The 72089-nt window shown below is 40.9% G+C and overlaps 3 protein-coding genes across 5 annotated transcripts in view; 1 reads left to right on the top strand and 2 right to left on the bottom strand.

The window, feature by feature from the left end:
* GALNT8 (polypeptide N-acetylgalactosaminyltransferase 8) overlaps positions 1–23444 on the bottom strand; it is a gene marked incomplete at its 3' end in the record, with an annotated part of 25116 nt that extends 1672 nt beyond the window's left edge. Inside the window, exons 1-10 of the mRNA XM_082308844.1 lie at positions 20683–23444; positions 17651–17939; positions 14696–14862; positions 12240–12423; positions 10059–10256; positions 7006–7120; positions 3726–3911; positions 1985–2122; positions 1055–1150; positions 301–468 (exon numbers count right to left, since the gene is read on the bottom strand). Coding sequence (XP_082164970.1) covers positions 301–468; positions 1055–1150; positions 1985–2122; positions 3726–3911; positions 7006–7120; positions 10059–10256; positions 12240–12423; positions 14696–14862; positions 17651–17939; positions 20683–20878 — 1737 coding nt within the window. The 5' untranslated portion in view covers positions 20879–23444. The remainder of the gene's footprint in view (positions 1–300; positions 469–1054; positions 1151–1984; positions 2123–3725; positions 3912–7005; positions 7121–10058; positions 10257–12239; positions 12424–14695; positions 14863–17650; positions 17940–20682) is intronic.
* A 6594-nt stretch (positions 23445–30038) lies between these two features.
* On the bottom strand, positions 30039–53346 carry NDUFA9 (NADH:ubiquinone oxidoreductase subunit A9). 3 transcript variants are annotated; one of them, XM_082311184.1, is made up of 12 exons: positions 53258–53346; positions 48229–48399; positions 47323–47420; positions 47040–47131; positions 43807–43948; positions 42569–42671; positions 41723–41790; positions 41495–41571; positions 36826–36921; positions 34764–34830; positions 32135–32316; positions 30039–30143 (listed from the first exon to the last, which is right to left on the bottom strand). In XM_082311184.1, the coding sequence occupies exons 1-11, from the start codon at positions 53313–53315 to the stop codon at positions 32146–32148; spliced, it is 1143 nt and encodes a 380-aa protein (XP_082167310.1). In that variant the 5' UTR covers positions 53316–53346; the 3' UTR covers positions 30039–30143; positions 32135–32145. The 3 variants fall into 3 exon arrangements, with proteins under 3 accessions (XP_082167310.1, XP_082167311.1, XP_082167309.1); XM_082311185.1 differs by having other exon boundaries at positions 30039–30138; XM_082311183.1 differs by lacking the exon at positions 30039–30143 and having other exon boundaries at positions 32055–32316.
* A 3-nt stretch (positions 53347–53349) lies between these two features.
* AKAP3 (A-kinase anchoring protein 3) lies at positions 53350–66598 on the top strand (the record flags this gene model as incomplete). Its single annotated transcript, XM_082308843.1, is given in 12 exon segments — positions 53350–53629; positions 63192–63515; positions 63518–63667; positions 63670–63737; positions 64313–64469; positions 64472–64503; positions 64506–64765; positions 64883–64965; positions 65158–65306; positions 65308–65484; positions 65490–65573; positions 66443–66598. Coding segments are annotated over 12 exon segments (1920 nt in total).
* Positions 66599–72089: the final 5491 nt, after the last annotated feature.

Genomic DNA, 72089 nt, shown 5'->3' with positions numbered 1-72089 from the left:
TCCTCCAAGACTGACAGACGGTTGGAGGACAAGTAAGTGGCTATGGTTCAGACGACAAGTGAGAACTGGTTACATTCTGATAACTCAGTCAGCTTCAGTTGTGTGACCATCCCCTTGTTTTTAACATCACACACTCCTGAAGACTCCATCAGCTTCACCATAGCTCTTGCAGTGGCACCTGCAAGCCTTAAAATTGAGGCAACATTACTCAGAAGCAAACTGGCTTTGCAAGGAAAGCATCTAAGGATTCATTATAATGGGAAAGCTTATTGAAATGTGGGGATATAGAAATCCACCCACCTGCTTAAAATCCCAGTGCAAGTTCAGGCCTTTATTCACAGCTATGTGACATTGCTCTAAAACTGGCAGGTCCCCATTCCCAGGATCTGTTAGGCATCTATCAGCTGTATTCCGTTGGGCATGTAAACCTCCTACATACATTTCTCCAGTGCTGTGATAAAAGATGTGCTGAAAGGGAAGGTGACACCACTGTCAGTGAATTAAGATACCAGGGAAATCTCATCAGCAGATGATAGCAGACAGTTCCAAAACTGATATTGAGAGTTATCAGCTGTACAGCACCAGCATTCACTGATCTCTCAGCAATTAAACCAGGATGAATTTTATCCTATACAACATCTTTCTGCTTTCCAATGAAAAAAAGCAAGATGCTTACAAATCAGTGGTAACCCTTAGCTTCCCTCCTACTGAGAGGACAGGCAGTGAGGTGTGAGGAAGAGCTCCACATCTCTCCCATTCATCCCAGTGGTCTTCCGTTAATCAACAAGACCAATCAGTATCAACATGAGGTCTCACAATTTTTTGGCAAGGCCAAACCAAACACCTTAGTTTAATGCACTTAAATCTCCTTTGGAACCTGTTCTGCTGCCAGTTACATTGGGGGGCAGAATTTAATGACGTAAAGACTAGTATTCCCCTTTAGATAGCACAGAGATAGTAGTTTTGAAGTGCCTATTTCATGGCCCTGTGGAGGCTTGAAAGGAACAGTTAGCAAGAGCTTGTATGTGAAGATCTGATCAGTTGCTTGCATTACCTGTGGTGAGTATGCATGACAGGGATACATAATTGGTGTGTTTCCAGGGACAGGGCCCTGATCAATACAGATGTCTTCTTTCAATGTGTTTTTCATCTGCAGAATAAAACAGGAAATTACTGTGAGGAAGAGCAATCCTGTTTTCAACTCCTCACTGCTAATTTTAGAAACTGTCCTGAGAGGAAGACTAGTTTGTTCAGAGCTCTGCATCAAATCCTGAAGTGGAAGATACAATATGGGTTTAGAAAACAAATCTCAGATTGCCTTTGTAGAAATGATTCATCACAGCAAATATCAAAAGCAAATCTAAGGTCCTTCAAAGAATCATCGACATTGTGCCATGCAGCACCATGTCAGAAGTCACCAGGCAGCTCCAAACAGGTGAATACCACTGCCCAGCTCCAGCAAGGTATGCAAGCTTGGGTCTAGAAAATGCCTACCTATATTAAGAAGCCACTGCAGCCTAGATGATTAGGTCTCTCTTTCACAAACAGTGGCCTGATTTCCAATGTATTACATGCTATCTTGATTCATGTCTGCATGCTTTCCAAATTATCCTGTTAATCTCTGGAGAAAAAAATCCATATATTCCATTGAAAAATTCAGGCTCTTACAAGAAGATACTGATCCATTCTTGTTGGTCAATAGATGAGTTTTGCATGCAGTAAAAAAATGCGTTAAGTATTTTCCCAAACTACTGTTGTGCTCCCATCAGTACATATGCAATAACCACAGCTGAGAAATTCTAGACTAACAACTAATATGAAGAAGACTTTAGAAAGCTTCAGTGTCTAGAAAGACATGTAAAAGTCTTTTTAAAGTTTCTAGGAAAACATATCATAATCAGCAAAACAGTCTTCACAACAATTCTTCATAACAGTAGAGCTAATTAGTTGTTCCATATTTCAAATAAACAGACTCAATACTTACTGTTCCATAGCCAACAATGTTGGGAAGAAATATTAAATTAGGGTAAATGTTTTTTATGTACCAGTCAAAGCCTTTACAGTTCAATTTTTTCCTTAGCTCTTTTCTGGAAGAAACATCTCCGAAGTCTATTCCAGGATTCTGCAAGAACAACATATTTAATTTCCGAATATTAAGGTGGTCTAAGAAACTAGGGAAAATACAGACTTATTTCTCCATATTTTCTATTCATAACATAAAAAATATATTTTAAAGTTAGTTTTAAAAAAAAACTGTACATTTTTTAAACTTCAGAATTTCAGGACATGTTTGCCTAGAGGTGCCGATAAATTACTGAAAAACTAAGGTGTTATGACTTCATAAATATAAAGAATATCAAAGTTAGATATGGCTAGGAAGTAGTTTTCATACTCACAAAAAAAATCTAGCTCAAAGTAAAAAATAAGGCAGAGCTTGTTAACCACCTCAGTTTGATCAATAGTCTGTTGACTGTGACGCTCATCTCATATGGGAGCAATCAAGATTCAAACTGTTGTTTCCAAGGCTACGAACTTCTTATACAATGTGGAACAGCTCCAGCAGGAAAGTTGGAAAGAAATCAGTCCAACAGGATCTTATGCCCTGTCTTTAAGCAGTTCTGTAAAACACAGTCTGTGATCTGAATAAGTTTGGTTAGGAATTTCGAATAGACTTGTACATCCCAGAGAAAAGGCATCATTAAAGATGAACAAGTTTTACTCAAGTTTCATTCAGTGCTAAAACTGATACTTGTGTTCTTCCCAACAGTTTAGTTTTTGATGACTAGCATTTTTAGATGAAAAATTCCAAATATTTACAGTAAAAGTTAATTAATGGGGAAGCAAAGTGGATTCTTCTGAAGTTTTAATTTATGCTGTATCACTATATATTTTAATTTGTTTCTTTAATATCTATTCAAGAAAACACAAGGAGGTGGGAGGCTATTCTTCCTTTGTTAAAGATTCATAAATCCACTGAAGTGCAGGCTGGTAAAATTAATACAATTTTTTTTTTATTAACTGAAATTATCAATACTCAAAAGACCTGGTCTTGACACTTCCAGTGTCTTCAACAGTTTGTGCTGGGGAAAAGTTAAAACCATATTCAGACGTACTGAAGTTAATCAAAAGGAGAAAAACCCATGTAATTTAAAGGACTTAGATTATTATTATTAAAGGAAAGTTCTTAATTTCCTGGTATTACCATTTTTCATCCTTCCAAGGATGCTATAAGACTTTCCCCTTTTTCTTCCAGGAAAACAAAAGCAGAACTTTGGGCTGCAGAGAGGAGAGCTTACTTAAAAGTCATTGGGTATGTGATGAAGAGTAATTGAAGTCTCTATTTAAAGTTCAATTTTGCTTATTTAAAAGATATTCAGGGACACCCAGATCACTAGAGATATCCTCTTTCATGCAAAATTATGAATATTCCAGGTAAAATATTCCCTACTTTCCCTAAAAAAGTTAAAATGCATGTTAAACAATTTTATTTCGTATTCTTTAAGCTAGGCATCAGCTCTTGGTCTGAGCCTAAGAGGAACATGTCTATGATCATGGCTTTTGGATGGCTTCCATATCAATAATTATTCACATATCAATATTAATATTTTTTTTTCACAGTGAGTCTTATAACTCCACTATGCCTGTTTTTGTGTGAGACCACATGACCTCATTTGACCACTTTTAGACTTTGAATTCCAATTTGAAACACAAAGAAACACTGTCACCTCAATTGGAAGATTCCATGCAAAGTAGACCATGTACTTGTAGTCATCCATCCACACTTCAGCTACCCGCAAGGCATTGCGTTTCACCGCGATGCTTAAGTCTGGCAGGTAAGGCTTGTGAGCTCTTTCCAAATGAGCGATTCTTGAACAGGGCAGCACTTCTACTTTACCTCCACATTGCCAGGCCTAGGTCAAGAAGAAAGAATTTGAGGTAAAAAGTTGCCTATTTATTCAAACTCTTTGCACTTTCTGTTAAAGTGCTCCCATTTCTGCTCTCCCCACCAGATGAATTGGCAGGCCCTCAACATTCAAAGCCCTATTTCCTGGCTTGAGTGAATGAAAAGCATTTTTCAATACCTTTCATTTCTACTGTGTGTAGTCTTATCTCAGGTCCAGGAGAGTAAGGACATGTTCATTCTTCTTTTTCTTTGCCGCACCATTAACAAAACTACTCACCAGTTTCCTGTGACAAGGCACTCAGATCAATTGGCATAGATGCACTAAGGCAAACTGGTACATACCTCCAACTGATCTCACTAGGAGCTAGACTGCTAAATATTGTGGTGGTTATGGGCCTGAATCCTTCAGAAGTGGTGATGTTGCCCGGGACGTAGAATCATAGAATCATAGAATATCCTGAGTTGGAAGGCACCCACAACATCATTGAGTCCAACTCCTGTCCCTGCATAGGACAACCCCAAAAATCACACCATATGCCTGAGGGCGTTGTTGAAATGCTTCTTGAATGTTGTCAGGCTTGGCGCCATGACTACCTCCCAGGGGAGCTTGTTGAAATGCTCCAATACCCTTTGGGTGAAGAACCTTTTCCTGATGTCCAACCTAAAACGCCCCTGGCATATCTTCCTGCCGTTCCCTTGGGTCCTCTCATTGGACTGCCAAGAGCAAAACTGGTCCTGCAAAATCTTACACATTAGGGAGAATTCAAGAAAAAGAAAAAATCCAGTGGATTCCTGGAAAATATCTACATGGAATTCAACAAGATACCTGAACAGGCCACAACCAATGCTTCAAAAGTACCGAAGGTCCAGAACAAATACACCCAACCTGACTATACATGAACCAGTGTAAGTGTGAAAGCTCTTCAAAAGGCGAGCAGCTATGCAGAACTGCACTCAAGCTGGCAAGTCCACGTGGCACTGCACAATGCAGATTTACTGTACTAGTTTAGGGTTCACCACACAATGCTCCACTGTGTGCTATAGACTTCCTTTGCATCTTCACATTAAATTTTTCAGGGCTGGCAGCTAGCTAAAGAAAAATATAAAAGGCTGCTTGCTTGCTAACCAAGCATATTTGACACAAGAAACTCTCAGGATGGAAATAAACAGAGACCTTTGATACTATTTTTACAGTCAATTTTCAGAGCAGCTTTGTGTTTTAACTGAACTGATTCTCCATTGTTTTCGCCTCCAGCATTTGTGTAAATGACTAGACATACATTGCCCTCACTGTGAATGGTGCAGGGCATTAAAGAATAAAGTGTAAATGTATTTTCAAACAACAGAACTGAAATATTAATTCACAGCCTGCCACACATGGCATGAAGTGATGACATGTGACATTTCAATCTCACAGATAGAATCTGAAGCATGGGGTCTTTGGCCATGTCCACCACGTGTAATGGAGAAATGTGTCAACATCTCCAATATAGTATCAACCCAAGTTAGTACATCCACGTGACTCAGTGTGGTGCCTTATACACAGTGGCTTTTTTAACAGGATTTAGCACATTTGGAAGACTGTTGCTATACTTGCTCTTGATCGTCTCTTCTATAAATCAAAAAAACTCATTTAGGCCTATCTCTGCTATTATGTTGCATATTGCAGGAACTCTATTTGTTCTTTTTCCTTTCCTTCAGTGTCTTCAATTTCTCCGCGTCTTTCCTGATGTATGGTCCCAGAAACCAAAACACAACTCCAAAGCAGAAGAGAAGGATCATCAATACCATCCTTTCCTGTGCAGCTGCATGGCCATGTTGACAGATACAAAGTCTGTTACTCTCAGTTCTTTTCTAGCTGGATGTTCCTCAACCTGCACCTCTGTAGCTGTTTATTCCTCATTTTTCTCCTAATTACTGCTGTTTTTCTTCTTTGCACAAAGCATGCTACCCTGTTATAGAAAAAAACCCTAGACTTGTTTGACATGATTTGTTCAGACAAACGTATATTGTCTGTATTATCTTTTATGTGGTTACTAATAGATACCAGAACAAAAACCAAAAAGCCGTAAGAACATGAGAAAATGCCCATACTGGACCAATAGTCCATATAGCCTAATATTCTGTATCCTGCAGTTTCTGCAAACTTATTCTTGGGGAAGGTTAAGAACAAGTACATATGTTACCTCTCACAGCCCCCAATTATTTTCAGGTCAGAGGACTTTGGCTGCAAGTTTTTAAGACCCACAATACTCTTTGCAAGGAGATCGGCTCCCAGTCTGTTGGTCTGATCTGCTACTGGAAGAATGAAGTACCTCCTCCTCATGTTCACTTTGAAACGCGTTACTAACTTCTTTCAAAGCCCCTAAGTTTTCATATTTAAACAGAAAGAGAATAATCAAATGCTTTTTTCCTAGACATTTAAGTCTTGCTAACAGGTTTATAATTCTCACGTCCTACCATCCTTTCACTTCTTTATAGAGATAAGCGCTGTATTCATTTTTTTTATTCTCAGGTCTTCTAGAATATTTCTAACCACCATTACTTTTAAAAAATACTCATAAATAGAATTTTTAGTGCTCTCACATGTTCCCTAATAACTGAAGACACTCCAGATAAAACTATTCTGGAAAAAAAAAAAAAAAAAAAAAGGCTTCCATTCTTGATTTGAAGACATCCAAAGTTGAAGAACACACTACTTTCTAGGGCAGACAGACCTTTCTGCTTTTGGTTCAGTTTGGGTTTTTTTTCGTAATACATAACTTCATTTAACTTTATCTTATCTTATTCTTGTGCTGAGCCAAAAGACATACACCTTAAATTTCTGCAGAGAACCACATCTTGCAAGATTCAGTATTTCCTCACTGAACTAGTTTTTTGTGTCAGGAATCAAAATCTTTAAGAAATACCAACAAAAGCCTGCTGATGAGCCTTAAACACTTTTGGAAATCTATCACTTCCTTTTGGTACCCAAAATAAAACAGAACTGTTCTTAGATATTAACCCATGCTTTTGACAACAACCAGTGCCCTGAGTGCTTTCAAAAAAATCACATACTAATTTTCACTGTCTTTCAGAAAAAGATGAAAAAATAGGCTTACCCTCAGGCCAAGTTCCACGTTTTCTCCTCCATATATGTGCATTCCACCGTCCAGTACACCAATTTCACCCAGAAATTTCCTATCTGCAGCAAGAATCCCCATTATAGACGGGCTCCTGGAGAACCAAACAAGTAAAATTAGAAAGAAGCAACAATGATGTAAATAAAGTAAAGTCAATTAGCCATCAGTCAAACCTTAAACTTCCAGAAGGATTCCCGTTGTATCCAAGAGACAGTAATATTTAATTCAGAACAACATGTGCATCAACATTAAAGAATCCAGAAGACAGCAAATGCACTTGATCAATGGTCTAAAAAGAATGATTTAGTATTTTTTAAAGAATTAGATCTGTTTTGAGAGGAGATGTAACAACAATTTTCACATATTTAAAACAAGAAGAAAGAAATCAGATTAAACTGCAGTAAGGAAGAATTAGGTTGGACATGATGAAATTTTACCTAATGTTAAGGAAACTTAAACACTAAAGCCCATTGCAACAGGGGATTGTGGAATCACTGTCAATTGAGGTTTTGAAAGAGAGATGAGACGATTGTGTGGCAGGACCAGTTCCACTGTAAATGAATCCACCCTACAGGTGGGGGAAAGGGGACTGAAAGGGGATTTGGGGCTCTTTTGGTATCCCCATCCTCTATGATCAAACCTGCTTCTGTTTTCTCTGGTCTAAGAATTGTGGACAACCCTCCCATGAAACATTCTTTAGCCTACATTTGGCTTGCTTTCATTCCATTCTCCTGTCTGAACCGTTAATGCTTACTATATAATGTTTTTAACACATACAGGTGCCAATTTCACTAATAGTTCTTTATCTAGGTATCTGTGCAGCCTCATCTCCAATGCTTGGCTACGAGGTGTAGTAGTATATGAATGAAGAAATCTGCCATTTCATCTGATAAACACAGTACATTATTTTCAAATGTTTTCACAGTGCCTTTCCTCCTCAGGATCTACATAGTAAATCTTAAAGCCCTTTATATAAATAAGGATGGTGGATTAACCTTGGCTGGCTGCCACCAGGTGCCCATGAAGCCGCTCTCTCATTCCCTCTTCTCAGCAAGACAGAGGAAGATAATAAGATGAAAAAGCTCATGGGTCGAGATAAGGATAGGAAGGTCGTTCACTGGTTACCATCACCAGCAAAATAGACTCAACTTGGGGAATACTAATTCAATTTATTGCCAATTAAAAATAAAGGAGGAATGTGAGAGAGGCAAAACCAAAACTAAATCACCTTCCCTCCATTCCCTCTTCTTTCCAGGTTCAACATCACTCCTGAGTCTTCTACCTCCTCCCCCTGCCCCGAGCGGGGCATGGGGATGGAAAACGGGGATTCTAGTCAGTTCATAACACTTCACCTCTGCCAGTCTTTCCTCCTCACACTTTTCCCCTGCTCCAGCATGGAGTCCTCCCATGGGATACAGTCCTTCATGAGCTGCTCCAACATGGGTCCTTCCCATGGGCTGCAGTTCTTCAAGAACTCCTCAAGAATGGGTCCTTTTCCACAGAGTACAGTTCTTCAGAAGACTGCTCCAGCACAGGTCCCACACAGGCTGCAGTTCATGCCAGAAAACATGTTCCTGCCTGAGCATTTCTCCATGAGCTGCAGCTCCTGCCAGGAGCTGGCTCCAGCATGGGGTCGCAACAGGTTGTATCTTCCTTCAGGGCATATCCACCTGCTCTGGTGTCGGGTCTTCTATGGGCTGCCATATGGATATCTGCTCCACCGTTGTCTTCCATGGGCTGCCGTGTGGATATTTGCTCTGGTGTGGTCCTCCACAGGCTGCCATGTGGATATCTGCTCTGGTGTGGTCCTCCACAGGCTGCAGGGGAGCAACTTGCTTCACCATGGTCTTCTCCACAGGCTGCAAGGGAATCTCTGCTCCGGTGCCTGGAGCACTTCCTCCCCCTCCTTCCTCACTGACCTCAGTATATGCAGAACTGTTTCTCTTATGTTTCTTCCTCTTTCCTCTCAGTCACAGCTGCTGTGCAGCATTTTTCACCCTATCTTAAATATGTTATTGCAGAGGCACTACCAGCGTTGCTGATTGATTGGCTCAGCTTTGGCCAGCACCATGACCATGGAGCCAGCTGGAACTGGCTGTGTCCAACACGGGGGCAGCCCCTCACCTCTTCTCACAGAAGCCACCCCTGCAGCCTTCCCCACTACCAAAACCTTGCCATGTAAACCCAATAAGATAAGATAGGACTAGAAAAATATGATGAGTATATCTTATCTCTTGTTAGTTTTTTTAATATTGCTTGACAGATGGTTGTTAATTGCTAAGGGACAGTTAATAACATCTGACACCCTTGTAGAACAAGGAAACAAATGGGTTTGTATATTCAGCACGAGATGGCTGTGGGTATCATAGTACCAGCAACCATCTTGTGTTGAATACATCATAAACTAATCTGAGCAGTTAAGGAAGGTATCAGGAACAGAAGCACATATATTGAATCCTAAGCCTAGCAGTAAGGTGTCACTTTAGGTATAACAGCTGTGTGTACTGTGGCCATGTCTTTTTCTTGCTTTTGTGTGATACACAAGTGATAAGGGTTGAAAAAGGCTGCCTGAGATCACTGTAATCATATGTCACTCCAACATCTCCAGAGAACTTCACAACTGGAATCCATGGGACTCCTCACAGCTCAGACATGCAATTGTCCAGCAAATTTGTGAGACTCACTCCATATTGCTGGGCAAGCATGGAAAGGAGCCACAGTTTATCTTGTACAGTCAATAAATATTGCTACCACACCCCTAGCTAAGGAACACGACAGAAAAATCAGTGACATGGGGTTTTCCTGAAAATCTGACAGCAGTATCAGCACAGGGTAAATTCTATAATACAACCCTGCAACTGGTGTACTGAGATTTTCAGGGCTGCTAAAGAACCCACACTTCTACACCAACTATCTAGATATAATGTGCTTTGTAGGTATCTATCCCACCGCCTATGAAACATCTTCCCTCTGTTAGCTCTACGTTGGATATCATATATCTTGGCTCACTCTCAAATGCTATTCATACTTACTGGACTGGAGCTGTTTCATCTTTCAGAGCATACCATTCAGCTGGTAAAGGTTCATAAAGGCACCAGAGTGCCCAGTCAAATCCGTCTGCAGCCACTGAATACTGAAGAAGCTCAAAGTCATCAAAACGAATATTGTCAAATACCGGTGATATTATAACAGTGCGATCTTCTTTTAGTCGAGACAAAATTGGTTCAGCCCTACCAAAATTAAGAAAAGGAGTCTATTCAGCTTGAAAAAGTGGAAATCTAATGAACAGTACTAAACTTTACCACCTGTTTCTAAAACTGGGTTAGCTACTTTATTTAAGTCATTGGCTTTGGCCTCTGCAGAAAGTTACATGTCCGTCTTGGAGTGCTAGCAACCCAAACTAATGGCTAATGCCATGGCTCAATTCTCCCTTCCATTAGGCTGCTTCTGCATTTTGACTGTCACTAACCAAACTAACCATGAGTTGCACGCTTAACTTGCTGGGTTTATTGCTACCTGAGTCTGCTTCCTACAGGCTCTAGAGAGTCTTCACTATCTGCATGAAGATACAAGAAGGGAAAAAGAAAAGAAGGAGACTTGAGTTGTGCTGTAAGCCCTGAGATTGACCACTCAGTGTCTTTCCCCTGTGCCTTGGTGGCACAGCTGGTGTATGAGGGAAACGGTGTGACCAATCAATGAATCCCTACAATGGAAGAAGGCTCAGAGAAGATAGGCAAGGACAATGTGCTTGTAAAGCTCAGAGGAGAACGTAGGGAGTGACCACAGCTATCATAAAGGAAGCTGAACTTATCCCAACACCAGTGGGACTGGAGAGTGGCCTTTGTTGCAGATAAACAGCAGTATCAGTTGAGTCGCTCAACTGGTTATGTACACGGCCTTCTTAAATAATCAATAGAAATTATTATCTTCCTCAGCCAGACAGAGCAACATGGGGAAAGTGTATATGTGGCTCAGCCCAACATAGAGTATAAAAATTGAACACCTAGAAAAATGAACTTTGAAGAGAGCAACATGCTTGAGTTGGCTTCAACCTATGTATTCCTTTCCAGCGACTAGGGATGCCCAGCATCATGACGTTAAGCATATAGAGAGGGGTAATGTGAATCACAATTTGTATTGTGATTCAACTGTATATTGCAATTGCTATATTGTGCTTGTGTTGTGATTTCAGTATGTTGCTGTATCACTTTTCTAAAACAAAATCCCACGTATCTTCAAATAAGTAAATTTAGGATTAAAACATTAAACCCTCCTCATGTGGAATATCTAAAAGAATCCAGTCAGAGAATATTGGACTCCAATGTAGGGAGTCTTTTTGCTGGACCCCAATTGTTGTTAGGCCTAAAAGAACTGACCTTTTCTTTCCCTACATACTCTTGACAGCCCAACCTATCCCAATGAGTCCTGAAAGCCATGACTAAAGCACTTCAGCATTACATTTAAAACTGTAAGAGCTAGGGAGTGTCAGTTAGTGTGCTACCAAGAGACAAAGAGAGATCTGGACCACACAGAGCCATTTTGGCCTGAGAAGGGCTGGGAGAAGAACCTTGCTCCCAGAAAGTGAGACAACATGGACAATAGTCAGCCAATGAATTCAACAACCCAGAGGGGAGAGAATGCAAAGAGATTTCACACTAAACAGTACCAGAGACATCATTACCTAACAGAATGTAAGTATCCATCATCAGCCATTTGTTTTGTCTCTCTTTGCAAAAAGAGTCCTACAGAACTATGATGCACTATTAAACTAACGTGCAACAGCAAATAAATGTTAGCCAAAGTTGGAATAAGAATCAAACGAATTTAAAATCATTCGGTACTATGGCTGTCTAATATACTTATAAAGGGCCAAAGTTGCTGGCAGTGGAACTAAATAACCCACATCATTCTTACGTTATTTCACTGCATAAAGTCTTTTTTCCTAGAAATGTAATAAATATACAGGGAAGGTAGGCATTTCTCTCTTCCTCTTCACTAAACAGCTTACTCTGTTACCTGTCTGCTTTGCTCTTTATTTCAAAAAATTGTATTGCTTTCCCTCTCAGAAATAAGTGACTTGGTGGCTGTTAATTAACATGGAGCAGGCCAGAAAGGAGAACTGTATATGGGACGCTTGTCCCAGCTACACAGTTATACTCCTTGTCCACCTTTCTCTCCCCACTTCAGAAACCCCCCAATCTTCACGGTCTTACCATGCCATGTTCACTTCAATATGGGCATCTAAAATTGCAACAACATCTGCAGTTGATGCCTCCCAGCCAGAAATCCGGGCTTGTGTTAGGCCTTGTCTTTTCTGATGTCTGATGATCTTCAGCAGTCCAGGATGCTTTACATTGTAATTTTTGATGTGTGTTTCCAAAGGTCCTTTCAGATCATCTAAAACCAACCCCCACATTTTAATGATTAAAAAAAAAAAAAAAAAGAGAGTTACTCAATATTAAGAAATTGAAATGATTATGCAGGTAATGGCTTTCTAGCTTCTCCCAGTTCCAGATCGAAAACTGATTTGTTCTTTGCAATAGAAGAGGTAGAATTATTAAGGTACTCATGAATTGAAGAGGCTTATTTTTAAAACCAGTTTCCATTTCAGGAGTTCAATTAAGTAGCTAGATTTCATTTACATATAGTGCTGTTGTATGGCTTCCAAATCAGTATGTAGAAACTTTAGACATGTGCCATAACAGCAACGAATTAGCTGTCTTAGTGCAGTAATTTCTGTGTGTATCTTCTACCATGTGGAAAGGAAAAGAGAAAATAAACAAGCCCTGAAAATGTGAAATGCTCCTGTAAGAGTTGTAGGCATGCCAACTCCCTCACCAAAGAAAAAAAGTGTCAGAGAAAAGAAATAGAAAATTGGGACCTCTTAGCATCGTTTTGGAAATTCACTTAAACTCTTGCTCCACCCAAACTGACACATTTTTCTAGCAGCTACAAAGCCTTAGAAAAATGAGAAATCAAACACATCTTATCAGGCAAGGAAAAAAAAAAAAAAAGGCACCCTTAAGATCAGGGGCATCTCTTTCTTACAGATGATTTTACAATGCTTTGTTCAGCTCAATTTTAAGAGCAACGATGCACCTACTGCTTCCCCTAGGACTATTTTCCACAACCCAGGACACCACTCTTCAAGGAGTTATTTCAGATACTTACAGAGATAGTTTTCTTAGCATACTCTTACTTTGGTACTATGTCCAATGAGCCAGTGATAATAAATCATAGAATCATAGAATCATAGAATGCTTTGGGATGGAAGGGACCTTTAAAGGTCATCTAGACCATCCCTCCTGCAATTGGCAGGGACATCTACAACTCAATCAGGTTGCTCAGAGCCCCATCCAGCCTGTCCTTCAATGTTTCCAAGGATGGGGCATCTAACACCTCTCTGGGCAACCTGTGGAACAGGTTTTACCACCCTCATTGTAAAAAATTTCTTCCTTATATCCAGTCTGAATCTACCCTCTGTTAGTTTAAAACCATTATCCCTTGTCTTATCACTACTGGCCCTGCTAAAAAGTCTGTCCCCATCTTTCTTATAAGCCCCATTTAAGAACTGAAAGGCCGCAATAAGGTCTCCCCGCAGCCTTCTCTACTCCAGGCTGAACAACCCCAGCTCTTTCAGCCTTTCCTCACACCAGAGGTGTTCCATCCCTCTGGTCATTTTTGTGGCCCTCCTCTGGACACTCTCCAACAGGTCCATGTCCTTCTTGTACTGAGGACCCCAGAGCTGGACGCAGTACTCCAGGTGGGCTCTCACCAGAGCAGAGTACAGGGGCAGAATCACCTCCCTTGACCTGCTGGCCACACTTCTTTTGATGCAGCCCAGGATACGGTTGGCCTTCTGGGCTGCGAGAGCACATTGTTGGCTCAGATCCAGCTTTTCATATATCAGTATCCTCAAGTCCTTTTCGGCAGGGCTGCAGTCAATCCCTTCATCCCCCAGCCTGTACTGATACTGGGGATTGCCCTGACCAAAGTGCAGGACCTTGCACTTGGCCTTGTTGAACCTCATGACGTTCACACAGGCCCACTTCTCAAGCTTGTCCAGGTCCCTCTGGATGGCATCCCATCCCTCAGGCGTGTCGACTGCACCACTCAGCTTGGTGTCAGCTGCAAACTTGCTGAGGGTGCACTCGATCCCGCTATGTCATTGATGAAGATATTGAACAGCACTGGCCCCAGTACGGACCCCTGAGGGACACCACTTGTCACTGATCTCCATCTGGACATTGAGCCATTGACCCGCGTCCCTCTGGATGCAACCAGCCAGCCAGCTTGCTATCCACTGAACAGTCTGCCCATCAAATCCATATCCTTCCAATTTAGAGAGAAGGATGTTGTGGGGGACCGTGTCAAAGGCCTTACAGAAGTCCAGATAGATCACATCCATAGCTCTTCCCTTGTCCACTGATGTAGTTAGTTACTCTCCCATTTAAATTTTTAACCTTTTCAAATACTTGCAAAGCATCATCCTGTTCCTTATTAGCTGCCTTTTTTCAGGCTATTAAGGTGTTTCGGTTTTTTTCCTGTACTCAATTTACTTCTTAATTTTGAGCGGTCTACTCTGTGTGCACCCAAAAGGCCACCAACAGTCATTTAACACAATAGCGCCATAAATTAGCAAGACTCCTGCCTTCCCTGGGTCACTTACCATTTGAACTGTAATCATCTACCAGGATGATTTCTTTCAATAAATGAGAAGGTGTTCGGTTAATTACACTAGTAATTGCACGTAAGATGATTGACAGTGCTTCATTCATAAATATAAGTATAACACTGAGTGTTGGAAGGTCTTTTGGATATGTTTTCATTTTACAGCTGTAATAAGAAGAACAACAACTTTAGCACAATTTCTAAAGAAAGTCAGAGAGCAAGACAGCTGCAAGAAGGCAGAATTAGGATATTGGGCTTAAAACATAGAGTGAAAATCAGCATAAGAGCGAAAAAAAGGAATTCCCAAATCCAAGCTTCATTATTCATTTGAGTTGTGTTATGTATGTACATGAACCATGTAGGTAAAGTTAAAATTTCTGTTAAGACAGCAAGAAAGAACAATTAGTGTTTCTCAATCCAAAACGTTTCTCAAATATTGAAACTAAAGAATACAGTTGACTCAGTGAGGAATGATTAGCTTACAAGGCAGTGGATATGTGAGTGAAATTTGGCTTTTGCATTTACAGAAGGAGATGATAATAGCCAAATCTGACAACAGACAAAAACAAATTAGACAATAATCCCTTTGTATGTGCAATGATGAAGAACGAAGTAGGTCTAGCTATACTTAACTGACATGGGAGAAGGATTTCCTTGGACAAGGGATCTCTTTAGAAATTCTTGAAAGAGCTTCCAAAATCCTTCTTACAGAGTAAACCAGGCCTTGTGGAACTCCATGCTGCCCCAGAATAAATTGTTTCCAGTGCTGAAACAAACTTGTTTGTTTCAAGTCCAGAATACTTCTGGAGTTCCTGCTTACTGTCAAAAGAATTTTTAATTTTTTTTTTTTAAGTATATATTTGGGATATTTGTCAGCTGTGCTAATTAACATTCTGGCCACTGGGCAGATGGTGAGGACTGGGTCTTCTTCATGGTGTTAAGTACTAACTCCCTCTAGAGCAGACAAGAGCATAGCTGGATTCTCAGGCTGATCATTCCCTCCCTGTAGAAACACACTCATGAAAGCAATACTCAGACTGCATGAGTTGTGTGGCTACATAATGCAGCAATCTGAGACCCAGGCTCACGCTCCAAGTAGACCTCTACAGTGGCAATTGTGCATGAATGGATTGCATTTTTGTTGGAATTTCTCCATTAGCTTTATTATCCATTAGCACAAGAGCCTGAATGGATATTTGCAAAAGGTGGTCTCTGGAAACACATCTTCATAGCGAAACAGAAGAGCACCAGGCACTGCAGCCATTCTTTGGGACCACACAGACTAATCATGCACTTGCTCCGGCCACCTCTGCGGTGGCTGCTCCAGACAGTTCTCCCCAAAATGATCCCCCAGCAGAGTGTGGATCGTTCAGCTCAGGGCTGCCTCAGGAGGATCTGTGGCTGGTTCACCACTTTGTGCCCTCACACAACTCCACACCCTCTGCCTGAGCACCCCAAGATAGGCTGCACAGAAAGCCCCTTGAAACTCACTCTGGAAGCTGCTACACAGCCCTCACGCTACTTCAGACACCATGAACTGAGAAACACATGCCAGAGTTAAGGCTTGATCCAAGACCCAGAGGACACCCACAGTCAGGGGCAACGTATTACTGTCTGCCCTAGACTGAACCACCTCTACCCAAGCAGTATGATGAGGACCCACCCAGTTGCATAACCTGCTCTTTACACCTTTCTGAGGGCTGCCAGTAAGACAATTCCCCCTTTCCCATGTGTGACATCATTGTTAATTCATGCCTAGTTTCCAATAAACTGTGCCGCCCACACCCTTTTCTGAAATGCTCCATCAGACTTAGTACAAGCAACCATAGGTACAAAGGTGTAGGCCTGCAGTATATCTGTGGCGTTCTTCCGTGTTTACACCAGTTAATTCGTGTAAAGCTTACTATTATCTTCTGCAATAAATTCCATATCTTATCATACTTGTTCCTAATGAGGATTTTGATGGTTACTTATGAGACCTGCCATAGTACCACTGGTCTGCTTAAAAAGTTGGCTTCAAGAACCAACCAACTCCTGGAAAAAAATCCCTTAAGCCTCCTCTTATGAAGTGGACTGCTTACCTACATCTTAATCCTTTAGATGTTTACCCCACTATATTTTCCGTGTAATTAACCCTCTGACTCTTTGATAACTTGAGAGGGAAACAGAGAGAGAAAATAAAACTATAAGGAACCTCACAAGGTCACCGATCCATTATGGTTATGCCTACAATACTAAAGGTAAGAGTGCCAGGGATTCAGCTCAAGTGCTGAATCTTCCCTCACCCTTCATGGGGTTCACTGGCCAATAATTAGTTCCAGCCACCTCTCATCTGATTTCTAACTATCTTTTAATAAGCAGTATAGGTATTCCCCACTTCCTGTCTGCAACGTAGCTAAGAAAAACAAGCATTTTCTTAAAAAGGACAGAATTTTACAATGTAGGGGATTACCTCTTCATTGATTATATTGTGGGAGTTTTCCAAAGGAAAGTTAAAAACACTTCTAAAGGAGTTAAAAAACACCACTTTGGATATCTCAGCATATAAGAGGCTTACATAAGACAACATAAGAGACAAGAGAAAGCATGCTTCAGATGTCCTGGGCTTTGGGGCTTAAATAGAATGTAAGCAGACCAGAAGGTATGATATCTTCTGAATACTATGGTTAGTTTTTCCCCTTTTTACTGACAGTTAGAAGTCCTATAGCAATTATAATGTTAACATTATATTCTTTTTCCTTAGTGTCTTCTCTACATTGTGACTTCTTTTCACAGTCTTTGAAGTATTACAAGTCTGAGCAAGATTTGGAAGAAAATGATAGGAAAAAACCCTAAACAAACAGAGCACAGATTGAGATCTGTTAGATTATTTTAACTTAGTCCAAAGCAATGTGGATGCCTTTCCCTTTAATTTCATGTCTCCTTGTGAATGTAGAGAGGGCTTATACTGCACCTGGGAGATCTCGTGTCTCTGATAGGTCGATCCAGAGGTAGATGATCACTGAGATAAACATTATACCCATAACTTAAGAACAGATTCTGTGCAACAGTTTGCTCCTCTTCACTTAAATCTGCACCCCAGCGTTTAAACAAAACTGAGTCCGGGTACAGCAAATGGTGTACAATCTTCTTTTTCTCCTTTGCATTACTAGTTTTGCGTACTTCAGTCTTGGAGTTATCTTGCAGCTTCAGATCACGTTCTATTTGTTTTATATTTTCATGGAATGTTTCCATTGATTTTGCTGATTGAAAATAAAAAAGGATTGATTATACCAGCAATTGAGAACACTCTCCAACATCATAACTGAGCCAAATTCTCCTTATAACACTGAAGGTCAAGAGATTCGTGAAGTTACAGCTAAACTGATATTCACATGAAAGTAGCATCAGACCATCCCTCCTACATGAGAACAGATTTTAAACATCACATTTCACAATACCCTGCACCAGATTCTGCTCTCAATTGCACGAGCACAGAGCAAGGGACACTGCGTTGGCATCAGTGGAGAAATCTGGGAGTAGAGGCAACACACAAATTATTAAATTGGGCCCAAATAATTTCCATGATGTTATGCTTGAGTTACATTAATGTGTTAAGGATCCATAACAGGATTCCCACCTAAGTCACGTTGTTGATTCCATATCAATCTTGAAGGTAAACACAGTAAATAAGCCCTTTGCCATTTCCTTTAAAAAGCTTACTGGAATCTTTGGACTTCTGCTTAGAAAGATTTGAACAGGGTGAACCCTAATCTGTCAAGGTTTTATTAGGTTCACAACATTGTGGCATAAAGAAAAGGCACAGAGAGCCTGTGTGAGGGTGTTTAGGACATATTTTTCTTGAAGGTAAATACTTGAAGGTAAGTAAGTATTTTTCTTGAAGGTAAATGAGCCTTTTTCAGTGTCTTTTGAAAAGCTCATTGTCAGAGAGAGTCCTGCTGCCATTCAGAGGGACCTGAAGAGGCTGGAGAAACAGCCCAACAGAAACTTCATGAAGTTCAATATAGGCAGGTGCAAAGTCCTGCACCTGTGGGGGAACAACCCCATGGACCAGCACCAGCTGAAAATCAGCTTTGCAGAAAAGGACCTGGGGGTCCTGGTGGACACCAAGTTGAACATGAGCCAACATTCCACCCTCGTGGCAAAGAAGGACAACAGTACCCTGAGCTGCATTAGGAAGAGCATCACCAGCAGGCCAAGGAAGGTGATCCTTCCCCTCTACTCAGCACTGGTGAGGCAACATCTGGAGTACTGTGTCTGGTTCTGGCCTCTTCAGTACAAGACAGACATGTACATACTGGAGCAAACCTTACAAAGAGCCACTAAGAAGATTATGAGACTGGAGCATCTGTTATACAAGGAGAGGCTGAGGGAGCCTGAGAAGGCTTGGGGGCGGGGGGGGGGGGCGGGGGGGACGGGACAGGGACTTATTGATACATATAAATATCTTATGAGAGGGACTAACAAAGACAGAGGAGGAGTCTTCTCCTAGTGTCCAGTGAAAGGACAAGAGGCAGTGGGCACAAATTGAAAACCAGGGACATCCATGTAAATGTAAGATTTTTATTTTTTTTTTAACTGCTGGAGTGACTGAAAACTGGAACAGGTAGACCAGATAGATAGGTTGTTAAGTCTCCGTCCTTGCAGATATTCAAATCCCAACTGGACAATATCCTGGGCAACCTGCTCTAGCTGATGATGCTTTCAGCAGAGGAATTAGAATAGACCATCTCCAGAGGTGCCTTCCAACCTCAACTATTATGTGATTCTGTGACTAAGCACTGACGTGAAGACTTCAGCTTTCTTTCAAATGGCTCTAAAATAATCGACAAAAACTATGCCCAACTATTGATGCCCATGAGAATAGGTGCCAGTGAAGACACTATCAGCAATAACAGTAACATTATGGGATAGGGGATATTAAACATGCCCAAGCTATACAGGAAAAACTCCTTATCAAGTTCAAGGGTGCCACTTGGGGCATTTCAAACAGCTAGTTTCAGGCTTGGATGATCAAGACATTCTAAGTTTCTTCTTCTCTCCTACCTACCACACATCTAGCTCTAATGTGAGGAGATGTGAACAACATGACAGTTAAAGCAATATCAGCCGGCAGGGTTCTGCTTTAGCCCTCCTACGACTGCCATGAGGTGATGAGATTCAAATGACATGAAAAAAGTGGGAAATCAAGGGGCCCAAAGGAAATAAAGAGGTGGATTCTTCAGCCCTTATTCAGATGGCTCTATTGTGCCCACTTCCCAACAGCCTAACCTACAACAGACACCTGAAAACAAGGTCAAAATTCACAAACCCCACTGTGAGAAAGAAAAGGCCCTTTCTAAATTAATATTGCTCATATACAATCACATCTGCTGGGATGCTGTTGGCTTTTCACTGTCATGGGATGAGAGAGAAACAGTCCTGCCAGCATATTTCAGCTAATGCTGCTTGGGAACACAGTCCAATCAAGCAGGTGATGCAGTTCATCAAAGTCTTTTCCCGACAGCAACTCCGTTTTGTCTATGCTCAAGGTACATGAAGGAAAAAGACTGATTGAGTCACAGTTCCCCTTGTTGCTCACCCACACAGCAGAGGCAGAGGAAATGGGGTATTTCCAGTTTCTCTCAAAAATAGCTTTTTATGGCAAACAAAATAATGACAGGAACAATAGCTGCCTGAGATGAGTATGCTGGTACAACCACCACCTTGAAATTGCTTAACACTTCTAAAAGAGTTCAGGGTCAGGAGCTGTCTAATAAGCAAAAAACCACCATGATGACTGTGAAAGACTTTATTGTTTTGTGTGTAAGTAGAGAAGCTATCAGATCTTTTTCATGATTACAAGAATAAAAACAAACAAACAAAACAATCAAAAGTGTCCAGGGAAACCCAAATAAACATTATCGCTGCTATCTATTATTCTGTCCTTCAGGAAATCTAGATACCTAGTCCTCAAAAAGTTAAGCAGCATGGCATTTTACTTACAGAGGTTATGAATGTTCCAGTCCAAATGGTCCAGTCTCTGAAGGATGTTATTGTCTTGGTTCGGAGATCGAGGATTAACGTCCAAGGAATCAAGTCTTCCCTTTCTATGATCTTGCAGTAAGTGCACCAGATAACAAACAAAACCTCCGTTCAAGATTAACAGTGCAACTTTATGTGGTCTCTTCCAGGGTGCCATTGTAAGCTTAAAGCAACTCAGTGTTCTGCTGCTCGTTGGAGTTTGTCTGCAGTTCTGGGTCTGCACTGAGTCTTCTTTCCAAATGCAGTTTCAAATTGCCTCTACTTGACTGAGAGCTAAGACTGCTCAGATGGAGTAATTAACAGAGTCTAATGAGTCACAGAACTGATAATGACAAGGTACAGCTCACAGGTGTTTTCACTTGCATGCTAAATTGTGCCTGTACAAGTTACCAACATCAGATAAAGCATGCAGCTCTTACTGGCTTGTGTAATGAGTGACATGAACGGAGTGAGCACCTAGGGTGATGCTGTAGGAAGTGCAGAGCTGTTGGGCAGCTGTCAGAAAGCCTGTCATGCAACAAAGTACATGTACACACAAAGACAGCTGGAATAAACTGCAAGTTTCTTGGTCATTAGCAGCTGAGGAATTGTGAATCTAATTAAACAAAAATGTGAAAATACATTAAAATGGATTTTCCATCAAGTTTTGAGCTGGCTGGAAGCAATTGTGACTGGTATAGGCACTTCACAGCCCTCTCCCACACAGGCCACTCGTGCAGCTCACCACCACCAAAACCCTGCCGGTTATGCCTAGCACACATATGTGAATTTGAAGTAGTCCTCACAAAAATAATTAGCGTATGGAGCTTTCCTTTCCGTAAAAATACCAAACTTCTTCACACTTCCCAGCATTGCTATCCCAGTGTGGGTCATTTCCTGGCCAGTCCTCAGGGCTGCCCTGCCCTGGCATGTCCCCCACCATGGGCCACAGTCCCTTCAGAAGTGCCTTCTTCCAAGAGTGCATCTGCAGCACCCTCAGCAGTCCCCTCTGGGGGCCTCCTGCCTTAAGGGCTGATGCTCTTTCTTATGTATATCAGTCCACGGCCTTTTCCACCACAGGGCAGCCCTGCAGCCCCTGCTACAGAAACCCTAACTGTTATGCCAGGTGCATATTGCTGTAAACACTAACTACTTCAAATTCATATCAGTAGTGTATAATCCTTTTTTTTTTTCTTTACTTTTCCTGCTGTAAAAAACATTGAACTTTAGCCTGATTCATGTGAAACGTGAAGGACCAAGACTGCTGACAAATCAGTCAGGGATGCCAAGATTCTTCTACTACAGTAAATGTTGATGCAAAAGAAGAAGGACAGGGAGGAGGGATAAAAAAAAGACTTGAGATCCTTCCTCAAGCAATAAAAGGGCAGGATAGATGGATCTGTAGATCATCTTGCTATTCACTTCCATTTCTTTGTCCTCATAGGTCTTCCCAAGACCTCGGTATTGCAAATGCTTCTACGCAGTGTGACTATTCACCTGGCAAGTCCACCTGCACAGAATCACGGAGTCATTGAGGTTGGAAGGGACCTCTGGAGGTCATCTTGTCCAACCCCCCTGCCCAAGCACGGCCACCTAGACCTGGTTGTCCAAGATCATGTCCAGACAGTTTTTGAATATCTCCAAGGATGAAGACTACACCACCTATCTAAGCAACTTGGGCCAGTGAACAGTCACCCTCACAGTAAGTGTTTCCTGAAGTTCAGGTGCTGTCCAAGTCGTAGGTGGGTTACTTCCTAGGGGTATTGGACAAACTGTGTGATACTAGGAAGAGCATTTGGAGATTGTACAGGACTTATATGGGATGCTTAGAATTAAAGGCAGGCAAAAAAGGGAACAAGCTGGTTTGGGGAGGAACAAACATGGAAGAATGATTGGCTGGTCAGTATGCTTATCCGGCCAAGCTCTGCACCTGATCTGTCCTGTCTCCTTATTAAAATTCATTTCTAAGCATATTCCTGGGTGAGGGACTCTCTGTTCTGTGTGCATTTGTATGCTTGGAGGTCTAAGTGCCAACAACTGGAGGTTACAGGTCAGAGGGACTGTGCCTGTGGTGCCAGCAACAGGAGTGACCAGAGTGAGTAAAATCAAGTCTTGGCAACTGAACTGGTGACCTGGAGTTTACCACAAACTGATAGCTAAATCTCTCTTTTCTATCCAAAACTTACTTAAGGCTATAAAACATAGGAGTGTACATATGAGAAACAGGCAAGGACAATGCTGGCAAAATTGGAGACAGGCAAACATCTTTTGTTTTCATTCTCACTCAGTTCTCTTACTATGCCAAGTTATTGCTCTGTTTAACACCCTCCTGGAACACAACCCTGTACTTTGCCAGGATGGCCTCAGCCTTCAGAACCTTACCAAATGGAGTAGCAGCCTCAGCTTTATTTTAAGTGACAGCAATATCTGTTTGAGGTGGAGTTCCTAAGAAAATTACATCTATAGAATGTGTATGTGTTCCTATTTACCCGCCCTTCCCCTAATAAGTCCTGATCCTGTTGGCCAAAGGCAGCAGGCAACTTCACAGAGAAGAGACCCTGCTACTTTCCCACTTGCAGGAAGACTACAGCTTAAGTTTAAGCCTTACACACCAGTTAATTCAATGGCAGAGAGACATCACAAGCGCCATTACAGGGACTAAATGAAGTGTTGATGCGCTGTTAGACAGCTGAGAAACCAAACACAAGACGCAAATCCAGAAGAAACAAGATTTCTTTAGGTGAAAATCCTTCAGCTTCTGACTGAAGTCCCTGTTTACAAAACACTCCAGGCCAAGGAAGCTTGGACAACCTTCCTGATTCTGTAACTCCCATGGCCAATTTTTTATATAGCAAAGAGTCAAAAGACTGACTTACAATGTGCACTGCTGGCTGAAGGGATGCAGGAGCTCCAGGAATAGCTTGCAAACAGAAGGTGAAAGTAGCTGCACAAAGCTCCCAACACTGTATTGCTAAAGAGCCAAGCTGACTCCTCTTCACGCATCTGACTCCCTTACCACCAAGTAGGGCTTCCATAAGGAGCTTGTAGTTACTGTCCTGGTTTCGGCTGGGATAGAGTTAATCTTATTCTTAGTAGCTGGTATAGCGCTGTGTTTTGGACTTAGGATGAGAATAACGTGATAACACACTGATGTTTTAGTTGTTGCTAAGCAGTGTTTACACTAAGTCTAAGTTTTACACTTTTCAGCTTCCCATACTCTGCCAGCAAGGAGATACACAAGAAGCTGGGAGGGAGCACAGCCAGGACAGCTGGCCCAAACTGGCCAAAGGGCTATTCCATACCGTATGGCGTCATGCTCAGCATATAAAGCTGGGGGAAGAAGAAGGAAGGGGGCGGACACTCGGAGTGATGGTGTTTGTCTTCCCAAGTAACTGTTACGCGTGATGGAGCCCTGCTTTCCTGGAGATGGCTGAACACCTGCCTGCCCATGGGAAGTAGTGAATGAATTCCTTGTTTTGCTTTGCTTGCATGCATGGCTTTTGCTTTACCTATTAAACTGTCTTTATCTCAACCCACGAGTTTTCTCAGTTTTACTCTTCTGATTCTCTCCCCGATCCCACCAGGGGGGAGTGAGTGAGTGGCTGTGTGGTGCTTAGTTGCTGGCTGGGGTTAAACCATGACAGTCACCTTTGCTCTCCACCTTCCCGACAGCCACACTTGAAAGTCTCCTCAGCTGCAGGTAGTTGGACAAATCAAGCCAATTACAGCACTGGGTTTCTGCTCTTGACAGGTGTGGGTTCTCTGTTTGATAGTACAGAGTGCTTTGACCAGGGACCAGAAGCTGAGTGGCATCTCCCCAAGCAGTCAGTTTGCAATAACCAGGTTCAGGGATAATCTTGAGACAAGCCAACTCAAAAGTTTTAGAGCAAGGAATATGAACCCTCTATTGCCAAAATCAACAAGTTGCTGTTGTCAAAGTTTGCTGTTGGCCAAGACCAGTAAGGCCATGGTAGAGAAAAATCACGGGATACAACCACACCAGTAAATAAAACTTCATCAAGGTACAGGGTCATTCATTTCCCAATTACTGCCAATGCTGTAATTGTTCATGTGTTCCTGCCTGCACCATCTAGGACTTTTCCACAGAATACCTGCCACAATTTGCAGCATAAGACTTACCAGAGATTTTCCCCATGGGAATAACTTGAGCTTGGTGAGCGTGTTCTGGTCAGCATGTGGGAGAAAGGAGCTAGGTGTGCCAACAACAGTTGTGTCCTTTCACTTACACTTCCAAGGCCCGAGAACCATCCCTCAACTGGTCTTGCAGGACAACATAGAGGTAACTCTGTATGCAAAACACTGCACCTCCTTCTGCTCAATGACGCTGGCCAAGCCAGCAAATCAGATGCCCTACATTTCATCAACGATACAAAGGAATAATGAAAAAAATATGCAAGGGAATATTTTGTTTTGGTTAGGTTTTTTACAGCTCCAAGAATACACAACTTAGACGTGCGAATACGTTGTTTCATTCATACATGTTAAAAAGCTGACCTTCAAATGGAAAGGAATAATCATAATTAATCTGATTTTTTTTCCTGATACATAAAAGAAAGTGTGCTTACCTGTACTAAGATAATCCTGCTTCTTTTAGACTTTCAGAACCCTCTTTTGGTTTTGTTTCGGTTTTTTGGTGGGGGGAGAGGAGAGAGCAGGGAAGCAGAAATAAAAAGATGAATCCCAGCCTGACGTTATATTTGTTGTTTTAAAAAGAAAAAAAAAAATCATTTCAGTTTTACTTTTTTCATGAACACTTACAAAGTGAAGTCAAAAGTACTTTCACAAAACATAAAGATTATGCTTTCATTGCAACTTTATGGAAATCCAGGAAAGAGAAAAATAAAGGATGTCAGGACAGAAACAGGGCTAGAAAAAATGACAGAATGAGTTTCATCTTGAGAAAGAAAAAGCGAAGCTAGCAAGAACATATAGCAGATTGTATTGTGAAGTCCAGTAAACAGTATAACAGGAAATGAACAACTGCCATCAAATGAACTACAGTGTGAAATGCTAGGAAGAAAAGAGGTCAGTTCAGGATTTGCATGCCACCACACACACCAAGGTCAGTCTGTTTGCTGCAAACTCTGCTCAGACCACAGCTGATATATTACGCTGCTATTATTGCACAACCCATTTTAGAGCCATAAAAAAAAAAAAAACACCACACCAGAACTGGGGGAAGCAAAGAGCACCTTGTACTGTACAAGGTTAAACCATGTTAAACAAATGCTGTGGTTAAACCACAGCAAGTACTGTACTATGCACTGTAAATGCATGGGAATACCTTGATTGATAGTACAAGCATAGTAGAATCATATTTTAATACTGTGTATTTTAAAATACTTATTTCTAAAATACTCAGTATTTGGTTAAAAGTACCAACAAAATACTTCTTTAGTCATAAGAACGTTTTCAGCATGGTTTGGGTATACTGGAGTGGACAGGAGAGAGGAGAGAAGCGTGCCTACAAGAGCTGTACTATTCCATCCACTTTCAGGATCAAAGAACGATCCTTTACTGGTCTTGTATCACAGCACAGATACCACTGTGATACACTGAAGAAAGGAGGGAGGGGAAGCGATTTCTAAGACGCAGAATTTCTGGGGGTTGCTGGTAAGCCCATTCAGCACCCTCCACAGCTAACAAGGAAACACTGAGCAAGAGTCCCATACCAGCTGAAGTCGGTGGCATTTTTGCCAAAAACTCAAGAAATCTTACCCTCCATGGTAGAAACTGAGCACTGCCCAGGGCAGGCTCCTATGGACACCAGTAACCTTCCAGTACAAGGAAGAACAGTGCATTAGAACTGGAGTAGAAAGAGATGGCCCACACCCAAGATTTTAACCTCCCTGTTTTGTATCCTGGGCTGCATAAAAAGCCCTATCGTATAAAGAACCCTATGGTATCCTGGGCTGCATAAAAAGCGTGGCCAGCAGGTCGCGGGAAGTGATTCTCCCCCTCAACTCCACTCTGGTGAGACCCCACCTGGAGTACTGCAGGTTGGCCAATAAAGTTAGAGAAGAGGTGGAAAACCTAGAAAAGCATTTGCTGAGCGGTAGCTCTGACTACTGGACGATTTAGTTCTAATCAAGACCGTGGCAATACAGAGGGTAAACCAATGCACACATGTTGCTATACATGTTTCTCAAACTGGGCACTCTATGTCCTGCTCCAAATCAGAATCCCAATAACAAAATCCCTGGGATCTGGATGAGATTCCCTAGTGACAATCACAAAGGCAACTTCCATTTTCTAGTTTTTACACCACCACCCCCACAAAAAAAAACAAAACACCACACTCAAACAAGCTTTGCCCATTAATATTAAACCACTCTCCAAACTCTTGGAAGTAGATCAGCTGAGATTAATTGTTGCTGATTTACATACAAGCCAAAACAGAAATGTGTGTCAAAACAGGCCTCAGAAAGCACAAAGTAAAGCAAAAGTAGAGACTCACAGGGATCCAGAGCTAGCTTCATTCAGAATTTTCTCCAAAAGGTCTCATTTCTTTATCACAAAAAACTTTGCTGCTACCACCTTTGTAAGCTTTTTCAAGAAAGAATGGTGTTTAGGGTATGACTAGTCATTAAAAGGACAGAAAGAAGCCATAGCATCACACCGTCACTCTACTCTCAGGTCTGCCACCAGCCTTCCTTTGCCATTTCATCAGTGTCCTTCATCTTCTGCCTCCATGTCTCCAAGAGGCTGCAGTAAAACTATCATGAATTACTCGTGAGTTCTTAGAACACTTTGAATTCCTTTAAATATAGCAGTCCTCTGATCTCATTTAATAAAATGCATATCCATGCACATCACTTAGGGCAGGGAGAAAGGAAGAAGAGAAAACAGCAGGAAGAGAGAAGTAACTACATAATAGTTACTGCCAATAATGACTGCTCTTCTCAGTGATTAACCATATGCCCTCTAAGCAACTGAAGAAAGTTTTAAGGCTTTCCAAGTGAGTCAAGGAAGAAAAATTAAGAGGTAAGAATACAGCAGCAGACAGACTGGAAGGCTTAATTCTATGCAAGTCACCTGTTCCAACTCAGAGCGATACACTATGAAGAGTGTAATTTAAGAGTGTCCTGGTTTCAGCTGGGATAGAGTTGATTTCTTCCTAGTAGCTGGTATAGTGCTGTGTTTTGGATTTAGGATGAGAATAATGTTGATAACACACTGATGTTTTAGTTGCTGCTAAGTAGTGCAACTACTAGTGACACTGGTCAAGGACTTTTCAGATTCCCCATGCTCTGCCGGGTGCACGAGAAGCTGGGAGGGGGCACAGCCAGGACAGCTGACCCAGACTGGCCAAGGGGCTATTCCATACCGTATCGCGTCATGCTCAGTATATAAACTGGGGGAATTGGCCGGGGGGCCACGATTGCTGCTCAGGGACGTGCTGGGCATCGGTCGGTGGCCGGTGAGCAATTGTAGAGTGTATCACTTGCTTTGTATATTATTATTGTATTATTATTATTACTACTACTACTATTACTACTATTCTGTTTTATTTTACTTCAATTATTAAACTGTTCCTATCTCAACCCAGGAGTTTTCTCACTTTCACCCTTCCAATTCTCTCCCCCATCCCACTGGGGGGGGAGGGGTGAGCAAGCAGCTGTGTGGTGCTTAGTTGCTGGCTGGGGTTAAACCACGCCAGGGAGTTATCATATTTTCAGCATAAATATGCACATAATTAGCAGCAAATCCAAAACAGAGTCCTAACTGCTTCGGATACATACAGTCTTTGAAGAAACATAAGGTCCAAATCCTTCTCTCCACCCTTATTCCCACCCACAAAAGCTGTTCCTAAAATGCAAGTATCCTCCGGTCCTACTTGCATGGGGATCTCAAAAAGCAAAGTGGGTTAAGTTTTCCGCTTTTGCTACCTCCTTCTCTTTCTTCCATACCTACCTCCTTTCATATTGAAAAATTACACTAGTGGTTACCTTCCCAATAAAGGACAAAGGCTATCAATATTTCCCACAGAAACTCAAAATATAGAGGTACTCTAATTTATACAAAGAAGACCACTACCATTACAACAATCTCTCATGATAGTCTACTCCTTAAACTTTCTCTTCACGTCAGCCAAGATATACTGGTGCCCCAAGGCAGCATATGAACCAAGTTAACTACATTGAGCAGAAGTATCACTTTTTCCTTTGAGGCTAGCTGAGTGCCAAAAGTGAGAAGTGATGTTTTAGTGACACCTATGCACGGTTTCCTTTTTTCTTCTCAGTCCCAGGGAAATTGCATACACTTTCCATCAGACCGTCCCAAGGTTGGGTGGGGCATGTATACATACATATCTATGTACATGCACACACGCACGGAAATATACACATGTATATCTCACACAACTGCCAGTATGATTGCCTGCACCAACTCTTCAGCCCTCATTAGTCCTTAACCATCGGTCTCCTAAGTGCACACGCACAGAGCCATGCAAATAATTCATCTGGTCCATAAACAGATGCTGCCAAAGGTCTACTTTCTCACAAGACCCTCTAGAGCAGGCTGAAGGTAGGCTATAGATTAGATTATTAGACTATGCCCTGGGAAAGGACCAGAGCAGGTTCCCTTTCAGCCAGAGATGGTACCAGTGCCATGTATTATTATGCCACTGTACCTAAATTTGTCGATGCACAGTTTTGGGCTTGACCTGAAAATCCCTTTCCGGACAGCCTTCTGGCTGCGTGCAGGCAAGGAACAGAGATGAGAGACGGCAAAGCCTGAGCAGGAGACAGGCTGCAAAAAGTAGAGGTACCCAGTGCTCTTTCTGCTCTACCAGTGACCGTTGCTGCTTTCTGCTCTACCAGTGACCTCTTGTGGGGAGGGTGGAAAACAGCAGCCCCCTCTTTCCCTCCCCATACCCGTTTGAGCATCACCACTCACAAAGGTGTTAAGCAGGAGCCTCGAGTCCATGTGTTTAAAGGACCTTCAGTACTTTGCAAATTGCAGATTGGCTGAAAAACTATTGCAAGTTGAGAAACTAGGGATAGGATAAGATGGAAGATCCTCTCATTGATAAATGAGTAGGGATAAAAATCACTGATGAAACTGAATTATAGTAATTTTGTACTCTGGACTGTATTACAAAATAAGTGACTTCCCCCCCCCCATTCAAGACCCCTAAAGAAATTGCTTTGGAAGGATAAATAATGAGAAATCACACTGTAGTTTCTACAAGGTAGGAAGCAGAAGTGCTACGTAAGGCAAAGTATTGTGGAAAACGAAACTTGCAGCAGCAGCTGAGCACTAATGTAACACTGCTTTACCAGTATTCCTATCTGATGTGGAGCAGGCTGCTTAAAGCAAACTTTTCATGGGTATTCATCACCTGCATGTTCTCTGTCTAACGGTTCTCTGATCCTGTAGAAGTGGTCTGTGGTACAACTGAACCCACTGGAAAAGCTGTGCTTTGAATGGGAAAGAAAAAAAAAAAAAAAAAAAATCACTGCATTATGGTAAGCATTCCCAGAATTGGCACGTAACATTACCACATTACCTTTGACAGTTTTTTCTGCCTCAGTTTGCCATCTGAAAATTGAAACTGCTTGTTAGCCATGCAGGACTATCATGATAATTGTGTATCTCTGTACTCTATGTGCACTTCTGAAACAGTTCAGAAATACTACCATTTTCTCAGCAGGATATGAATAACATGCAATAAATCAAGGTTAGGGCCACACATATTAAATAAGCACTAATGAGGCTACTTATTTACAATTAGGGTCTTATGGAAAAAAACTTGCAGTCAGAAAAATAAAAGGATCAAATTATTAGCAATATGCACTTCACTTCCAGTTTGTCCTAACTTTTGAATGTTTGAATTGGCAGATTTATTTTAAAACAACTGAACTTATGTTATCAAAAGAAAAAGAAACAATCCATGAGAGCCAAATTGAATACATAGTAGGCAGGATCAAAAAATTCATATTACCACAAAAGCCTACCTCTTCCTAACAGAGTAAACATTAGCAGCAGTAGGTTTTATGTGGAAGAGCAAAATGTGGAAGCTGTTGAAATTTAAGAAACACTTTGCCCAGGAGTTTCACAGTAGTTTGGCAGCAATACAGAAATAGTGAGATTCTGATCTTTGGCTCCAGCAATCACTGCGATTTAATCAAGAGACTTCTGTGCTTTCCCTAACCTTGACCTTTTTGTTCTTTTCAACCTGTCTGTTCTCTTTCCTACTCTCCTTTTTCATCACCTATTCCATCCCATTTCTCCACTTCAGATTTCTCCTCCATTAGTCGTATACCTTTGATACCCATTTGTCCAACTTGTCCCAGTTCCTTCCCTCCGATTTCACATTCAATAAAGGCAAGTAGTAGGAAGCTTGGAAGTGAAAACACAAAATGTTCTGTCACTCATTTTATCCCCTCTCAGCCCAAGTTTAAAATCAGTTTCCCCACCAAGCTCAACTCATTCTAGTTAACATGATACTCCCAGAACTAGCAGCTCACTCCTTATTTCAAGAAATGTCATCTTTCATATCTTGAAGCCATCAGAACACTGCACTGCATATAGAGGATCTAGATCTCTGCTCTCAGTTCTGTACACAGACTTACTGAGTTCTAAGCTGCACCCTAGCAAATAATGTCCTTGCCAAAATTCAACCAAAAGCCTCCAGCAACTCTTTGGACATGGAAACAGAAAGCACAGCTCTTGATCAAATTCAGGCAGGGATCTGTCTTTGATCTTAAAATGACTGAAAATATTTAATCCTGAAGCAAGGCTTATCTCTCTTACCAAAAGAAAGACGATGTCCCACCACATAAAAGCTTTGAGCATCTAAAGTAATTAGACTTTCTCATTTAAAAATGGGACAAATGACACATTTCCTCATGTCTACGAGCCACAGCACACATCATTACCACAAGAGATCAGATGACACATAGTAACTTGTTTACATGTCTGATTGATGCTCCTTGACCTTAGAAACAGCTTGTGCCATTTTCATTGGCATCCTCTGTAATAGTTGTGCCCAGGGCAGAAAACAAAGCTCAGAAGAGTCAAAAACTTAAAAACGGGGCTTTATCTGAGACCTCATAACCTGAAGAGGTGGCAGTACCAGCAATCCCTATTGGAAAGGACATGTTCTAGGCGACATAGTCCTGAACTGCAACATTCTTCAAATCACTTGAGCACTTACTAAAGGTCAGTGATATGCTTGCTTTGAGAGCCCAGGGAGAAATTTTAATGCCCACCAGCTAAACAACAATATGTAATTTGCTTTCATGACCTTTTAAAGAGAAAAATTGCATTTCAATGACAGTCTTCCATAACTGAAAAGACAACACTGGTGAAACAGTTTACATGATTAATATATTTTACTCAGTATGTACACAGTTCTCCAAACAAATTGGGTCATACAAAGGCAGTTTAGGAATCATTAAGTAACCACCTTATCAACTGTTACATGGGATATGTCTTAGCTGGTTTTGCTTCCTCCAGCTCAGCATCCAACCAGCGGTATTTGCGGTGACGGCGCAGAACTTCAATTGCTTTTTGTTCTAGAGATGTTGGTTGAATACCCAGGTCTTCCAAACCAGGAAGGTCAGGAAATGTCATGTCTGTTGTGTGAAACTTTAAAAAGAAGTGGGGGGGGGGAAGAGGGAATTCACTTGATAGAATGAACAGCATTACACCCAATGCAATCATTCACATACTAAAAAAAGTATTGCGTACTTTGTGTACTTATACCTGAGGTCACCTTTTTTCTTTTACAGAAACAAACTAGCATAAATCCATACTACTAGAAACATTTTTAATATGTCTCAAAACAATTTTCTACAAATGGCAGTTCTTCAGAGATTCTACTACAATTTCAAGGCTGCTGATATAGAATCATGGAATCGTTTAGGCTGGAAAAGACCTTTCAGATCATCAAGTCCAACCGTTAACCTGACTGTTTCCCCCAAGAAAGAACCCTGCAATACACTACACTGCTGTATCTTGTAGATCTGAAGACCTAGTCAAACCCAAATGTGGACTCAGCCAATTGTGTGTCAGTCAGTTCCTTGACTGATTTTGGCTCAGTGTTTTTCCTTGGGAGGAGGAAAAGACTCAATGTGGCCCTACAGAACTATGGCGTAATTACACAAGGTATTGAGTACCCAGTGTACTTTGACAGCAGATACAGATGTTCTGCATCTGGCAAAAATCTAAATCTGAAGCCTGAAGGACTTAAGGAATAAATATCAGTGAGACATGCAGAAAGTGTCTTCATTTTCTCTCCATCAGTTATACATTATCAGGAAGATTACTGCACTGCAACCACAAAATTAGGCCAAACTTGTAAGAGCATATTTGAACTGCAATTATATACATTCTGCTTTGCCAAGAAAATGTATGTTGAATTATCACCTTTGGTAGGTTGTTTTTCTCTGTTCATGGTTCAGAACAGGGTCCTGTACAGGACAAATATTTAATTCTATTACCATATTTGCAACACATATGACCTATATCTTAGAAAATGGTGATTTCTCTTATGCTATTATTCCTTGAAAGGTATTTAAGTCAACCACATCTAATTTTGTGTAGATTACTTAAGGATGAAAAGCTGGGAGAGGAACAACCAGACAAAGAAGTGACATGGAGAAACTTCCCTCTTACACTACCCATGCCATAGCTGAATTGCAGTAGTTTTAGTGATTTGGTGCAGGCTTATTTCATGAAATGTAACTCTATAAACTATAAAGGCAGCTAGAAGTAAGGTTTTCAGGAGATGTTACATGTACATCCTGCATCAATACAGCCAACAGAACTACAATGCCAACTCTCTCTAGTATGGCGGATGAGTGAATGGGTCAGTGGTTTGGGCGGGGGGGAAGTTTTGCACTAGACCGTGAATAAGCTTACCTCCCTTATTACACATACTGTCCACAGTTTTTCACAATTATTTCCAAACAGAATAGGAAAACAGTTTATTTCACAGATGGAGAAATGTAAACATGGAAATTAATTTCTTACAGCTATTCAGTAAGCAGCTCTAAGTATAAGACCCAGTTCTCCCAGATTCACGGTAGTACCCTATCTCAAGTTTATTTTGGGACAATCAGGTCAAAATAGGTTATTGATACTGCATCATAACAAAAGGCATTAAAACTCAACTCTGCAAAATAATTGGGAGAGTACCTGCAACCTTCAGAGAGCAGCAAGCTTGGAGACTGTCACAGTACATGACTATCTTTGCTAACCTACACATATGCCAACAGTTCTGACATTAATACTTGCTAAATCCTACTTTTTCCTCACTTGCAGTTGGTTTTTTTGCAAGTTATTTCTCCACCCCCACTTAGACAGTCTGAGAAGTTCGTAATAAACATGAAGTTGCAACATGTTCATGAGAAATGCACTCTAATGTTAAGTGAGAATTTGGGCTGTATCCAGCACTGACAGTTCAGTTTGAGTTGTTAAAAATGCCATTATCTAGATGGTATAAGTGATTTTAATGCATCTAGAGGTACATAAACTCACTAGTTACCTAGCAGTGGGAAACACCACCACCCCCCCACCCCCCACCCCATCACTTAGCTGCACATTGCACATCCAATCTCTGCTTTGCCTTTGCCGTTTTCAATAGCATGTGTTTTGGAGGAGGGGGGCAAGGGCACAGCAAAGCATGCAGCCTTGACCGCTTTTAATGCTTAAGAAGGCTGGGCCCTTTCCCCGCCCCCATCATGTTACTTCTTGCTATATAACCCTCTCACCAATTGTTTCAACCACTTTCTTAAATGTATTAGAGAAATATGCTAACTATCCTTCCTCCACCAATGCTAGTGGAAGGACTACATCATAATGATGCTTTTCAAAAAAATACAGACACCTTTAAAAATTTGAATTTTTGTAGTATCCAAACAGTCTAAAAACAATTCTTTATAATCAAATTTTAGTCATTGAATTGACTGAAATACTATACCACATGATGTAAGCACATTTCAGCACTCCTTGAATTCAAAGCTACAACTGCAAGTTACAAATACACAATGAAACATTTCCCAAGAAGAATTTGTGGATTGTCCTACACTTACCCGGTCCACTTTGTCTCGTGTTAACCATGGTTCAAATGGATTAATCTCAAAGAATCTTGCAATTAAACTGTAATCAGAGTATTGCAAAAGTATAGTCATTATACAGATACACAGAAGAAAACGAGAACTGGTAAAAATATTTCACACTCAATAGACAGTGAGCAAGAGCTTGTTCTGTAGCTGTTCTTGCAAGCTATGAATTCATTAAAGCAGTGAACGTGCCAGCCAGCAAGTTCTTAGTTGTGTTTCTGCTAACTTTAACTGTTTGCTACTGAATTATTCAATCTCCTTTTACTTTGGAAGGGAATGGAGGAGCAGACATCTAGAAGTAAAAATGAGCATTAGTGGGTGGGGAAATTAAACCTCCCCATCCAGTTCTCCACACACCAGAGGGTTCAGTCTTGCCCCTGCCTTTCCTCCAAGCTCAGTTCCCCAGTAGTGTAGGCAGTAATCCAATTAGTCACGAAGTTTGATTCAATGCCTCCATGAGGAAACATGCTTGCTGACAACTAAATGAGTTAACAGCCATACAAACAAGATGATGGAATCTGGAGCAATCTGCATCTACAAAAAGAATGAGGATATATTTGCAGCTTCCAGAAATGAAGTTTCCCTTGAAAGAAAGAAAATCTGGCAGAGAAAAGAAAATAACACTACAGCTCTTGCTCAGTGTCTCAGGACCAACAGTATTCAAGGTAGAATTTCTTACTGAAGTGCTCACCTGGCAGACTAGGGTCTTAGTAAGTCACTGCACATAAACAGAACTAGGCTTATCCACCTTTTAGATGCACTCCTTTCTCAAAAATACAAAATGCCACTTAGTTTAGCCCATAAAGAAAAAAGCATAATATGGACTGCAGCAATTGTGAATAAAACTAATAAGCACCCACGTAGTTACTTTTTAACAAGCTGCTCTGTGTCAGCTGAGCCATGTTAACCTGATGCCTCTACAGCCAATTCAGAAACAGTCACAACAGTTTAAGATGTTGTTCTAGCATTATCCATCATCAGTTACATGAATCCAACGTTGAGTCCTAGTAGCAGATTGGTCGGAGGGTTCTAACATGGGTGACTTTTTTAGCTTATTAGCTTGCATTATACTAAAATTGAAGAGGACCAGCACCCCAAACATTAACACATCTCAACCATGCTGAGGGCAACTTCTGAAACAGCATTTACTGTTTGAGGTAGCTCTTCAAAAGGATGTGATTATGCCTTAAGGACTAGGCCCAGGCTCAGGTTTACACTGCACTTCTTCATGCACTATTACTCAGTAGCTGTAATTCAGCAAATCAGCTTCTATCCTCAGTGCCCTGATGCCAAAAGATACAGCTGCAGAAACAGCTCAGTGCATGCAAGCAGAGCCTTCGCAGTTGACTGTAGTCAACTGAAGTGATGCTACACCTTCTTATCTCCCAATTTATCATCATCTTCTAAAGATGTTACTGCCCTCATATTGCAGACAAAGAAATGTTTGCTCACAACTGCACTGCTCAAATTCCCAGGCCAAGATCTCAGTACAAACTTACTTCCAACACTGGCTCAAATCAATACAAAGGACTGAACCAGAAAGTCAATCAATACCCATACCCACCCTTACCCCAGCCCTGCTTCCAGGGCAGCAGTGCTCACCAGACTGGAAGGACAGCTGACAGTAGCAATACCTGAAGCTGCTGCATAAAATTCTGTCAGGGCCCACGGTCAGCAACATACACACAGATTTTTCCTGTGGTACTATTAAAAGTTCATTTAGTTTGCTACTGATTGTCTCTACTTCGGACCTTTTGCTACTTCTTGACCCAGCAAAGCCATTCAATGACTCTGGAATAAATAGTTAAGTTTATTACAAGTACACCTTTCATACACTACCTCATCAAATGCAGGCCTGTGTCTGAGCAGAAGACGCAAAGCTAGCGAACGAGTACCTAGGGAAAGCCAGTTTCTACAATCCTACCATGTTAAATAACAACTGGCAATATTAAATAACCAATGAAACAGTTATTTATGCTTCTGTGCCACCTGGTGGATCCCAAGTTCTTAGCGAAGGAAGGGTCCCACTTACTGGTAGAGAGGACGTGGAAGCGGATAGGGAAGAAAGGTTCGAAAGGAAACTGCGTAGATGTATTCTACCATGTCGTAAAGGAGGTATCGGTTAGGTCTGAAAGAAAAAGCAACAAACATTATAGGTAAGTTAGGTATACTTAAATATTTGCAGCAAGAGACAAAACTTTTAAAGCCCTCCATCCCCAAGCCTACCAAGGGCCTGTTTCCTTCAATCTAAATGATTTGCCAGATTTGTCATTTTCCTCACAAGAGGAGAACAAATTTTGGCTCTCCAGACTCTGTACTGTTTGAAATAAAGAGAGATTAAGTTAGAAAAACATATCATCTGACATCAGCGATGGTAACAGTGCAAGTCACAAATTGCAAAATTGTGTCATCACTGTGTCGAGTGCCAGTGCCCAGGCGCTGCTGGGGACCTGCGGGGGCAGCCTATACGGAGAGGTGGGGGATGCACAGCCAGCTCCAACAGACCCACCACAGGGCACAGCTGAGCGCCTCTGGGAAAACATATTTAAGGAAGGGCAAAAATGCCACACAGGCAGAGAGGAGTGAGGAAAAAAGTGTGAGAAACAGCCCTGCGAGCGCGAAGGTGAGAGCAGGAGGAGGTGTTCCAGGCACCTGAGCAGAGATTCCCCTGTGGCTCGTGGAGAGCCCAGGGTGGAGCAGCTTTATCCTGAAGGACTGCAGCCCGTGGAAGGGCCCACGGTGGAGCTGGGGAAAAGTGTGAAGAGGAAGGAGCAGCAGTGAGGAGCTGTTACAGACTGACCCCATAACCCGCTGTTCCCCATCCCCCCGCGCTGCTTGGGGAAAGTGGGTAAAGGACTCAGGAGCGAAGGACTGAAGTCGAGCCTGGGAAACCGGTGGAGGGGAGGTGGTGGTGTTTTCTTCTTTGTGTCTTTATTTCACACTATTCAAATCTATTTTAATTGACAGTAAATTAAATCAATTTTTCGCAAGTCGAGTCTGTTTGGCCCATGATAGTAACTGGTAAGCAATCTCCCTGTCTTTATCTCAACCCATAAGCTTTTCATACTATTTTCTCCCACTGTCCTGTTGAGGAGGGGGAGTGAGCAGCTGAGTGGGTGTCTGGCTGCTGGCCAAGGCTAACCCACCACAATCATACTGAATAAAGTGTATTCTGTGCACTTTTAAAGCACACCTTTAATGTGCCTCCTCCATGCTGACTCAAATTCTGAATACAAGATTTTCAGTGCTGGGACAGGACTGAATTTGTACAAGCCCACTTGGCAGTTTGTAATAGAAGGAAGCCAGAAAGCAAATAGTAAAATTAAGAAAGGTTTGTTAACAATACATCCCATCTTTGGTAGCAAATGGCTGCAAAGAAATTGATTCACTTGCCTTTGCTCAACTAAGAACATACTGTTCTCTTCAAAAGCAAGAGGAAGAAACTAAGACAAATTCCCCGAAAAGAATGCATTCCCCCTCTGAAGATGGAGGGAAGGAAGCAGTCAGTCTCCTGCACACCTGCAGTAGTTTAAGAGAAACATATACCATTGGGAGTTCCCATTCGTTTCTTGTTCAGACTTTGCTTTAGCATTTTAATACTCTATTCTTTATAGATGGCTCAGACTGAAACAGGTATCTCCCTTGGCTTTCAAGGCAACTTGCTAGTATTCCAAAACATTCTGAAAATTTTCACGATAACACATAAGAGCACACTGCTGGGCTCTGGTGTGTCACCTGGTGTTTCAACTTTCAAAATTACACCCTGCTGATCATGATCAAAGCAGCAATGAACACACCAAAAGTGTGTGTCTCCTAACAATCTGCTATACTTTTCAGCTAAGGCAGAGACCTCAGTGACATGACAATCACCTTGAGACTGATTACTTCCCAGGTAGGGGCCTCCTAAAAACAAGACTCCGTAGGTTTTTTTCATCTTCAGTCTCCCCTTTTTTTTTTTAAAAGTAGGAGACACTGAATTACTGTTGGAATCTAAACCCCCACGAAAATGAAACCATGCTAGAGTAAGACTGTCTAAGTACGCAAAACTTCACATGGTCCAAAAATCCAAGACTATGATACAAAGAACATGAATTTCAATTTCATAAACCCAAGATCACAAAGATGTCAAGGTCTGAGGTTGAATGCATGAAAACAGAGCCTTCAATTGATATGTTCTTCAGAAAGAACAGCAATGTTAATAACCAGAAACAAAATTTGTTGATAAATGCTGGAAAAAAGACAGAACCCCAAATTACTACTACTTTAGTTTGTAAAAGCAAGTTAGGGCAAAACATTCTAATGGATATACTTAAAGGTAGGTCAGCATATTTGGGAGAATTCAAAAGAATTCAACACTCAAAACTCCTTATCAACTTCATCCACGTGGCTGGATTATTGAACCTGAGAGAGCACTGCATTTATGAATTTACTCTAAAGGACCACCATCAAAAACAAGATACTAAGTTTTCTTCTTTTAATACAACTTACAAGAGAAACACAGCAAAAAGTGGTCATGTCAACCAAACTTCATTTTCATTAGTTATTAGTGAGTTTTTTTACCACATTTTTGGCCCTTACACTTTAACATCCTCATGCTTATCCAAAAGTAGTATAAGCCAATTTCACTTTTACCCTGATATGCAATAACCACGTAAGGATGTATAGCATAGCCAAACTTAAAAATGTGAAAATAAAGATAAATACTGTTTGTTCCTTTACAAATTACCAAACACTAACAATACAACTTCACCAAGAATAGAATCACATTGAAGTGTCATTACATTAACCACAATACTAGCAGGAGAGCAAGCTCTAGAGAGCATTAGCATTCAAGACAGAAGATCTAACGAGTGGATGGAACAAAACCAATGCCATAGGGGAAAGAGGGGAACAGGTAAAAAAACATACCAAATCTTCAGTCATTCAGAAAAAGCAATGACACCACTAGCTGTCATAGTTAAAACTCTATTCCACCATATAGTAGGAAGGAAAAAAATAAAATAAAGCCACTGAAACCCTAAAACCACATAAATAGAATGCTCTTTTACAAAATTAGTATTTTAAAGTCAAACTGGTAACTCTTTTTAAAAAAATAAAAAAAGCACCTCATACAGCTTTAGTCAAGGGTTACGCTGCAGAGTTCCTTTGGTTTTCTAACACTGATCTGGATCTTTGGTTTAGACCATCATCTATTCAAAGTCTTTTCAGTCCTTTTTATGTGGCTGAAACTGTATTCCTTGCAGTGAGAGCCTGGCATCCTTGCCTGAATTCCTGCCTCTGAAACCTGGGCACTGAACTCCTGGCCTTCTGTAAACTGCCAAAAAAATGAGACTTTGAAACTGTAAGAACACATTCAAAGTTTAGCCAATTGTCCATCCATTTAGCTGCAAATAGTGTTCTATTTAGTGTGCAGTTATCAACTTCTCCTGCAGTTGGAGCAGTTGCTTCTGCAGAGACAGAGATGAACCTCAAAACAGGTGCCTCTCCTTCCTTTTGCGACAGGTGGCTTTGGATACATATTAACCCATCTTCAAGTTCGCCCCGAAGAGATAAAATAGTCACTCAAAGGGTTAATTTTGTCACATTTTGTGGTTTTGCATTAGTTGTGTCCATCTGACACCTATGTATCTATTCTCTTGGATAAAAAAGTGGGTTTGAATGTCTGTCTAGCATTTGTTTCCACTTGTTCTTCAGTGTGACACTTCATATCACCCCAGTGATTTGAAAGCAACTTCAAGTTACTTAATAACCTTATTGTTGCTGTCAGTGGTCCTTTCAGACCATTGTTAGCTTCTTTCTCTTTTTTTGCTAGTTTTTGAGCAGAAGTTCCTCAGCATGACCCAAAAGGAGCTGAAGACCTACTTGCTGCCTTTTCCAGAACACCAGCATGCAGCACACCTAGCCTAGCTGCCAGGATAACACCTTCCTCAACAGCTCAGTTACAGCACTGAAGAAAGCGACATCACGCGAGTAAAAGACGAACCAGCAACAATCTCTGCGCTACAGGAATAAAGTGCTGTCACTGCATCATAAAACGAACACGGAAAAAACAATGTAATCTCAGATAAGCCTTTTGCAAAATCCAGGTACTACGCACATTTCAGCGTATAAGGGGGGAAGACAGAGATATGCATGCAATAGAAAAAAGAAAGCTGTTCAGCATCATTTGTATCTTGACTAATTAGCAACTGTTTTCTTTATCAATGAACCTAATGTTCCTTTTACCACATATATTGGATGGAGACCAGTTCCAGTGCTATGTTACAGTATCAAAACATGGACCCATTACCTTGGCATTTGCCACGCTGTTTATTCTTAATGCTAATGACCTATTCTGACTTGGAGCTTTTTTACACAAAATACTCCAAGAGACCCACTGTCTCTATCCATTCTATTTCCAGGTGTTTTCCACACAGCTTCAGCAGAATTTTCTCCAAATCTACGTTGCCTAGCATGTTTCCCAAGACTGCCTATTTCTTTGTGCACACATACATAACAATAAATGCAATGGGGCCCAAACTAGGATTTTCAGAGTACTCACAATAACAGCTTGAGTCATTTTTCCTCCCAAAAAGGAGGTGGAATTTATTGCAGCTCGAACTGTGTGCATGGATGGAGAAATTAAATGTACTGTGCAGCATGCCAAAAAATGACACCAAAAAGAAGTACTTCAGTTAATTAGAATCAGAAAAGTAACCTACCCAGCCAAGGCGTATGTTTTTCCTTTAGCATCAGGATCCTTAATTGCATTAATAATTGCCTTTGCTACATCAACCACCTGTGAGAAACAAATGCAGACAATTACCAATAGAAAACAGGAATGCATGCACACACTCCTCTTTCAGAAGTGATTTACGGGGGGGAAGAAAAAAACTCCACACACACACACACAGAGGATTTGGGATTGTCTTGTTTTATTGAAAACTTACATATACTGGTTGCTTCACTGTTTTTTTGCCCAGAGAAATAAGAGGCACACCACCAAACCAGCGCATGTCTGACAGAAAGACATATACATAACTTGAGAATAAAATCTGTGAATCCTCTCAGTAAGCAACTAACCAACACATTTTGCACTACGCTGAGCGTGGATCTTTTCTGAAAACTGACTTAACTTTAAAAAAAAAAAAAATAGAATTGGGAAGAATTACCGTCCAATTCCAGTAGTGCTGTTTTCGATGCCCATTTAGTTTTCTTATTAACAACAATGGGAAGGCTGTGTTTACTGTTTAGAGTGGTTCAGAGATATCTCAACCTCGCAAGCCAGAAACAGATTCCACTCTATCCTGTCCAACAATTTTGTTCGTAATACAGTCATTATTGTTGCTTCTGAGCCCAGAACAACTCAGGTCAATTTTTACATTCGAGCATCATCAACTTGAAAAACTAAGAACTACTTTCAGGGTAAACTACTTTCAGGGTTAAGATGACCAGACCTTAGCTCAGAACAATCTAAATAAAAAAACAATAGTACACTCTCCCCACTTAAAAAAAAAAAAAACAAAAAACAAAAAACAAAACACACACACAAAAAAAACCAAAAAACAAAAAACAAAACACCAACGCAGCAAAGCCTAATTAGATTCAGAAAAAATTCAGTTATGAGATGAAAATTCATTATGTTTCCCATTACATGCCTTCAGCTAAGAAAATACAGTTATATTTCTGATAAAAACATACCTCTCTGCTTTTCAAAAGCAAATCACATTTTCCCTCTGTTCTCTACAGACAGGTATACAAATCATACATGGCTTTATTATTTCAAGAGTACATACTTGCGTAATGATTGAGAAATCGGTCCTCTCTCCCAAACATCTCAGAGGGCTTCAAAATTATAGCATCTGGAAATTCTTCCCTCACTACTTTCTCTCCAACAGCCTATCATTCAATTAAAAAAACCACATTCATTAGATCCATTCTGAACAGACCAGAAGAGGATGCCTTTTCAGAACTTAATGCATCCTAACTGTAGCACTGAAAGAAATGACACCATCAGTAGCACAAAAATTATTCATATCAGAGCCATTTGATCTTTTAGATGCTATGCTAAGACAAAGGTCTCACAGAACATCCCAAAAGTCCCATAAACATGTAGATTATTTCTTCTATTTGAGATACAATACAGTTTCACTAGCAAAGTGACACAAATTTCAAGTCACAAAGTTCAAAAAGGAAGAAGCCTAACCTAAGTATTTCTCTTGCTTATGTCAGACCAGAGCTTGAAAGAAAACAGGTTTCCATAACCCCTACTACATTATCAGAATCCTCCAAGAACTGCTTAAGTACAGTTAGAAATTTCAGTGGCAGCTATCTACTTTCCATGTGGGACTGACCAGTACAGTAAGGCCTAACTATCTTAGAGTTGTTACACATTGAGAGCTACCAAATTTTAAGCCTGGTTTTAAAAAAATTTTTATACTAAAGACAAAGCAGAGTACAGTGAGCTCAAATAAAACAAAAATGGCTGAAATTGGGACAATAGCTATATCAGAAAGAGAAAAAAATCAGTAATAGAAAATTGTACCTCCTAATAAGGAAAAAAATAATAGGATATCAAAATCAGGTTTTTTTTATTTGGTACAAGAGCAGGTAACAATCCCACTCCAAGGGCCTGTAATCGTGATACTCATCTGTCTTTTCAGCATTCATTTTGGCATCAACTACTACTTTGCTAGGTCATTCCAGCCTTAGATGTTAGGCCTGATATCAGATCCCAAACCATCAAACTAGTTCCTTTTTCTTAAAGACAGTAATTTTAGATGCAAAGACATTAAAGGATAGAAAAAAGGAAGAGTTTTCAGGAATACAAGACCTTTTTCCCTTCAAAGCACATGAAGTACTAAGGAGAATTTCTAGCCCCAATAAGCACAGTAACTCAAAAATTCCTCAGCTGCAGAAAACATTCCATAGTAAATTCATACACTGATTTCCTTCAAACAGACCCAGTTGCAGGGGGTGAGGGGGTGGGGAAGTAGACTCTTGGAAAATATATTCAAAAGGGTTCCAGACTTACTTTACTCCTAAGGTATTTGGAAGGACTCTTCATGCTAGCATTTAGGTGAGAGATATGAATGAGTGTTTCCACACCAGCTTCCCTAGTTATCTGCGCAATACTTTTAGGAATATTTACAAATTCATCTTCAAAATTGAAGTTTCTAAAACAAGGCAAAAAACAAATTTTATTTTAAGAGCAATCAACAGTGGCTGCCTACCAACCAAATAGCAATCATTATGTATTACTTGAATATATTTCAAAAACCTATCTTGATGCTCTTTGTTAGAAATAAAATTTCCTTTCATGAGGGACTCTTCATATAATAAAAACTAGAGGCAAGTGAAATGCAACAGTAAGCTTCAATTACAGCTTTAGTACTGTCTGCTTTTTCACCTGCTAAGATTAAATCAGTATGAAAAATCCTTTTGCCCACTTGTCTGTGACAAATAGAAAATTCTTCCCTAGTGAAACCAGATTTTTTTTGTTTTTAAGAGAAGTGCTGCATCTTGAAATCTGAGCAAAGCTGTCTTTTTACAACACCTGTTCAAAATTTGACTTGATTTGATACACTCAATTACACTACAAAGGAGCTCAAAAATTCTGAGCAACCTAAGTTAGGGCAGATGCTAGGTATTGGGGAAGTGGACAAAAACAGACCAAAGAACACACAGGTGCTTATGCAAATGGAAAATTTTACACTGAGAGAACAGTGAGAACTATTTCATAGTAGCTGTAACGGACTTCGAGGAGAAGCATGCAGAAAGAAGAACAACTCCACTCACTTTATGGCATTCAAGGGGCCTAAATTAGGGGGTTCAACTGTAATCTAGTTTGGCATCTGATCAAGAACAATACAGAAGCTCTGTCTCCAAGCAGAACTGACACGATAGGGTGGCAGCAATCCCAAAATTTTTCCAGCTATCCTGAGACTGCAAGAAAGAGAATTGGCTTCTCATGTCTTTATATTGTCCTTGTAAGCACCCTGCTCCATCTTTTCCATTTGCTTTGGATAACAAACATCTTGTCCAAATGCCTCTCCTTCTGTCCTTATCTACTCCCACAGCTCTTCAGATCCCACTGGAGTCTAAAGAAAGCCTTAAAAATAAAAAGTTATTTTTGACCCTTCAATAACTAATCTGATCCTGGGAACCATCACTCCTGTTCTACTCACAAAAATAGATGTTAGCAACACACAAGAACGAACAACATCCCTCCTGTAACTATGGAGTTTTCAAACAACATAGTATACACAGATGAGACTGTACACTAATACTAGGCAAGGAGGAAAGTATTTAATGGCAGGCTTTACTTTTTTTGACTGATCTCTACTTCTAATCTTACTTTTTTTTTTTTTCCTGTCTAAGTTTTTCATAGACTTTGGAATGATTACAATGGTTAGTCTGATCTTGTGTTTAACAGACCATAGAATTTTACCTCAGGGTTCCAGAACCACCATTGATACCAACATGTATAAAATACATAAGAACATCTGCGCAATACAGCGGTAAGTTTTGGAACATCCAAAGGTCTTTAACATGTACCAAGACTCCTCTGCTTTTGAATCTGTTGAAACTAACCAGAGCGACAAGGTTTGGGGGTTTTTAACTAGAATGAAACTTTCTGTTGTTGTCATCACACTTCCTTTCAATAACAAAGAAACACTCCCTTATATAAATCATACTTTTTACAAAAGTCCAGAAATTTTAAAGGGGGAAGTACTCATGAAATACATATCAAAGATAAATAGAGATTACACTGTCCTTGGGCCAACTGTACAGACTTTCTTTTCTTCCCTCACTCCGACATTACAAAGAAATTTCTTCTGTTTTGACAGCAATAAGCATTTGAACTCTTACGTTCATAATTTAGTAACAGCGCAAAACAATCCTGACAGGTTGGTTTGTACATTTTTACCTATATCCCAAAGTCTGAAGAAGATATAAAAAGAATCAAAAACTTTGTCAGATGTACAAGACCAAAGTTAATTTAGATTCGGTGGGCTTTTCCTCAAACAAACTATGTTATAGACTCCAACAGTGGGACAAGGAGCTAAGTGACTATCAGAAAAAGAAAGTACCTCTACGAATTTTAATGAGAAATCAAAGTGTCTCCCAGAAGTTATGTATGATCATAGAATCATTTAGGTTGGAAAAGACCTTTAAGATCATCAAGTCCATCCGTTAGCCCAGCACTGCCAAGTCCACCACTAAACCACGCCTCTAGGCACCACATCTACACGTCTTTTAAATACCTCCAGGGATGATATTTGACTAGACAAGAAAGAGCTGAAATAGTATGTCTGTTGGCAAGCACCTATTTTATGAAAAATAGTTGTACAATTTGAGACTACTAATTCTATTCCATTAATACAGTTTGACTACTAATTCTACAATTTGAACACCAAATGGCTGTTCACAAAAAAAGAGTAACAAAGGCATTAGGCTTGTAAATGTAGATGAAACTGATATCTACATTTGTTTCTGTCTACGACAGCAAAATTATGTACCGTATAAAGACAAATCACACAACTAATGAGTTTTTGTCTGGCAGTTCTGCACAAGGCTTTAAATAAAGTGGACATAATTGCACACATGCAGAAAAAAAAATACAAGGCTATTACAGGTATTTTTAACCTAAAATAAATATGTTGGGTTTTTTTTTTAATAGATTTCAAGAAGGAGCTATTTTTAAAAATTATTACCAAAAATGCTTATGTTACTAATAGTTTCTGTGCCAAAATTCTATCAAGGAATGATGTTATTAATCATAATCTTAGGGACTCTCCATTAGCTATTCCTGTTTATTAACATTTACCAGAGAAAAGGAAAAGCTTGATCATAGCTTATTCTAGTAGGCTACAATTCATCACCATACTGAAGTGACAGGACGAAAGCCCACTTCTGTAATAATGTAAATACAAGCTCACAGAAACTGATGAGCTTCTGTCAACTACAGGAAGGCACCCATGAAACATCTGTAAGGTCTATGACAGCAGCACATTGAACTCTCTCACAGAACAGAAGTTGTACACTAGAAAATTATAGAAAGAATACAAAGATCATAACCAGGACTCTAGTTGACCATGTAAAGAAGTGGAAGAACCTTTATATGCAAAATTTCAGTTTTGCCTTTTCATAGAAGCGAAGAATAATGTCAGCATCACTGCATACTGTACACATGCCATAAAACATGGCTACAATGTCCAAACCTGGTGCAAATCTATCTACGTAGGAAAAAAAAAGGAAAATTACTTTGTTTCCCATTCCTTTCCAACAAGATTAATGACCACATTGCTGTGTTCCACGGCTCTTCGGATAGAGTCTTTGTCCTTACAGTCCCACTCCTGTAACCAGAGCATCAAATGGGAAAAAGATGAGATAATGTGTAAATAGGCATAATCAAAGAAAGATCTTTCACACCATTTCCATTTAGAGGCTAAACAATAGCTGGAGTTCTGACTTTGAGAATGATTAATAGACTTCCTTGTATAGCAATGGTATTGTATTTGATCTAAAGCCAAAGCAAAAGACTTACCAAGAAGAGAAGTTGCCCCAGGTCACCCATCGGCCGCAGATACATGAGGTCATACTGATCACAGCGATAGGGTATGATTACTTGAGATCCAATGCGACCTAAGCGTTCAATAAAAAATGTTGCATTTATCTCTAACTACTACATAACTGTAAGTAGATGAACTTCTGAATGTACAAAACTTCCTTTTTTCCCTAGCATTAAAGCACAACAAATACACATAGATATCTTGAATAGTTATCTGCAAAGCTAAGAGTAGAATAGAAGTAAGTTTTGAACCTACATCATTGGAATTCCTAAGCAGGGACGTACTTGAGTATTTGGGCTTGTAAGACAAAATATAGAAGCTTGCAAGAAGCTCGTTAACAAACAACAGAAAAATCACAGTGTGTGCTATAAACATAGTACAATACCTAAAAATATGTCACATCTAAGGATATTCACATTTTTTAAGCTGCATGGAAAGGAGAAGGGGAAAAAAAAAAAAAAGCAAGAGTTATTTTTTAAAACTTAAATTCAAAAGGGCAATTTTAAAGAATTTCAATCAAATTCCTGCAAACGTTTTAGTAAAATGTCCTAATAAGGCCAAAACCAGAAGAATCAAATATGTGCTGTACCTCTCCTCAGATCTGAATTTTACAGACTGAAAAACAGTACTTGAAGGAGAATGACTTGTTTTAATGACTTTAACAATCTTCAAAAGCCTCTAAATTTCCTAGATTAAAACAGTTTTTACTAACTGTGACATCTTGGCACTTTAGCAGACCAAACACTATGAAAATATCACACAAAACACTTTTAAGATCCAAAATGCCAGAGGTTTCTAGATTATCCTGCAAGCTGAAGAAAAACTAGAGTTTCATAAAAAAGTTATTTTTTTTTTTAATTAGTACTCCTGGGGAAGATTACCTAAACGGTTGACAACATATCGTCCTAGGAAACCTGTAGCCCCAAAGACAGTGGCCACGATGCCACTAACGGAGGACCGTCCGCTTCTTCCATGAGGGATCACCGCATGATGAACTTGGCGGTTCTGCTGCAACACAGATGGTGCTGCAGCTAACACAGAAATGCCAGGGCCTACAACACAAAACGGGAGAGAGCATGTGATATAAGCTAAAAGTTAGCAGTGTCAAACCATAGTTAATGTTATTTTTCTCATTACAGATCCATTTTCTCTAATCTCCCTCAGCAAAATTTCCCATGTCAAGACTCCTGACAGGCTATTTCAGAGACATCTGGATAGGTCAGAGGACAGCAGGCTTGAGGGAGCTGTTGATAAAAGTCAAAGACCAAACTAAGACACAAAAGGAGCAGACTAAGGTTATCGGTTCCTACACGGCAAGTAAAGCTTAACTGGCTGGCGTCAGTACTTGATGTATAAGGTGAAGCACAGGGGTTAAGCAAATAAAGAAAACTTGCTACAGGCAGGTCCCACTCAAGTACATCCACATCCTGCTCCCAGATCCGGGAACTGTGGGACAAAAACCTCAGAATCACTCTAGATGCAGTTAACCAGACTTTTTAGTCTTTCAGTCTAAATATAGCAGACACAAATGTTGGAAGAGGCAGCAGTTCTCCTATATCATAGCTCTCGAGTGAAGGGAAATGAAGAGATGCAAAGAGCCAGATCCACAATGCATAGAATATTGCCTCAAAGCTGTTCCTTTTCTCAAGGAGCTATGAAAACTTGAAAGCCATGGAAAAAGGACATCACTAGGACATTGACATAAATTGACAAGGTAGCTCAAACAGGGAGCCTGAAAAGAAGAAACATTATGTCCTCTCGAACCAAGTTAGCCAAAAGCAAGAAATAAACTGCTTGTGATAGAATTTTGAAATTAGAAGTGTTTAGTGTTACTCCATGTCCATGCTCATGAAAAGAAAGGAACAGAAGAAATACAGGGTGCATAAACACACTACAGACATCTGGCTGTTGACAAGAGCAGACTGCAAGAGCTGTCATTGGAAAACTAGCTTGAGGATATAACAAAAATCCAGTAACTGACCTTCCAACTTTTAGTAAGTCATGGTCATAAGCATTTTGTGGATAAGAACAAGCAAGTTTAATCTTCCCCATATAAATCCAAGTAGCAAGAATCATAATGAAAACAAGATTAGTATTTGATATCAGAATGACGGATGCATTAGGAAACAACAAAAAAAAATCCCACAGGTTCACTGAAGGAGTACTTTTTATTTGGATATGGTTAGGTATTATCAGTTACACAGTGGCACTGATGATGTAGCCATGATGTTAGGAAGATCAAAAGGTCAGGGTATGTTTGGACATGAATTGTATTTTGTTAGATCAGCTGATGGAATTCAAACCAGAAAATCCAGCAAGATTTCAGTGCCTGAAGGAGGTGTTTCTGCACCCAAAAGTTTGTCTATCCCTCCTTTCTCCATACCCCAGAAATTGGAATAATAAAAGACACCACATCTCCAATTTTTTCCTGAAAGGTAGTTTGACACCCACTTAACTAAACAAAGCAATCACACATATATACTTGTACTTATCAAATTGATATACTATGCCTAGAAACTATACTCCAATTGGCTGATAGAAACAGGACAAAATAAGATACTACCTATGCAAACTTCAAGCAGGTGCATGACTTCCTAAAAAGCAGCTCTCCTACAAAATAGGTCTAAGCTCAGGAACAGTTAAAGTGTGCATGTATCTGTCTTGAAGTGGCAGATATGCAGGACCTACCCATTACTGAACCAAAGACCTTGAGACTAACTATGAGAAAGAAGGAAAATACACTCTATGATAAGTGCACGTAAAAGAAAAAACGAACACAAAAACACACCACAAAAACCCCCAAAAAAACCACACAAAAAAAAATATATCACACTGTTTGTCAAAGATCTGCTGGAGTTTAATAGAAGTACACTATCCTGTGGCATCCAATTAATGTCTAAAAACCTGACCTGCAGTTTTAAAAGTGACATGATATGTTCATATTAAACTTTGTAATACCTCAAACTGAAATGTTAAGGAACATGCCAACTCACCACTGCCATATTCATCATATTCATCACTCTCTGCTTTTTATACCATCCAGCTAATTTAACATTGCCCTCTAAAATCTTTGTGTATACTTCTTCAGAATTACAGTGAAGATGAAGACAGCCATTTCAATGAATTTCCAATACAGCACATCTTAAAACACATTACCACGCTATCTTTACAATTATATCTGACACAAGCTACACAAACATACAGACCATACCCTAGGTTTTTACATTCAAAACTCTTGGAAAGCGGGGTTGCTTTTTTTTCTTTATTCTTTTAAATGACAACAACAGAAAAAACTGCAAATTAAATCAGTAGTGTATACTGAATACTCTGTACAGAATAAAGCACGCAGCTGTGTAATGGGTACCTGGAGAGTGGAGATTAACCAAGCTTAGTACAAGTGCACGTGTAAAGGATAACTGAGGGAGACAGTTGGATGATCCTGTTACCTTCATTCTTGTAGGGTTCTAATAACTAGGGTTTTGTTATTTAATCTATTTTTTAGGAAAAGCAGATTCAGAGAAAAATGACTGGGTTCTTTATAACCAGCAAGATTCCTTCAAGTATGCAAAAAAGCTGGACGGTATGCTGAGACGGTTAAAAGGAAAGCTTGATGACCCATACTCCTCAGTACTTTGTTTACATACACTTCTCTTTCTAAAGATTTGTAAAAAAAAACCAAACCACACAATATTCACATTTACAGAATTAACACTCTCTCTCTTACTTTTAGATAGCGTCATGGTTTAACCCCAGTCGGCAACCAAGCACCACACAGCTGCTCGCTAACCCTCCCCCTGCAGTGGGATGGGGGAGAGAATCAGAACAGCAAAAGCAAAAAAACTCATGGGTTGAGACAAGAACATTTTAATAATTTAAATAAAATAATGATAATAATGATAATAATGATAATAATGATAATAATGATAATAATGACAACAACAACAACGACAACAACAACGACAACAACAACGACAACAACAACGACAACAACAACGACAACAACAACGACAACAACAACGACAACAACAACGACAACAACAACGACAACAACAACGACAACAACAAAAGAGAGAGAGAGAGAGAGAGAAACAAAACCCAGGAAAAACAAGTGATGCAACTGCTCACCACCTGTTGACCGATGCCCAGTCCATCCCCAAGCAGCGATCGCTGCCCCCCAGCCAACTCCCCCCAGTTTCTATACTGGGCATGACGCCATACGGTATGGAATAGCCCTTTGGCCAGTCTGGGTCAGCTGTCCTGGCTGTGCCCCCTACCAGCTTCTTGTGCACCTGGCAGAGCAGGGGAAGCTGAGAATTCCTTGACTGGTGTAAGCACTACTTGGCAACAACTAAAACATCAGTGTGTTATCAACATTATTCTCATCCTAAATCCAAAACACAGCACTATGCCACCTACTAGGAAGAAAATTAACTCTATCTGAGCTGAAACCAGGATACATTTCAGTCCTTACAATATAAAACCTAAAAGCAAGAAGATTTAAATCCAATGTGAGCACCTGTTGAAAAAAGTATTATTACACAGATCAACCCATGTAAGAACAAGAAAGTTAAACCAAAAAAAAAAAAATACGCGTCTCTCAACTATTTTGCAGCTTTTTTGCTGTTATTTCTGCAAAAATTATTGATGACAGGCTCTTCGTGATGCTATCGCTATCATGCTAAGAAATAACATCTAATTACTATTTTGTATTCTCCCACCTTTATGTATACAGCTGTTGTTGCTTGCCTTACACTGTAAGGTCTTCAGTGATGTACATCTTTTCTTGTTCCATAACTGCACAAGATCTGTCACAAATTATCACCATCTATGGCTACGTGCCCAATTACTACTATATTATAAAAAAAAAGTTGAGATTTAATGATATCCATGAGACTCAAAGAAAGCAGGCTAGAGATCCTCACACTGATTCACAACCCATAAAGGACGTTCCACATGGTGTGGAGCCCTATCAAAATGCAACATTTAGTAACTCAGGACAACGTAACTTAATAGAGCCATGCAACTTATATAGCCCATGTTAATATCTCCAGACTGAGAAGCACTGCTTAAAGCTCTGTTCTCCTGTATAACCCAGACTTGCACAGGGATTCTTTCCCAGAACAGTAGGATTTCATCTTCTTCACTAATCAGAATCTATTTGTCCCTTGAAGTTTACTTTTACAATCCATATTCGCAGGAGTTTATGAATGCTGGTTTGAATTAAACCTCACATATCTACAGTAAACCACAACCATTTTTCTTGAAGACACATTGCTCCAATTAAAAGTACGTTAAATTCCTTCCTCACCTTTATCAACAAACAAATCCTGTTTGCCATCTCCTGCTTTACTCAAGAGAAGAGCAGGTGTTGAATCATTAAACTAAAAATTGGTTCTGTTTTGGCAGCAAAGGCCCAAATACAAGCTTTACATATAATCTGGGTACTTGAGCATGCTTATAGACCATGGCCAAAATGTCAAGGTCACCTAAGAAAGCGTAAAAAGAATCCAAACTTTTAGCCTACAGGGCAACATTTCATTTGCTGATATTTTGACAGTGCCAGCGAGACAACCTACTGTACACCTACCCCGGTAGCCTGAGTCAAGCCCATGCAGCCCTTTGGGCTACAAACCCCAGTTCCCTTAAGAGAAAGAAGGCAGAAAACCCGACCATTTCTGCCACAAACAGTTGTTTCAGCCAGCTGCTTTTCAGACGCTGCCCTGTGAACCCCCCTCCCCTCCCCTACGCAGCCCTACTCCGAGGGCGCCGCGGGCGAGAAGGGAGGCCCGCGGGCAGGCGGCTGCCATGGCACCGTACAGGCTCGGGCAGAGAGCGCCAGGGCAGCCCGGCTCCCCGCGGGGAGAAGCGGCGGCGCCCCGGCAGCAGCCCCCCGGCGGCGGTGACACTCACCTGCCCTTGGCAACAAGAGGCCGCGGGGAGGCCGAGAGCAGCGAGCCACGGCCGCCATCTTGCTTTACCCACCAACCCCGGCGCCGGACGGCATGCGGACAGGGTCAAACCGCGCCGCCGCGCGCGCGCGCGAGAGAGCCACCCACCGCGGGGGGGAGCGCCTGCGCAGCCCGGCCGCCGCAGCGCGCGTGCGGGCAGCGGGGCACGCGCCGCGGGCGGGGGGCGGCGGCGGCTCCTCTCAGTCGCCGGCGGCCCGCGGTCCTGCCGGAGCTCCCGCCGGCCCCGGCCCGGGCGGCCCTGAGCAGAGGCGCGGGCAGTCGTTAGCCCCTCGCAGCGGAGCAGCTGCCGGGCTGGAGCCAAGCCGGCCCGGCGGTGAGCTCGGTGGCAGGGTGCGCTGCGCGGTCCCGGCCCGACTGGGGAAGGGCGCTTGAGGTCGTAGACTCGCCGGTCCGGGGGGTGGGATGGGGGTTTAGAAGCACCCAAGAGAGGCATTTCAGAGGGAGGATGACCCCCAGCGCTTGCAGGTGCATTTGAAAACCCCAAGCTGAAATATGTATTCATCTCTCTAGGGGAACTGCAGTTTCACAGGTCCTGGCGCCTGCTTCCGAGTGCCTGTCCAGTGGGGAGCGAGCCAAGTCCAGCAACGAAATGACAGTAACTTTGGCCACTGCTGAGCTGGACGGTTTGAAAACGTTTTCAGTAACTCGTTACTTGTGCCTTGAATTACCTGGCCTCATTAAATTAGCCTTAAATGGGGATTAAACAATTTTACGATTCCAGACATGCAACCACTCTACAAGTTCCTAACTCCCTCTGTCATCCCAGGATTTCACTGGGACTTTTTCCCTTAAGCAAGCGCTGCCGTGAATGTTGCATCACAGTCACACACAGAGCACTCTAAATCTGCTACTCGCACTACTATAGCCTCATTTTTCCAGTGGGCTCCCATTGCTTTTTGGTCTGCCTTGAATACAAATGGCTGTTCTTCTGTAACCTGGCTTACGCCACTGTAGCTGGTGCTCATATTCACCAAAAAGTTTTTAAAACATCAGCGCAGTAAAGGGCAGAACAGTCAGGGAATACTTCTGGCAATTTGGACAGATTCCAAAATACTTGATTTTAACTCGACTTCTGACGCAAATCCAAGTGGCAGTTCTGCTAGAGCTGTGGCACAGCAGGTGATTTGGGGCTTGGGGCAAAAATCTGGATCCTCTGTGAACTCTGGCCATCTCCAGTTCTCAGCCACAACGCGCTGTTTTTCTTTGACATGTAAGCCAGGTGCACACCGAACGAAACGTGCTCATCTCTTTTTGCTGGTAGCTGGGAACCACAGCAGCAGGCCCCCTCTACCTCCCACCTCCAAACTACCTACCCACCGCTGCTCTCTCCACCTTCATCGTGCCTGACGGTCTCACCACAGCTTTTCTGAGCGGCCCAGCCTGCCTCAATGCCTTCGGGAAATGCAGTTTGTACGGTTGTGCTTAGATACAGTACAAAAAAGCTGATGCACACAATCTGCAAATGTAATGGGTGCTCATGGAAAGTGGTGTGAATTTACCAAGCAGAACTGGGTACCTAGCCTCATTTCATAAATGGCGCACAGCTACATGAAAGTGCATATCCAGTTCCTGCATCTCACAGATGCATGTCTTGTTCTTGATCCAAGTCAGAGCCTCTTGCTGTGGGGACTTGACCTTTAATTGTTCTGTACAGTGACATAAATGTCCATGGGAAGTGATTTTATAACAAATTCTAATCTTGGACTAGAAGGAGAAGGATGAATTAAGGCTAAGGCAAAGGACTATAAAACAGGAGACATGTCTTCTGCTCCAGGCTTGCCACCCCCTGGTTTTAGGAGCTGAACCAGAGCTCTGTGGTTTCCACTCTCCATTTTTAAAAGAATATTTTCCTATTTCAGCAGTACTATTGTAGGGATAAGATGTGCTAGTTGACCAGAGATGCTTATGTCTTATGGTGATGTAATCATGAAAAAAAAGCAGTAAGATAATGGACACATCCAACTTGTGTTGGATGCTCCAATTACAAGTTAACTAGGTTAAATGTGCAATTTACAGGGAGCTGAATTTGATTTTAAAAACAATTTGGAACATCATATTGCTGATTAAGGACTATCTCACTGTATTTGAATCCCAGGGAAGTTAGAGCCAAACATCTAAAAGCAGCCTCAGGGCTACTGATCACCTAAAATGTGCGAGGATTTATTAAGAGTCCCATGCTGAGTGTTTCTGGCATCTCTCAGCTCTCCCACATCAGGGAACAGCAGGCTAGTTGCAAATGCTGACTGTGACGGCTGGCAGGTGTGAATGGCATGCCTCAGTTTCCACACAACCCTGCACCCTTGGTCTCCCTGTGGCGTTACTGTTGCTATGGAAATACTGATGTCACTCTGCTTTCTGGCTGGAGTAAGATAAGCAGGAGATCAAAGAGCCTGTCTGGTGAGAACAACCCGACAGCTTAGTTATAAAACCATCCTTTGAAAGCTCCCTGGGCCCAACAAACACGCCCGTGCTGCTGAGGTAGGAAAGTCCAATCCATTCTTCAGATTATTCAGTGCATGTAAGGGATAAATAAGAACATGAGCTAATGCCTGGAGACACCATTTACTTTTTGATTTCACCATCCTTTGAATTCACGTGGATGTTTCAGCGGTTTAAGAAACCTCTCTAGACTGTTCACTTCTGAGACTTCCCCTCGCCATAGTCCCCCTTGTCCGTAATGTGGCTCTTTTGAGAGGTGTGTGAAGAACAGCAGATAGTCTCCTTCCTCTGCAAACTCCTCCTTCCTTTTCTGCTGGGTTTCTCTGCCGAGGTGTTTGGGTGGCTTAGGCCAGCAGTCAGGAGGGCTGCAGGGTGGAAGGCAGGAAGTACCTCTGCTCTGCACCTGCTGCGTTGCACCTACTTCATGGTATCTTGCATCTGTTTCATTTGCCAACTCCCTGAGCAGAGTTTGGTTTGTAAGATGTATTGTCATTTCCCCAAGGTGTTAATTTCTCATGCTGCAGTTGAAACACGCCATGAATCAGAATGAAAGCCATTTCTGAGTGCAAGAAAACAGACATATGCTGCAGAGATCTTTGCATGATAGGTCGTTTCCTGTGATGCTACTTATGAATTTGACTTAGACGAAGCTAGACTATATACTGTAGATGGCAGAAGGGGATCACAGCATTGCCAGTGGATCAAGCACAGGGTCAGCACTCAGGAGACCAAGGGTATGTATGTTCCCACTTTTGCTGCTGGTCTGCCCCATGACATATAGAAATCATGTCACGTTGTCACATCTCAGCTTCTGCATCCATAAAGTGCAATAATGATGTCTACTTTGTGAAACACTTAGAAATATACTAATGAAAAGCACTATATTAGAATAAAGTATTGATATTATTGTTATTGGTTAACTTTATTTCCTATAGGTAGCATATCTTTAGGTTAATATCCCAATCCTTCAGCTTCCTCTGTTCATATAGAATTATAACTTTTATAATACCCGTTTTGTTTTTTTTAAAATTGTTTCTTAGTAGTGTGATACTGTTATTGTTTTCTTATCCTTGTAAGAGTGCTATCCTAAGTTATCCCAGCCTTCCCTCAAATTGCCTTTCTCATAGTATGCAACAATAAATAACTTTGAGAAAAACATGTCACCATCTCACATTAAGACTTACATAAACAAAATATTTTAGTGCTGACAATAAAGCTTGTTTGTAGATAAACTAAAAGTTACAGCAGGTTAAATTCAGCCTCAGTTGAAATTCATGTTACACCTACATGCGGGGCTTCTGGGACAGAAGTGTCATAGGAAGAGGAGGGTGAGGGCACACAGGAACGACATCTCCTGGAACTCAGAGCAAGGTGCAGAGGGAATGGGGGTTGCCCACAGCATTTTTACACCACCAGTGTGAATTTGTGGCTACTTTGGTCCAGTGGTAACCCCGGGAAAACAGTGAGAACCTCCATTGTCCTTCCAGTAGATATTGGATGTAAGCTAAGGGGTAGCTGATACTTGTGCTGTCCTGGATCCCACTCAGCACATCTGACCCAGTAGCAGAGGCCAATACTCTCTAATTAGGTGCTTTTAGATATTCCACACCTGGGGGGGTTTAATGTTTAATACCAGATCTACTTATCTGAATTATTTGATGTTACATGGGATTTTGATTTAGCAGAATGGCAGAGCAATGTATTTAAATCACAATACAAATACAAATTACACTTAGCAGACTATAGCAATCGCAGTAGACAGCTGACTCACAATACAAACATGTTTCTCATCATGGGTCCCTATAATATGCTCACCATCATGATGGTGGGAAGTAGTAATACGTGGTTTGAAGCCATCTTAGGTGCAGGGCAAAGAAATCTATAGTGAGAAGTCTCAGATGTGAATAGTCTAGAACTATTTCAAAGAGGTTTCTCACATATACACTCCTCATCCTCGTCTGGCTACCACAGGAAGACATTTGTGCTCTTTTGTAAGTCAGGGATGAGCAGTCCTCCAGCTGGTTGATTCACGCAGCCGATGTAGCCATTTCTCTAGAACAAAGGCCACCCTCCGGTCCCCTTTGTGTCAAGGGAAGTTCAGGTTTCTGTGCAACAGCTGTAGTCAGTCACTCCGTACGTTCTTCATGAGCACGCTGCCCTTGCCTGTCTCTTCAGAGGCTTTTTCCATTGTTGGGCTTCGGTGATCGGTCACACCCAGGATCAGTGTAAAACATTGCTTCAAACAATTATCAGAATGCCTCTATTTATGTTGTCTGTAATCTGTAAATCTTAATTTCGAGAAACTCTTCCTCGTGAGCACTAACTGCCTTATCTGGTAAGAGATTCACTTTTCACTGGGTAGGTTGAGGTGAATTAATCTTCCTTTACAGTTAGGTTCAATGACAGCAAGACATCCCTGAGGCTTCCCATTCCCGTTTATCCTCTTGCTGAATTGCACTGACAGAACTGTTTTTCTTGGTCTCCTTTGCTCTCCAGCAAGGTAGGCTTCATGCCACCATAAATGGGTGGAATGAATTGAGCTGGGTTTTTTTTCTCATTTAAAGGGACACAGTCAACTTGAAAATTAGTAATTTCCAAAGTAAAATGAATAAAAAGAATTACAGGTACCATATCTGTCCCTGAGATTTCCTTATCAGGATTTTATAATCCAAGCTGTAAGCATTTTGTCCCACCTCTAGCAATATGGAACACTCAAATAAAGTAGGAAATTGGATGAGAAGATGATATGATTGAAAAAGCAATCAAAATGCACATCAAACGCACAAAATACTTAATAGAGAATTCAAATACCCCTCATGGCTACTGTTAGTAATATTAAGTGAGTCTTGCAACATTAAATAAATGAAAAACATCCATGGAAAAGAGAACAACTATGCAGTTGACAACCTTCCTCTATTTCACTGTATCAATAACCAAGCCTTTGCAGCAAAATTAATTCAAATTCTGCAGCAGTAGTGCTGCAGACTAGAATTTCTGTGGCATTTTTTGATAGTTTTGAAAAATTAGATTTCATAAGTGCACTAGAGTAAGACAGCATGTGTTATATGAATGCTGTAGCATTCTCTTTCAAACATGAACATTTGCAAAAGTACTCTTCGTGGACAGGCTCACTGAAATCAGCAGAAAATCTTCAAAATTGTAAAATCAACTGTCTGCCTAAGACTTTGAAGGATCTGGAGCATTTAAAACTTTGGAGCCCAATTCTTTCTCAACAGGGTTGAATAACACTAGTGATATAATGTCTGCTCAGTTAATTATATTTTGATTTATACTTTGCCATAATTGCAATTGTTACAGGGTAGTTTATGTAGAAAACTAAAAAAAGCAAAAATAAACAAGAAAATTCCTTTGGAGAAAGATGAACACAGGTTATTGGGGCAAAAGTCTTTTATATAGCATGAAAGACAGTTGGCACTTGAATTATGCATGCTACAAAAAAAAGAGACTATCATAATATTTAACTAAGTGGGTGCTCTCTCCACAAAAATTGATTTTCAAACAACACGTATCAGAGCTACTGCTTATGCACCTAGGAAAGTAGATAGATACCTCAGTGTGCACGAGGCTAGACTTCTGGACTACATTGCTTCAGCAAATTCATGGCCATGGACTAAACGAAAGCCCAATTAAAGCCAGCAGATTATCCGCATCTAAGCCATCACTTTTTGCCCAATGAGAACAAGAGAGAATTTGATTTGTTCTTGTTTTGCTGTTTTTCTCTTTTTCACACTCAGTTACTATTTTAGCATCTAACAAGACTTTCCAAATGCTAATAATATTGCTGCATTTGATTTATGTTGTTCTCAAATGCATTGTGAGACCCCTAGTAAAGATAAAAATTAGCAAAAGTAGCGTGCTGGTGTTGCCATTCACGAAGATCTCTTAACAACAGTTTTCGTCCATTTTAGACTCTAATTATACATGACAGCCTACAGTTTTTCTTGGAAATGCTGAGGAAAATCACAATCTTTCAGCCTGTCGCAGGAACAAAAAGGTAAGTTATTTCAAAAACTTAATTTAAATACAGCTCATCTCCAGAAGAGGCAAGAGGCATTTTCTGGAGTTAAGGCATTAAATTACAACTTTCTACTCCTTTAGAAATCTGGTGTAATATACTCGCTTGCATGAATTTAAAAAATTGCAAGCTCAGCCTACAAAAGCTTCTTTTATTTTTGATACTTGTATTTTCATTCAGACAAAGATTTTTGGAAGACCTCCTTTTTTCCTGAAAACTCCCAGTTTCAGTGTGTGAGTCTGTCCATAAATGCAAATAAAGTATTAAGTGACCGAATTAAATTCTGACTTTTCTCTGGTGAAAAATTGAAAACCTCATATTTTCATAATTCACTACATACTGTAAACACTTCTTTTCTTTTCATATCCATGCCTTTCTTGGATTTTTATTTTTTTTCTCATTGATATCTGATACTGTTGCTGGCTGCAGAAGCCAGAAAGCTCTGTAAAGTAGATCATTATATTCTTGGAGGCTAGACAGAAGAGAACTGGACAGTAAAAAATGTGTTTCTTTTAATCATTTTGTATATGTATCTGCATGTAGACAAAGCACCCAGGAAAGCAAGAAAGAGGATTGTATCTGGTTAACTATTTTTAAGAAAGTTACACCTTTGCCTTGTTAAATTTGCTAATAAAAGGAACACTTTCTGCTACCAAATACCAAATGTTTGTACATGTGCAACACAACTTTGGATTCTTCTCACTGCTTAATTCTAGGACTGCCATCCCTTGAATGTAGAAATGTCACTGTTGCTTACATACAGTAGTTACTGCTGCTTTGCAGTAAGGAATTTGTTGTCTAAATAAGGGAAAGCAAAATTCTTCGGTTTCTTGTACTGTAAATTGGGTAAGCACATGCAGAGAACTGAGACGTAGAATTCCTCATCTGATATATATATATATGTTTTCTTATCAGCCAAAGTAAACGATTGCATACTTTTTCAGACCGTGTTCCTCAGTGCTTAATAACGTTATCCTTGGCACAAGCCAGGAGTATTTGAATTAACATTTAGTGTGTTAATCCAAACCAAGTAATTTTGAGTTGAAGCTAGACCTGGGTAAGTCTAGACTAGCTCTTTCAGACTGCTCAGCAAAGGTGCTCTGGTTTCTTAGAGGAACTGTAAAGGTTCATTTCCTGTGTATAAGGATTCGGATGCCAAGGGTGAGTATTTCTAGAAGCATGTATAGTTCAGTCTGCATCCTCTGTGTAGTGATCACATCTTCAAAATTTTGACTGAAGATTCTTTAACACAGTACTAATTTTCTAACTCTTCAAATTCATGCAGCTGCATACCTTGAGTTTAACAGAATGTTTGGGTTTTGTTTAACTTCCAAATACTGATACAAAGATTGATAGGAAAAAAATGGCAAAACTCTGTGTTGTGGATTGTTTGCAATGGCTTTAGAGAGAAACTAAATACTGGAAAATCCCACTCCTAAGTAGAAATTAAAGATGAAAGAACAGGTGAGAGGAAAAAGAGCTAGAAAGAAGAAAAAGAGGCCACCGACGAATAATGTTTTTTCCACAGAATCTTTATGATAATCTCTGGTATTTCAGCTTGCAATATATACACAGGTTTCACAAACGACAGAAAAAGTCATGGAGTTTGAAAGGAGCTGGTCTGAGGAAGGTAGGAGAAAGGAGACAGCTCTATTCAAAGGAGTCACTAAAAGAGGAGAGATGAGAAAATAAAATAGAACACGGTGAAGAATTGCATGTCTTTATTCTATGTCCACTGGTGCATGCCAGGGTAAATAAAAAATCTACAACATTCAAACAGCCAGGTAGGCATATAAATCCATACTCTGTGACAGAAACATACGGAGGAAGGTAATCATTTGTGGCACAGCCACAGCGTGGAGGGTATCTAGTTGAGAAGACACAACTGGCCACTGAAGTGGATGCCAAATACACTGACTGTTACAGCTAGTGGAAATAGGCCTTTAAGTGCAGTCAGAGAGACCCAAATATTATTTAATGCCAGTCTGAAAAAACTGAAGCTTTCGGACAGTAAAGAGTAGCACAGCTGTAAGCTGCCTCATATTTCTGCGGTGGCCATGGAAATACTGTCTGGATGAGAGTGCTACTGGTAAAATGGCTTATCCTGAATTGTAGCAGGCTAAGTCAAGCCCCTGCCATTCTGTTGTTACCTAACTGAGCTACAAATACATAAATAAGGTCATGCCTATCTTGATGAGCATACCTGTAGCTATGCCTACAATTTTGAAGTCTACCACAAACTTATGCTTGTGTCAGTACTAAGTGTAGAAGATATTCTCCAGATGCAAACCCTTCTTATGCCAAAGCCATTTTTAGGCATTCAGAGGGGATGAGCCTAGGAAATTCTACCTCGAGAATTAGTGCTGCCTTCTGAAGTGACATACCCACATGCTGTGTCCCCCCATTTTTCCCAGTATTCGTTGCACTGTTTATACTGACGTACACAATTTTTCATACAGTCTTGCTGCAGATGCTGACTTGGGAGCAATGCTAGGCAAAAGGGCTAGTTGTTTCAAGTCCCCAGACAGGTTCAGAAAATGCAAAATATTCCAAGATTCCTGTCCATAAATCCCCTCACTGCTCTGAGCTTCTCCTGTCACTCTTTCCTTTTTAAATGCATGTCTCCTTCATTCTGTGGAAAGATACACAGTTGGTGTAGCTGGCTGATTGTACACTGATTGTAAGAAACAAACCACAGAGGAGTAGTGGTTTAGAGTGTATGGTTTTAATCTAGCCTGAAATTAGAAGCGTCCTCAGTAGTGAGGCTGCAATAGAGCCTATCAGATAGCAGTAACCATCACTTACGGGGCAACAGTAGCCCTCAACAGAAAAAATAAAACAAGCTTTAGTGGCATGATGGCACAACCAGCTAATCTTTATTCATATTAGTATTCATGTAGTTTATGCTGCTGGTGGAGCGAGTTGCTACCGTTGACAACATACTGATGCTTCACCAAGACCAATCAGAATTTCACCTGGTACTCACACACAACTCCTTGACATGGGAAGAGCCTTTGTGCCAAGGGACAAAGGTGTGGATAACAAATCATTATGCCTTTCCATTCTGTTTTATTCCTGAGACTGATACAGGAATCTGATCCACTCAAAATCTTGAGCTGGTTTCAAAAAGACCCTGAAAGATGTGCACTCAGCATTGAGGATGCGCTGAAAAGCGTAAGAATGATGAAATTTCAAGACAATCATCTGCTGAGGGGCAGAGCTTCAAACAGTGCAGTGTATCACCAGGAGGATTCAGTGCCTATGGTGAACATATTAGTCTGCTTGTCAGATCCAGCGCTGGGCCACCAGATTTTCACTTGAAGATGAAAACTACTCCAAATCCAAAGGAGCCGAAGGGCACAGAGGATGAGGCCACTACCTGAAGGCAAGTGAGAGTTAGAAGAGGTTTCCTTTTATGCTGACAGACTCTCTAACCTTGTCATTGCAATGACACTTAAAGAGATTAGTGAAAAGTCAGATGGCCCTGACCCATGTTTTGCTGTTCTTGGAAAGCCTAGTCATAAATCTGTTGGACTGGGTACAAATAAATGTAAAAATAATCCATCAGCAAATGTTACTCATGTCAATATGAAAGAAAACAAATATGAAGAGAGTCCACCTTCCAAGAAGACATTTTTTTATAAAGAAATAAACCAGTCTTCCAATAGAAATGAGCTTTTCCAGAAGAGAAGGGTAGGACAACAAGAGAAGGGAAAATGCCATCACAAAAACGTTTTGGCCAAGGTGAATTTGCAAATAATTTAAGCAAAGAGATACTAATTTATGCAAATAATGTGGTTTCAGTCATGGTGGTCTCAGTTACGAACACCATAGAAGGTCAGGCAAATGACTCAAATATAGCTTGTATTACGCTGAAAACATGTTAGTGAATCACTCTAAGGCTGTGGTTTCAGACTTAATAGCCTCCTGTATGAAAAACTTACGTGTCGTGGCTTAACCCCAGCCGGCAACTAAGCATTACACAGCCGCTTGCTCACTGCCCCCTCCAGTGGGATGGGGGAGAGAATCAGAAGAGTAAAAGTCAGAAAACTCGTGGGTTGCGATAAAGACAGTTTAATAGGTAAAGCAAAAGTCACGCATGCAAGCAAAGCAAAGCAAGGAATTCATTCACTTCTTCCCATGGGCAGGCAGGTGTTCAGCCATCTCCAGAAAAGCAGGGCTCCATCAGGTGTAACGGTTACTTGGGAAGACAAAATGCCATCACTCTGAACGTCCCCCCCTTCCTTCTTCTTCCTCCAGCTTTATATACTGGGCATGACGCCATACGGTATGGCATAGCCCTTTGGCCAGTCTGGGTCAGCTGTCCTGGCTGTGCCTCCTCCCAGCTTCTTGAGTACCTGGCAGAGCATGGGAAGCTGAAAAGTCCTTGACCAGTACAAACACTACTTGGCAACAGCTAAAACATCAGTGTGTTATCAACATTATTCTCATGCTAAATCCAAAACATAGCACTATACCAGCTACTAAGAAGAAAATTAACTCTATCCCAGCTGAAACCAGGACAACCTAGCAGGCAAACTCTTGACTAATTCAGACGTTGCTTCTGCAGTGAAGCTGACTCTGTTCACCCTAGGCAGTCGCAAGGCTGCAGAAATTGTACAAGCAATGCTGAATCATTTGTATTCTGCCTTGATAGTGCAAAAACCTGGAGGAGATAACATCTAGCATATGCCTCTGTGAAGACAGGTTCATGAAAAGAGGCAAAGGCTCAGAATTCAGGTTTGCAGCAACAAGGACTGAAACATTGCCGAAAGAAAAAGAAATAACCTGTGCAGACGCAGTGGGTAACCACTTTATTAAGCAAGGGTTTACCCTCTGGCATGAAAACCAAAACCAATGCAGCCAATGCTCAAAATCAGGAAGGGAAGCTGAAACAAGATCATCAAGGAACATGCCCTGGAGTTCAGAAATTTGGGATGTAGCCAAAATATTACCAGATTCATGGGCTTTATTGTGATTGCATTATTGCCCATAGATTGTCATCTAATCTAGCAGAATGCCAACAAGAGAGCAACAGAAGGTAGCAACGTTAGCAAAGCAAGTCCCACTGCCTATGTGTTGTTACTATAGGAGACCCATGGTCCCACCTTCCAGATATTTTCAGAAAGATGTCAAGATCCATCAAAAGAAGCTGAAGAATCAGATTGACAGAAGTCAGACACTGAAAGGCATAAGCCTGAAAATGACATGGCCAGTCCTACATTAATGCTAATCCAGAAGTTAATAAACAAAAATAGAAGAGGTTTTTTTTGTTTGCAAAGCAGAAGGTCAGCCTGGAAATCCAATTGTTGATGAAACAAACCAAAATGCTGGCAAAACCACTAAGGGATATACTGGCCTTTCAGGGACTGAGCAATCCTGTGAAGAGGCCATATCTGGACTGACTAAAATGCTTACTGATCAACTCAATCTGAGCACAGAAGACAGGAGCAGCACACAATTTATTGGCGGTCTGGTAGATACGGTGCTAAAGCTGTGTCTTATGATAGTTAAATAACAGCAATCCTGAGTCACTTCTGGCAGAGCCAGGGAGCAGCGACGATGGCACAGGATCAGTAGGCTTTAGGGGCATGGGAACTGCTAACTCCGTGGCTGGATCCAGTAAAGGTGCTGGAGCAGGAGACAGCAGGGTACTGGTGAATCAAAATCCTTCTGAAAATGTATGGAACGGCTCTGAGCCCTTTTGCAGTGGGTGACTGCATCTCAGGCAGACATGCCTGTGCTTTGCTTCTTGGATGGTGATGATGAGTTCATAAATAAGGTGAGCAAGGCAGAAATTAGAATCTGATTGTACTTAGTTGTTTGGTTGGTTCCCTCAATCTTACTGCCTTATGGGGAACAAAGATTTTCTTAATAAAATCTTTTCTAGACATTTCTTTTTTTAAGCTAGTGCCCAGAGTAGCAATGTGGTAATATTAAATCTACTGTCTTGTTACAAAGTAGTAAGCTAATAGGAATTAAAGATATAAAGAAAAATGTGTACCTTTAGCTCAGCACAAAGGTGGTGCAAAATTATCTTATATGCTGTATTTCCCACAAATTCAGTGGGTCTAATTTCAAAGGTAACAAATACATTTGCTTTCAACATTTATTATGTGAATTAAGATGTTTTCATTCAGAAATGTTCTAATGGCAATGAAATTTAATAAAGAAATATTTACATTATAAACATTATGAGTTGTTCACAAACATTTTTACCCATGTTACTGAATTGCTATGGATTCTCAGTATCCAAATAATTCAGAATCCCAAATTACTTTTCACTCTGCATTTGTTGTATTTCTTTCAACTTGGACAAAGAAGAGCAATATCTGAGTTGTGTTTGGAGTCTTCTTCCCTTTACTAATGACCTAGCAGGCAGCAGCTCTTCACTTCTTGTCATCATTCCGTTTGGCAGCCTCTTACAGAATCCAGCCACGGAGAATGTAAGCCTCCAACAGCAGGATGGAAGTAGAGGACTGAGATGCATCTGCTACATCGTGCTCACTCACACACACAAGCACGTGCATGTGCACATTCTCTTCAGTTCCCCTTTAAAATAATTGACCTTATCAGTACATCTGGTATATCACACTTATATATCGCTTCTGGTGTATAACACGCTTCTGTTGTGTCTCTGGTTTTCCGCAGCTTCAGAAACTGTCATCAGTAGCAGCAGAGAAGGCATACAAAGTAGGAGAAATTTTACAAGCAATGCTGAAATACAAGAAGGAAAGGCAGTCTGGTGAGGTTGTAGGCAGCTCTGTCCAGTTGCCAGTCTTGAACTGGCTGCTTAATAACTCATGAACAGGGCCATTGCCTGTCATGTCCTCACCAGCAGCATGATGCTGGGCCAGCAAAGCACAGCATGCTGATGTCAGCCAAGCACTTAGCAGAACTCCATCATCTCATTTATACACCAATGATTTGTAGGAGCTGATATTAGTTGTACTACTCCTGCTTGGCAAACATATGAATTAAAAAAGCATGCAAAATAACTGGCAAAATCTTTCTGAAAAAATGTCAGTCACAAAAACTGCTGTTTACCGGCCTCCTTGAAGAAAATTTTGTGTGCTCTTCTTGGCTGCCTCCACCACAGAGTTCCTACCTTTCTTCCTTCAGGCTGAGTTTGGCCCAGTGCAGAGGGACCTAGGCTCTTCACCTCGAGTTTTCACTGTGGTTGGAGTCAAAGCCAGGAGATACTGAGTCGTTACCAGGTTTGTTTCTCCTCTGTACACACTGAATGCAATACAGGTTGATTCTCCCTCTGTTTCTTAGATAACTGCCCATGAATGGAATGAGAAAGTGGGACCACCCAAGGAAAGGCAAGCTCCTTGCTCCCTGGAGCAATTTGGGGTTTGCAGCAAACCAGCCTGTCACTCACGCACTCCGCGCAGTCCTCGTCCCCCAGCAAATGCTATGGTTTTAGCATTCCTCAAACTTCGCTCTTTATCCACTTGAAAGCATTTGTGAGTTTGAGACTGGTGTCTAAACAACCAAGGTTTTTGTTCTGTAATGAGTAGTCTGTTCTTTAGAAAGCTGCATAGTGACATGAGAAAAATCACAGAGATCCAAGGAGAGCATGTTGTGACACAAATTTAGGGCCTGGAGGTTAAGAGTGATTTTATGTAATGTGGAAAATAGAGAAAATAGTATATTATTGAAATTTTTAGATAATGCCAATGAGAAAAAGACAAAAGTAACCACTGAGGGGATAGAATATGACCCAGAAAAATATTAAATTTATAACATAAGGAGAGATTGCATATAGTATCAGGAGAGACAGAAAAATATAATATTTATAATATAATTTATAATATCAGGAAAGACAGAATTTAGAAAAACACAAGTCAGCTGTAAAAAAACCTGAAGTACAAATACACGGTGGAAAGCAAAAGCCAGGAAAACAGCACCAAAAGAGACCAAGGAGTGACAGCGAAGATCAAGTTAGATGTGTTTTCAGTACACTATTATATAGAGGCAGAGAGACTGTAGAGAAATATGTTAAGGCCTGACTTAACAAAGTACAAGGGTACCATAGTCCTCAGTTGTACACCCCCATAAGATTGCTCCTTGAATAGTAAATTTAGTCCAAGAAACTACTTTAACAGAAAAATACTGAAATAATGGAGGAAATTTAGAAGACAGAAAATTGATAATGGGCTACAAGATGTGATTTTTTCAATAATTAAATATATCTATGTGGGTTACAATATTTCATGTAATTGGACATATGATATCTGCTTGTGCAAGAGATCTTGAAATATTAAAGCAAGAAGGGAATTTATTTAGAAATGTACTAGAAGGCATAGCTAAAATAACAGAGGTAAAGTAAATACCAGTAAGCAATCACTTCCCTTCATCAGGATTTATAACTGTGTACTTGGTAGCTGATCCTGGCCCGTCATTTGTGTTACTTTATGAACACTTACATAGCCAGTAGATAAACAGTAATGTTACTAAGAAGGTCAGTGAATTGAGAACTCGCACGTTTCTGTTCCTTGCAGCCTGCTGAATGCATTTTTGCCCAAGTTTGATCGTGTTTGCGCTAGCGTTAAATCTGGAATGACTCCATTGAGTTCAGTAAACGAACTGACCCTCTGCACCCTAAAGGGCTCCTGCGACAGAACTAGGACCATAGTGGGGAGACAGCATGAGTCTTGGGTGACCTGGGCTGTATCTTCCCAGATGGCTCAGCTCCCTGCATGGGCAGATTTTGCCAATCCGGTGTATCTCAGCAGGAAACCGGCACGGCTTGTGCCAGTAGTCGTGCTGTATTTTCCACCAGTGAAAGCCCTCAGAGAGGATCCTGGACAATGAACTCAGTAAATGATTTTGTCCAACACAGCTTCTCTGTGCTTGATCTGGTGAAGCCCAACATCAGACCCTTTCCATGTGTTCACAAGATATAGTGATAGGAAGAAAAAATATCAGATAACAAAATTCCTTTCACAGTGAACAGGAGAAGTTTCCTGGAGAAAAGCACTCTGCACAGCTGGAGGACCACACAGATCAACCTCATTTGCCAGAGTATAGCAATGATCTCATTTCAGTGCATGATGTAGTTAAAACAGGGAGGTCTCAGCCAAAGCAGGCTTGCTTTGGATGGAGAAATAGTATTGAGAGCAGGGAGAAGTGGAAGGATTGGTTTACTCTGTGGCTATCATCTTAACAGAGCTAGGAGACAGACTTCCCAGATGGTAGGCTAGTTCCTTTGGAAACATTGCCTTCTGTTTCCTTCCAAATGGACAAGTAAGAGCTGTCAAGAGCCCGTGGGAACATCTAGTGGGAGTAGTTAGAAAAGAACACAACAATCACAAAGTGAGTATTGGAGGCAAAGGGAACCAAGCTAATTTTTCTGTCTGGTAACAGGACATCTAACTCCTGCATGTAAGTACAAATAGGTTCACTATGGGAGTCCGTAGATCTCACACAGAGCAAACACAGACTTTCCCATTGCTGCCATCAGCTGATGTAAGGTCTTTCATGAAGTCGTACTGTGCTTGGACTTGTGCTTATGGCAGGAGCTGCTGAGTGTGCCACTGACAGAATGGAAAAATTTGTGTTAAAGAAAACATCTGAAACAAAATTATTGCTCCTGGACTCTGAGCAAATAAAAGCGTCTGAAATTAATATGTTGTTTTTCTCTGTAACTAGGTAAAAAGGTGCTGCCAACAGTATACCAGGTGGGGTGTAGTATTTCTGTCATCTCTGTCTACCCACATTTTAAAAAGTTCCTTGCATAAGCAAGGGTCTGGAGTTCGAATTGCTTGCTCTTATCAGGTGGAGAAGGATTTTCCTCAATGGCTTTAGATCTCCTTGTGAACAAACACATAGGGAACATAGCTAGTAGCCAAGGCAGGTAAAAGAGACTATGTCTAATAATTTGCAAGAATTGAAAAACTAAGAGATTGTCAACATCTGCGTTCATGGGTTTTTTACCAGTTCTTCACACAGCTTTCTAGGATTTGTCTCATCACCTGAATTCTTGCCCACCTACTTGCCTATTTTTTTCTTCCAGCTAATCTCAGAAATTTTGAACATCCAGTACTGGTACAATTCTATGTCCATAGAAGCCAGCAAGAGGAATTTTAATGTTTACTAATGCCAGTGAATCAAGACCTTGCTCAGACTGCCTTACTACACATAAATTGGAGAGGGGTGGAAGGGTGCCTGTTACCTTACTTACTCTGTTGGAAAACAGTGTTCAGCCAGATCATCATCAGGCCATATCTCTAGAGCTGGCTGTTGGCCTCCAGATGAACCTTCAGGGACTCAACACTAAAGCTGTTTCCCAGGGCAGGTGGTCAGTTTAATTTTGCATTGTAAAATAGCATGAATTCCTAAACATTGCCAGCCAAATTTTCAATGGAGGTATAAATCAGGTGGTAGACTGTTACCATGAGTGCTAGGGGATTTATTTGTGTGCCTCAGTTGCAGCAGCAGCAAACCTGAATTTGAAAGTCCCAGCTGAGCTCCATCCATTACAGTGGTGCTTTAAACACATCGGTCTAATTTGCTGTCCTCAATCAACCAGAAGTCTCCTTTGTAACATAAATGATTTCCAGGTTTTGCTTTCCCACTGAGGATATTATTTCAGATTATATTTCCCCAAGTATGTTAGCATGCATTTTCCAAGCTGAATCCTGTTTTATTTTCGGCCCACATTTCAAATGCCTGTGTGTTATTTCTCTGTCATCTTTCATTTGCAGTTCTTCATCTCATATGTATATTTTCTTAAACTTTAGTTTGTATATAAATGGATTTAAAACATTGCTGCACACCTTCCCAAGTTTAGCATGTTCTTGGCTAACACTCCTTTCTGTTTGTAGGCACAGAATCAAAGAAGATAAATTTACAGGAGACCTGAAGAGGTCTCCTGGTCTATTCCCCTGCTCCACCATAGCATCAGCGCTACCTAAATTGTTCCTAGCAAACATTTGCCTGGTCTCTGCTTAAAAGTCTCCAAAATTAAAAATACCATGATTTCTCTAGGCAATGTATTCTGTCGTATTCTATTAACCAGCCTTACCAATAGAAAAAGTGTCACAGTGTTTATTTAACTTTCCCCTGAAAGACTTGCAATGGCTGAATAATCACCACTTTGATCCTTCATCTTAACCGGTTTTCATTCCAGTGTCTTCTTTCTGGTTGACCTGAAAATCTGTGCCCCCTTAAAGATATGCTTCTGAGTAATTTTCAGTGAGGGTGAAAGAAAGGAATATTACCCATTCCTTACCAGTCTCTTTATTACATTTTTTTGGTTTTCCAGGTTTAGCTTGAGAGTGGTCCATAACAAAAGAGGATTTCAGAAGGGATTTCAAGGAAATGCTTTGACTTGCCATTTTAAAAAGTTTAACAGCACAGCAACTACAATAGCTAATAGCCACACAAAGACATCTTAGGAAACATTTTACACAAAAGACACTGAGAGCACATTCTAAGAAATCTCAGTTGTATTTGGCAGTGTAGTGGTTGTAGGTCAATTCTTGGATTGTTTTTTTAAAGTAGGAGTTCACTGCTGATAAAAGGAGTCAGCCTGACAGGCACAATGACTTCAGCCTGCAGCCCTCTGGACCAAATACCTTTTGGAAAACAAAGTGGGGTTTACATTCATCTGACTGTTCCTCCAGACCCCTCGGTGGAGGGCACACATGGACTGATAAATTCATTATTATTGCCTTCATGCCCTTTCCTTCCTGGTCTTCTGACCCCAGATCACTAGGAAGAATGAAAAATATTTTGTGTCTGCAGCCATTGGTCACTGAGCATGTTACTGCAACCATCTTTTCGCTTAATGTGACTCACTGAATAACGATTGGTTGGTAGCAACTTCTGGTAACTATGGGCCTCAATTGGATCTCATCCAGTCTCTCACAGACCAATTCAGCACTCAGAGAGACAGAGAAATCTTTCCATCGACTTTAAAAAGCATTAGCTTCGGCCGTCTCCATAGACTTCACCTTCTATCACAATATTCTGAGCCACTTAGCTGTTACTTGTAACCTTTTAGAGTCTATCTATCACTTAGCCACAAGTAAGGCTAAAGACTTCCTCTAAAAATGCCTGAAAATTATATTTTAATTTTATCTTAATCCAAAAATATTTCACACTGGTGTGTTCCTGAAGCCAGTCAGGCCCCAGACACTCCAGAAGCTTTTAGCAGGATTACATTAGCACAGGTCAAAGATGACCCCTGGAGGACTAATAAATGCTGGCATAACGGTGTGCTGGGGATATAGTTGTGCTGGGTCTTTAAAGAGAGATTCCACTGCCTTTAACCAAGAGTCTTAAAGGT

The sequence above is a fragment of the Platalea leucorodia genome (genome assembly GCF_965183815.1).
Source record: "Platalea leucorodia genome assembly, chromosome: 4".
Taxonomy (NCBI): Eukaryota; Metazoa; Chordata; class Aves; order Pelecaniformes; family Threskiornithidae; genus Platalea; species Platalea leucorodia.
This window is presented reverse-complemented; position numbering and strand designations above follow the sequence as displayed.

Bases quoted from the DNA above. Each gene is read 5' to 3' on its own strand.
- NDUFA9 (XM_082311184.1), bottom strand. From the start codon at position 53,315: ATGGCGGCCGTGGCTCGCTGCTCTCGGCCTCCCCGCGGCCTCTTGTTG. The intron at 36,922-41,494 runs GTAGGTTACTTT...TTTTTCTTTCAG, and splicing joins AAAACATACGCCTTGGCTGG to ACCTAACCGATACCTCCTTT. The intron at 32,317-34,763 runs GTAAGTGTAGGA...TTCTTTTTAAAG, and splicing joins CACGAGACAAAGTGGACCGG to TTTCACACAACAGACATGAC.